At 40.1% G+C, this 72,089-nt stretch overlaps 3 protein-coding genes across 5 annotated transcripts; all 3 read left to right on the top strand.

Annotated features, from left to right (window-relative positions):
* The first annotated feature begins 10,434 nt into the window (after positions 1-10,434).
* On the top strand, positions 10,435-16,307 carry gal (galanin/GMAP prepropeptide). Its single transcript, XM_062066957.1, has 6 exons — positions 10,435-10,549; positions 10,631-10,702; positions 11,826-11,880; positions 12,789-12,875; positions 14,351-14,422; positions 16,036-16,307. Exons 1-6 carry the CDS (start codon positions 10,469-10,471, stop codon positions 16,080-16,082), a joined length of 414 nt encoding a protein of 137 aa, XP_061922941.1. The 5' UTR covers positions 10,435-10,468; the 3' UTR covers positions 16,083-16,307.
* A 6,431-nt stretch (positions 16,308-22,738) lies between these two features.
* On the top strand, positions 22,739-41,125 carry cfdp1 (craniofacial development protein 1). Its single transcript, XM_062065606.1, has 8 exons — positions 22,739-22,879; positions 22,956-23,087; positions 23,855-23,978; positions 24,358-24,589; positions 30,005-30,111; positions 31,806-31,934; positions 36,073-36,231; positions 40,621-41,125. Exons 2-8 carry the CDS (start codon positions 23,024-23,026, stop codon positions 40,715-40,717), a joined length of 912 nt encoding a protein of 303 aa, XP_061921590.1. The 5' UTR covers positions 22,739-22,879; positions 22,956-23,023; the 3' UTR covers positions 40,718-41,125.
* A 4,227-nt stretch (positions 41,126-45,352) lies between these two features.
* On the top strand, positions 45,353-70,360 carry bcar1 (BCAR1 scaffold protein, Cas family member). Of its 3 annotated transcripts, none has more exons than XM_062065603.1 (6): positions 45,353-45,518; positions 52,329-52,868; positions 57,661-57,795; positions 58,808-59,200; positions 65,923-66,759; positions 67,422-70,360. In XM_062065603.1, exons 1-6 carry the CDS (start codon positions 45,483-45,485, stop codon positions 67,905-67,907), a joined length of 2,427 nt encoding a protein of 808 aa, XP_061921587.1. In that variant the 5' UTR covers positions 45,353-45,482; the 3' UTR covers positions 67,908-70,360. The 3 variants fall into 3 exon arrangements, with proteins under 3 accessions (XP_061921587.1, XP_061921589.1, XP_061921588.1); XM_062065605.1 differs by lacking the exon at positions 45,353-45,518 and adding an exon at positions 45,629-45,756; XM_062065604.1 differs by lacking the exon at positions 45,353-45,518 and adding an exon at positions 47,767-47,810.
* The last annotated feature ends 1,729 nt before the right edge of the window (positions 70,361-72,089 follow it).

Below are 72,089 nucleotides of genomic sequence, written 5' to 3'. Positions count from 1 at the left end.
TAATGATTTATGTTCTTTCAGCATCACAAATTGCTGTATTTACTTATTTGTTAATACATTTGTTTATCTTCAATCTCTGTTTATAAAAAAAATGTGGAATGTATCTTTTACTAAACATTTTAAATAAAGGAAGTGAACAAGTGATTACTTTTTGGTCAGACAGAAAAAGATTGTTTTTATTTGGGTAACTGGGAAGCTGGAGCCCTTCCAAGATTATGATGATTAATACTATTGTAACAACAGTTTAAAGAATAATTATTATAATGATTATGATGATTAATATTTTTATGACCATAATCTTACTTATTGTTACTTATTGTTACTTATTGTTTAATGACAAAGATGATTATTAATATAGTAACTAAGGTCTCACTTTTCAGTTGTGTACATTCTGTCCTGTTCTATTAGATTCTATTTTTCCTTGCACTGTGTGTTCTACAACTCTGCCACATGAATCAAGTGATTATATATGATTGTAGATGCCATCCATGGTACAGTACCAGTGACAGGAAATACCCCGTAGGGACCTTTGTGAGAAAACACATGGTTATCAGTCTTTATTTCCACCATTGTAGTGAACATGTCAATTATATTCATTGCAGGGGTGAATCATTTAATAGCAGCAATTTGTTCTGCTGTAAAGACGGGCATGCAAGACCATAATTACGCATAATAGTAAAAACACAAAGGCTAGTCAATAACCATACACTCACAGCATCAGGGCAAGAATACACGATGCATGCATAATTAATTACGTAATTCACTACAGAGAGAAGAAGGATACACTTTTAGTCAAAAAAAGATTTACGACCTTAAGGTCAAAAGGTCAAAGGGGATGGGGTGAAGGAAAGGTCAGAAGGAGGTGGGGCTAAGGGGGGAGACACTTTATGTCAAAATGCGATTTACGACTTTTTGAGTATTAACACATGCACGCACACACACACACTGGTATATGTGAATGGTAAGTCTTTGTTAGTACGAGCATTAAGAGAAAATGGAAAAGATGGAGAAACCTGTTGTTTTAGCAGGGATGATTAGCGAAACGCCAGTTTCAATTTATAAAAATGATAAAACTTACCACGACGCTACTCGGAAAAGTAGGATTTTTTGGCCTCAGGTCGTTGGGTTTTCCGTGCCAGTCTCCGTGCTCCTAAAATCAACGGATCCTATCAGCCTCAGTCGACCGAACCAGACGTCTTTTCTTTGGAGTCTTTTAACTCCGAATGCGGGGTGTTTACCCCGGTGGTGGTGGTTCCTATAGCGGCATGGCGAGGGTGTATGGGGGAAATGAAGGAGAAGATAGACGTCTAGTCTCGAAGCAGCCGAAATTGGAAATGCGTACTGACGACGAAAAGAAGGTTGTCCTTTGAGACCACACCCCCGACGGAGTACGAAAGGACCTCCCCTGCCAATACATCAACCAATAGTATTTGAAAACAATCTTTCTACTAGTCTGATTGGTCGAAACTTTTTACGGGGCTCCTCCCCTTTGAAAACAATACGCCCCGTAATTTTTTGACTAATTTGTTGGAAAAGTGGTCAAAAGTCATGAAAATGTTCAAAAATTACACCTGATACCATTACCATAAGTCTCGCCGCTGACCTTGTGAGTCTATGGATGCCCAATATGTACAGAAAAATCTAAAAATATCTAAAAAATTAGGGGGCCGGATTTTGGACGTCGGCGTACCGCGTTTGGGGTAGGGCCGTAGTTTGGAGACCGATGGTAAAAATTTACCATTGACGGTTAGTTTTTTTCTTTGGATTAAATAGAGAGTAAATCTAGCAGAAAATATGCATTATAAACAGAGAGAGAGAGTTTGGAGGGGCAAGAACACCCTCTTGGGACTTTCGCAGCATGTCCGTTTGATCTTACAAAGTTGGAAAATGACTCACAGGGTGTTGTTTAATATTATGCATATTCATTATTTTGTTTTATAGAGGGAATATGGGAAGATTTTAAAGCGAGTGCATTTTTACAAACACAGTTTGAGGAGTCAGATTTTCATTTTTACAAGAAAAAACATACAATATACTTACGGTATGAATAAATATTTTTAAGCAAAGTTACCATTTTTATTGTTAGTTTTGTTTTTTTTGGCGGGATGAAATCACACGCACACACTTGGCTCTGGAAGAGGAGTGGGTGTTAATTTTGGGGGGACCTAAGACTGAGAGAGTCATATTACACACACACACACACACACACACACACACACACTGTCAGCAAATGGTTGGTATGTGGAGAAAAGTTGGAAAAGTGGTCAAAAGTCCCCAAAATGTCTAAAAATTACACCCGGGTACCACTCCAACAAGTCCCGCCGCAGGCATCATGAGTCCGGGGGTGCTGACATGTCCAAAACTCCCCAGTAAAGTTGCAGGACGATTGAAATATATTTTTGTATAATAACTCAGATACTGTAACACTAGCGAGCAGTAGATATTTAAACTGAAAAAAACTATGTCCGTTTGATCTTACAAAGTTGGAAAATGACTCACAGGGTGTTTTTTAATATTATGCATATTCATTATTTTGTTTTATAGAGGGAATATGGGAAGATTTTAAAGCGAGTGCATTTTTACAAACACAGTTTGAGGAGTCAGATTTTCATTTTTACAAGAAAAAACATACAATATACAATATATATATACATTTACTTACAGATTTTTATGTCTCTGGCATGCTGGTTGGTCTTGAAGGAGCGTTGGTCTTTAAAGGACCTAAAAGTGTTTTGACATTGAAGGGTCGCTTGTGGTGGAAGAAGAGGAGACCTTTTTTTTTTTACTAAAGACCCCGACATCGAAGGCTTGCTCGCGGGTAACATCATTGAAAAAGACGGCGAAAGTCCTACATTCAACTGCTGTAAGTTTTTCTTTGCTTTTTGCATGTTTTTTTTAAGCGGCGGTAGGAGATGTTCACACTAGACCGTCTTTTTGCAAAATGAATTTGGCGCGCGGAAAAGTAGGAGGGGTCTGATTCCAGAGGTGGGGGTTTGTTTTTGGGTGCGAGTGTGAAAGTGACGAGTATTTTGCATATGTTATATTATTGTTTTATTTTTTATATTTAACATATTGTGTTGAAGTTTGGGGAAATGTTTATAAAACAAACATGGACCCATTAATTAAACTTTAAAAAAAGGGGTCGTTAGAATAATACACAAAGTGTGCTACTATGAACATACCAATCTGTTATTTATAAGTTTTAAGGTGTTAAAAATGTTTAAATATTGCGTTTTTAAAAACAATGGAAATTATGTTTTGTGTAAAGAACATTAGCCTTTTAGCTTGTATTCTTAGGTTATTTAAATTAAGAGGAGAAAACTATAATTTACGGGGTATATTGATTTTTGAAAAAGGTAAAGTAAAACGAATATAAAATACAAATGTATTTCAGTTTTAGGAGTTTAATGATGGAACAAGCTCAGTGAGGAGCTGAAGACATGTAGTTCTTTTTTAAGGTTTAAGAAAACATTGAAAGGTAAAAATGACGAGAAAAGTGCTGGTAAAAAAAAACTAGTAATCAATGTTTTGAGGACGGTCAAAATAGCGACAATAAATACATCAAAACAACACTAATGACAGCTTCGGGAATTTATCAGGAATACAAAACACATTAATGTCTTACAAACAACATGCGTTTTGCATCTAACAATAAACGTTTTAAAACCTTTACAAATTAAAACATATAAAGAAAAAACTAAGAAAAAACATTAATAGCAGAACAATATTTATGTTTGTTTTGCTAAAGAAAGTATATTATATAGGTGTGGTGCTAATGTTTTATACATGTGTTTATTTTAAACAACACTTTGTTAAAATATTTTAAGGTGTTAGTTATTTTGAGCACATTTGACAATTAATGATAACCGCAATATTTTGGTTACAATAACTGCGATAAGACTTTATATTTTAACATTTTTAATTTACATAAACTTGTTGTAAAGCCTCCATGTTTGTTTTGTGTTTTAGCATTAGGAAAAGTTTGTATTGTTTATTATTGTTGTTTGGCACAGTTTATTTTTAACACGCTAAACGTTTTATTGAAGTACATCACAGATTAACACTCGGACATGTCCGAGAAGGAGTATGAAGAAGCGGAGCTAATTTACTGTTTTTGACCAAATTGCATGATTTTGGGTCATTTTTTTTCTCTTTGAGACAGACCCATGATGAGTGACAGGGGCTACATTCCATATGTCAATGGCATGGTGTGGTCTATATCGTAGCTTATTCTACGGTATAAATGTGCAACTTTGCATTTGCTTTCCCTAAACACAAAATCTGACTCCTCAAACTGTGTTTGTAAAAATGCACTCGCTTTAAAATCTTCCCATATTCCCTCTATAAAACAAAATAATGAATATGCATAATATTAAAAAACACCCTGTGAGTCATTTTCCAACTTTGTAAGATCAAACGGACATAGTTTTTTTCAGTTTAAATATCTACTGCTCGCTAGTGTTACCGTATCTGAGTTATTATACAAAAATATATTTCAATCGTCCTGCAACTTTACTGGGGAGTTTTGGACATGTCAGCACCCCCGGACTCATGATGCCTGCGGCGGGACTTGTTGGAGTGGTACCCGGGTGTCATTTTTAGACATTTTGGGGACTTTTGACCACTTTTCCAACTTTTCTCCACATACCAACCATTTGCTGACAGTGTGTGTGTGTGTGTGTGTGTGTGTGTGTGTGTGTGTGTGTGTGTGTGTGTGTGTGTGTGTGTGTGTAATATGACTCTCTCAGTCTTAGGTCCCCCCAAAATTAACACCCACTCCTCTTCCAGAGCCAAGTGTGTGCGTGTGATTTCATCCCGCCAAAAAAAAAAAAAAACTTAACAAAAAAAATGGTAACTTTGCTTAAAAATATTTATTCATACCGTAAGTATATTGTATGTTTTTTCTTGTAAAAATGAAAATCTGACTCCTCAAACTGTGTTTGTAAAAATGCACTCGCTTTAAAATCTTCCCATATTCCCTCTATAAAACAAAATAATGAATATGCATAATATTAAACAACACCCTGTGAGTCATTTTCCAACTTTGTAAGATCAAACGGACATGCTGCGAAAGTCCCAAGAGGGTGTTCTTGCCCCTCCAAACTCTCTCTCTCTGTTCATAATGCATATTTTCTGCTAGATTTACTCTCTATTTAATCCAAAGAAACTAACCGTCAATGGTAAATTTTTACCATCGGTCTCCAAACTACGGCCCTACCCCAAACGCGGTACGCCGACGTCCAAAATCCGGCCCCCTAATTTTTTAGATATTTTTAGATTTTTCTGTACATATTGGGCATCCATAGACTCACAAGGTCAGCGGCGAGACTTATGGTAATGGTATCAGGTGTAATTTTTGAACATTTTCATGACTTTTGACCACTTTTCCAACAAATTAGTCAAAAAATTACGGGGCGTATTGTTTTCAAAGGGGAGGAGCCCCGTAAAAAGTTTCGACCAATCAGACTAGTAGAAAGATTGTTTTCAAATACTATTGGTTGATGTATTGGCAGGGGAGGTCCTTTCGTACTCCGTCGGGGGTGTGGTCTCAAAGGACAACCTTCTTTTCGTCGTCAGTACGCATTTCCAATTTCGGCTGCTTCGAGACTAGACGTCTATCTTCTCCTTCATTTCCCCCATACACCCTCGCCATGCCGCTATAGGAACCACCACCACCGGGGTAAACACCCCGCATTCGGAGTTAAAAGACTCCAAAGAAAAGACGTCTGGTTCGGTCGACTGAGGCTGATAGGATCCGTTGATTTTAGGAGCACGGAGACTGGCACGGAAAACCCAACGACCTGAGGCCAAAAAATCCTACTTTTCCGAGTAGCGTCGTGGTAAGTTTTATCATTTTTATAAATTGAAACTGGCGTTTCGCTAATCATGCCTGCTAAAACAACAGGTTTCTCCATCTTTTCCATTTTCTCTTAATGCTCGTACTAACAAAGACTTACCATTCACATATACCAGTGTGTGTGTGTGCGTGCATGTGTTAATACTCAAAAAGTCGTAAATCGCATTTTGACATAAAGTGTCTCCCCCCTTAGCCCCACCTTCCTCTGACCTCCCCTTCACCCCACCCCTCCTCTTACAGGGCCATCAATCACATTTTGACATAAGGTGTCTCCCCCTTAGCCCCGCCTCCTTCTGACCTTTCCTTCACCCCACCCCCCTATGACCTTTTGACCTTAAGGTCGTAAATCTTTTTTTGACTAAAAGTGTATCCTTCTTCTCTCTCACTACGTTATTCATTATGTTACTCCTTATGTTATTCACTATATTACTTAATTATTATGCTGTTCCCAATGTGTTATCCATTATGTTATTCGTTATGCTGTCCTTTATTGTTATTCATGTTATTCATTGTGTTATTCACTCTGTTATTCATTTCATTATTGATTGTTGCGTTTCAGTGTGGCGTGACCCCAGGATTCAGAGACAGCTGGCAGATGGGGGTAAAAATATATATTTAATAAAGCCAAATATAACAAGGGAGTGGATTACAGGTGGCTAGACAAAAACAAAGAGTACATGCACAAATGGTCAACAGGCGTAGGAAGCATAAAACCCAAAACAATGATTTAGCCCCGTACAAATGATGAGGTTGGCTCGAGGCTTCCTGATTGACTACCAGGGACAGGTGTGTCCTGATTGCCAATCAGGGACAGGTGAAGGAGCCAACGTTCAGACCAGAGGAGAAGTGGTGGCAACTGGAATGCAATGGACGGCAAAAAAACACAGGAACTAAAGAAACAAACCATGTCCGAACTTTTCATGACAGGTCATGACAATTGCTTATGTTATTCATTACGTTATTCATTACATCACTCATTACACATCTATAAAACTGTGAATTATGGCCATCGTGTCTGGTCATTAATCCAAAATTTAGCTGATGCGACTAGAGTCTGGACCCCTACTTGTCGTTGAAAGTTGACAAATGTCATTATTCTTAAACCAAATAAATAGATGCAAAAAGAAATGACAGATGATGGATTACAAAACAGTTGTCATGATCTGCGTGACAGTTTTTGAGTTGTTGTGTTGTTTTCCTGTGTTTAGTGTTTTTTTGTTGTCTACCTTCTTATTTTTCTTCCACTTCCTGTTTTAGGTATGTCTTGCAGTGACTTCACCACTGTTTCTGAGCACTGTTCTCCACACCTGCTCTTCATTAGTGATCAGGGAACTCACCTGCCTCTGATCACTAATCAGCAGTGTTGGGACTAACGCGTTACTTTGTAACGCGTTACTGTAACGCCGTTAGTTTCGGCGGTAACTAGTAATCTAACGCGTTATTTTTTATATTCAGTAACTCAGTTACCGTTACTACATGATGCGTTACTGCGTTATTTAACGTTACTTTTTATGTAGTATTGGCTTGAAACAGAAGATCTGAGTGTGTTTTGTGGCAGCGCTACGGTGTCGTTCTTCTGAATCTCTTGTGTCACACGGAGGAGCCGCGCTGTGTGTGTGTCTGAGTGTGGGAAGGGGAGGGAGGGAGGGAGGGGTGCGCGCAGCAGCATTGGTGAGGGAGGGGCGGAGACAGAGAGAGCGAGAGAGTTGTTAACACGCATGCGTCGCCAGGCTCAGCTTTTTATCGATAGATTTATCAGATTTAATTTTTTATTATCTATAGCAGGGGTGTCAAAAGTGTGCACCGGAGGCCATTTGCAGCCCACAGCTAATGTTTTAAAGGCCCACAGCACTTTCTAAAAATACTATTAAAATAAACAAAAACATAACAAAAGTGAAATAAAAAAGCTTAAAGGTGAAATGTAATTTAGAAAACGTTGCAATGTTGACTAATAAAACAGAGCTGTTTTTTTTTTCTTTCAAACTGTCATTGCTCAAAACATAATATTGAATCAAAATCAATGTTATTATGAATTATAGTACACACACTCTGTCAATTCTCTTATATACTCTTTATTTCTAGACTTCTAGAGTGTTTGAATATCACATCACTCTAAATGTATAAAAAATAAAGTTCACAAACATAAAGAGGGATCATAGTGGGCCAGGCCAATATTTCCTTAACTCTAAACTAAAACTGGGGAAATGTGTAGAGTGTTCTGGGCTTCAGACATGATTTTATTTCAGAATTCCTTGAGAGAAAAAACGCCTGGTTAGGCTTTGGTATGTAAAAATAAAGTTAAAGTACGCATTTCGTTTACAGCTGTGTTGTTATTATGCTGTTTGTTACTTATGTATGTTATGTTGCAGCTATTTAAAATAGTTTTGTCAATTTGTTCTGGCCTGAAATAAGTTGGCCCTTTGAAACATATCTTTGTCTTTGTGTGTTGTATGTAGACCACATTGCTTAGCAGAGTTCAGTGATGCAAATGCATGTCAAGTTGATCAACACATTGTATTATTCTCCAGTGCAATAACAGTACTGAAATGAAGGCTAAAAGGGCATTAATGGGAGCTTTAAAAAAAAGAAGTAACTAAATAGTTACTTTTCACAGTAACGCATTACTTTTTGGTGTAAGTAACTGAGTTAGTAACTGAGTTACTTTTGAAATAAAGTAACTAGTAACTGTAACTAGTTACTGGTTTCCAGTAACTAACCCAACACTGCTAATCAGGAGGGTTTATCTGTCAGAGTTGCCTTCCTTGCAACACTGGTTTGTTTGTCCATTGTAACTAATGTTAATGGTGTGCCTTTGGATTTTGCCTGCCTAGTTCTAATTTAAAAAAATAATAATTCTGCACTTAGCCTACTGCATCATAGGGTCACACCGCCAACAATCATATTCAACTGTGACAATGGTGGCAAAAAGAAAATGTTTTGGAACTCATGTTAGTGTCCCACTGCTCCCATAAACAAATTCTTGCTCTCTTGTTTTTTAAACTTTTAAACATAATAATTTGGTTCGGTTGCACAAAATCCTTGAAATTGCCATAACTGTTATTTTAAGAATGCAGTCCAATCACATTAGACATTGCACTTTTTGTTGTTGTGAACAACTACATAAAAAGATCTGATGTAAAACAAAAAAATCTAAATTTGGTGTTGTATCCTACAGTGTGCATATAAAGTGGCAGCTGGTTGCATCAGCTTTGTGCTCCTTTAATGTATTGTATGTCCTTTGTGTTATTTAATGTTTTCCTCTTTTTTTATACCAAGATGGCCGCCATGGTACTGTGCTCTCTGTTGTGTTTTTCTTTGTTTCTTCCATTGAACAACGACAGCACAGTCTACCAAGTCAAATTCCTTGTACATACTTGGCCAATAAATCTCATTCTGATTCTGAACTCAAATAGCACAGACAGAGTCAGCAACACGTAGGAGTCGTTGATTTGGTACTCATTTCCGAGGAATGATGCGGGCAAAATGATTAGTTTGTCACGCACAATATTTTGCCATGTGGATAACCGAGACGATAAACAAAAACCAGAAGCCAGATTTCCCTCTCCCGTTCTCAGGCCAGCTGGGAGACAACATCTTTCCAGCATCCTTCAAGGCTTGCTAGAAGAAGACAGAGTAAATGAAGTTGTTTGATTTGTTAGTTTTAGCAGTGAAGGAATGATACTGTACTCGCACTTTTGGAAGGGCTAAACATTTGTCACACTAATATTTTGTTGGATGAAATATTCCTGACATGTGCTGGTCTTGTTGAGCTTTTAGTTGACGTTCTTCTGCTTACGTGGCTGTACGACATGTGTTACTGATACAAGTCAGCAACATAAATGCAACATTGCTGCCCCGTGTACTGAGACCAGGCCCTTTTAAAAAGTTAACACGAATAATACACTTTTAGATCAAAATATTATGAACATGGACTATTGATTACAAGAAAAGACAATAAATTGTCATCTACAAACTCAAACTCAACTGCTGGTGATACTTTTCAACAACAAAAAGGATAAAGTTACCAAGATCATTATTCGGTAAACATCAGGGGTTTTTTTTCCATATAAAAAACAGAACAAAAATATTAGGGATGCTGAAAAAAATCAAACAGAAAGAATACTCGAATCATGATTCTTATTCAACCCAAGTCTAAATTGAGTCGTAATATTTAAAAATGTATTAAAAATATAAATATTTTTTATGCCATCTCCTGCTTACTCGCTGCTCGAATACATCATATGTTAGCGGCCAAGAGGAGCTATTGTAACCGGTAACTGTTTTGAAAGGTTTTCATATATGATAAAACAAATGATATATTTTTGAGAATCGGTTTGATTGAGGATCGTGTTGAATTGATTCCTAATGCAATTGTCACCCCAAGAATTGGAATCGAATCAAATTATGAGTAAGATTCACATCTCTAGAAAATATACAATAGTTACAAGTAACTGCTATCCAACAGGCAGAAGTAGAACACAACATTTAATCAAATGTTGTCCGAGGTTGTCAAACAAAAAGCGGATCATTACGTGATGTCATTATATTCTGCTTTCTCCTGACTGGTAAGAGAGAGCTGCTGACGCTGAGCAGGAGGACAATAAAAGGTGAATGAAGTGTCCATTTCATCACACAAGAATTTCAGCTGGACTCAGAGAGGAGCAGACATCATTTTACTATCTTCTTACCAAGGTAAGATGTTGCTTATGAATAAAGACAACTTATTTTATTTTAAATTTGAACAACTTTATTCTCTCTTTACTTACCCCCAAGATGAACAGGTGCTTTGGGATTTTGTGTGCATCGCTCCTCTTTTTTTCAATGTTCTCTGACACCATCCAGCTGGTAAGTTACAAACATGACATAATTATTATCTGGTCTATTATCTGGTCAATACTTGAAATTGGACAAGTCATAGAAAAAGATTCCAAAGGGCAACCTTTTTTAATATATATTGTCATCTGTCATAATTAGGGGTGTAACTGTACGCCATCATCACAGTTTGGTGTGTAAGGTCACAATTAAGTTAGGGTGCAAAATGTAAAACTGCTTGCTTAGCTTTTAATAATTTTAAAAATGGAACAAAAACAGCACACTGTTAGCAAGTAATTCTAAAAAAACAACAATATATAATGGTTTACAATATTTCATTCTAATAAAATGCAACAATGAACATATGTACAACAGTAACAGTTTGAACAGTGTTAATAATTATTATTGGTTGAAGTGCAACATTAATAGTTTTTTCAGTTTGTAACTCTGCACTGTCAAAATAGTTGAAACGGTGACATTTATCTTATTAGAATTGTTGCTGTTGTAAAAAATATGTCACATCAGGCTTTCCATAAGTCTAAAATCCTGATATCAATATTTTCCTATGCTTCATATGGATTACTTTCTACCAATGATTGTCACACACACACTAGGTGTGGCAAAATTATTCTCTGCATTTGACCCATCACCCTTGATCACCCCCTGGGAGGTGAGGGGAGCAGTGGGCAGCAGCGGTGGCCGCGCCCGGGAATCATTTTTGGTGATTTAACCCCCAATTCCAACCCTTGATGCTGAGTGCCAAACAGGGAGGTAATGGGTCCCATTTTTTAGTCTTTGGTATGACTCGGCCAGGGTTTTTGAACTCACAACCTACTGATCTCAGAGCGGACACTCTAACCACTAGGCCACTCAAGAAATATGATACGAAAAGAATTAGAATTGGTAAGTGGCTTTAAAATTTGATTTATTGGCAGAAAAAGAAGGTTTTAGGAAGCAATTACCAGGGATAGTCACACCACTGTACCTCCAAAATGTTTTCTGTACATCACTTAAGGGCTTCATGAGTTCATGTCAAGTACAAAGCTGTATCGGACATATTTAAAGCAGTATGACTTCTTATTGATGAATATAACAACATAAATACTGTTGTGAATTATATTATGAAGTTTCATTTTTTTCCATTTCCATCCTACAGGCAAAGGAGAAAAGAGGCTGGACTCTCAATAGTGCCGGCTACTTATTAGGTCCCCGTAAGTACTGAGCTCACAACTATAACTTAGTGCTTATTATTGTACTTACAGTAATCCTTAGGGTGAGTCCAGCCACCGTACGGAGGACACTCATTTGTCCATGTCTATGACTTAAAAAAAATATTGTCTATATGGTCTGAATAAAATCCCTAATATAGACAAACTTTTTAACAATATTTATCCGTCCATCCATTTTCTACCGCTTGTCCCTTTCGGGGTTGCGGGGGGTGCTGGAGCCTATCTCAGCTGCATTCGGGCAGAAGGCAGTGTACACCCTGGACAAATCGCCACCTTATATTTATTGATATTATATATTAAGATTAAAGATTAAAGTACCAATGATTGTCACACACACACTAGATGTGGTGAAATTTGTCCTCTGCATTTGACCCATCCCCTTGGGGAGCAGTGGGGAGCAGTGGGCAGCAGCGGCGCCGCGCCCGGGAATCATTTTGGTGATTTAACCCCCAACTCCAACCCTTGATGCTGAGTGCCAAGCAGGGAGGGAAACGGGTCCCATTTTTATAGTCTTTGGTATGACTCGGCTGGGATTTGAACTCCAACCTACCGATCTCAGGGCGGAGTTCAAATCCCAGCCGAGTCATACCAAAGACTATAAAAATGGGACCCGTTTCCCTCCCTGCTTGGCACTCAGCATCAAGGGTTGGAGTTGGGGGTTAAATCACCAAAATGATTCCCGGGCGCGGCGCCGCTGCTGCCCACTGCTCCCCAAGGGGATGGGTCAAATGCAGAGGACAAATTTCACCACATCTAGTGTGTGTGTGACAATCATTGGTACTTTAATCTTTAATTATATTGATGAGACAAAATGATTATTAATTGTTCACTGATATGTGCCACACAAATTTTTCTTGAGAGACAATTGGATAATTACTTCTACTGTACAGATGGTGTAAATGGACACAAGGTATTGGGAGACAAGCCTGGTCTTGCTGGCAAGAGAGACATGGACCAGGAGGAGGACTTCCAAACAGGTTGGTGTGGTTAAGTATTTCATGTGCAGTATAGTAACTGTATGTTCTAATATTATCTGTTGTACACTATCAACTATCCTTTGCAATAAGGAATTTTCAAGCAAAAAATGGCCAAATAAACTAAAATATCAATACTACAATAGTTTTAGCCACTATATGAGACAGTGGATGTTAAAGCCAGTACAGTATATGTCTTATTTTCTTGTTCTATTATTATGTCTACTATATTGGATTAAATGAATTTATAGGTGACAGACACTGTGGGTGTTATTCCATGTTTAGATAGAGTGCTCTCATAAAGTAAAAAAATATATTTAGAAGGTCGTAAAAGTTTTTTTTCATACTTAATCCATGTCGACTTGTAACTAATAATTCTTATTTCCTGGAAATTCATTTACCACACTCAGGCCCAGAACCAATTAACAGCATTAAAAAAAGGTTTTTGTACCTGAGTCTTTAGTGGAGACTTACTGACTTAATACATTTTAATTAAAAAAAACCCATCATACTCCCCAGATATGCTAATAAACGGAATAAATATTGATTCCCAGCCGTATGATTTGCGATGCTCATTAAATTATAGGCTGCCACTGGTCCATAGGTTATATCAGTGGTCCCCAACCACCGGGCCGCGGCCCGGTACCGGTCCGCAGACCGATTGGTACCGGGCCGCACAATAAAAAAATTTAAAAAAAATTACTATCCATCCATCCATCCATCTTCTTCCGCTTATCCGAGGTCGGGTCGCGGGGGCAGCAGCCTAAGCAGGGAAGCCCAGACTTCCCTCTCCCCAGCCACTTCGTCCAGCTCCTCCCGGGGGATCCCGAGGCGTTCCCAGGCCAGCCGGGAGACTATTAATTATTAAATCAACATAAAAAACACAATATATACATTATATATCAATATAGATCAATACAGTCTGCAGAGTTACAGTCCGTAAGCACACATCATTGTATTTCTTTATGAAAAAAAATAAAAATAAAAAAATACCCCCCCCCCCCCCGGTCCGTGGGACAAATTTTCAAGCGTTGACCGGTCCGCAGCTACAAAAAGGTTGGGGACCACTGGGTTATATGGTTGGTTATGGTTAGGATTTATTTATTTGTTATATCACATGATTATATTTGCACAATTCAACATATCAAAAAGTAGCAAACAAACCCTTTCCCGGAGGCAAGCTAGCAACACCTTCTGGGTTGGCTCACATCTTTTCTGGAAAGAGAATTGATCTATAACAATGTCAAACACAAACATTTCTCCTACTCTGTCAGACATAGTGGGCAGTTTCAACTAATCAGAGGGTGGAAATGCCTCTTAGCGTTTGCCTCTCAGGCCCTGAGAGGCAAATCTAAAAACTGATTTGTTCGAGAAACATCAATCAATCAATCAAAATGTATTTACATAGCCCTATATATATGTATATACTATACTTATACTTAAAAATATCAACATAGTTTGTGGCTCTGTGTTTCCAGATACCCAAAGGAACGCAGATGAAGACATTTTCCACACTGTTATTGACTTCCTGTCATACCTCAAATTTAAAGGTATTTATAACATTATTTCTGCCAATGGAGTTATCTACAATAGTGCCTCAACTTACAAGCCTAATTTGTTTTGCGATGGAGCTCTTAACTCAAAAAATGTGTATCTATTTTTAATGTAACATGCCTTTTGAAAATAAAAACTAATTAAAGTTCCCCATAAGAATGGATGTAAATATGAATAACGGGTTCTAGCCTTGACAAAAAGTTTTTCTTGGTTTGATTTACAACTGATTCATATCGCAATTTTGAGGCCAACTCTTCTCTCGACCTACATCCAGCTGCCTGCCGGCGCATCTGACTGCTGATTGGTCAGTTGCTGCTTTCTGTCACGGAACGGCAGCCAATCAATGAGCTTGTGGACGGTGTAAAAGGAAAGAGCAAAAAAAAGGTTCAGTCCCAGACTTGACTCCTGGGGAGGGGGTCCAGACTGAGGCCAAGAAGAAAAAATTAAATCTCAATAGCCATAAGCACATATAAACATGTTACATAGAATCCACAAAACTTGCAACAGAAAGGAGAGAGAGTAGGGGCTACGGTGGAAGGCTGCTGCTATCTAAAGCTCTGCTCAGCTGTCCATCACCCCTAAGGGATTCAAGCGGTGGTGAAGGCGTGGGGTCGGGGTGGGGGTGTGTGTGTGCATACGCCCATTTTCCCGGGTGTGGTGTTGTTGTGTCTATAGGCCTAGAGTCGCCCTACAGGCGTTACGGGCAAAGTTCAACTCCCAGGTGTTGTTGAAGGAGGCAGGGAGGTCAGAGCTGCTATCACTGAGGTGTCCTTGGGGGATGTTTTCAGAACAGCCTTCTTCTGTTATGAGCAGTGTCAAGGCCATTTGAGGGAGTCGAAACGTAGGTAAGGATTGTAGTTTTCCAAGCGGGCATACATTTTAATGGCTTGTCTGATCTAATCGTCCATGCTGGCTCTCAAGGTGATCACTTTTCGCATTTCAATAAGCCTCTTAGTGTTGTGATCCAACTTACGATTCAGTTCAGAAATCGCCACAGTCTGTGTTCCCACAGCTCGACCCATGCCTTCCATTGCGACGGGCAGCCTTTGGGCTCCTTGAATGGCTGCCATCGTCTTCCGAATTTGATGATACACCAAAACAATGCCCAGCCCAATCAGCAGATACCCTACGATCACGGTTCCAAATAAGTAGATGTTTTCCACATCCTCAAAAGCAAGCACTGAGAGGCACATGATTCTCTATTCCTCCCAAGAGTCTCTCACGTACCCCGCAGCAATTGTTCCGTCAGGGCAGCCAGGCTCCCCAGAACTTATTTACCTCGTCGAGAAGATTTTGTCAACTGAGTTGAGAGTCCAGCTTATCAATTCCCTGTTAGGTGTTTATATTTCGGAGGACAGCGCAGAGAAAGAGACTCTTTAAAAAGTATAGACAAGGCAAGACAAAGAGAGCAAGCAGGGAGAGACAGAGAGGGAGGAAAATGCGCCCGCCTCCACCAAATGCCAGAAAGCCAGAAAAACTTTGTGACACCATGAGTTCAAATCAAGCACAAAGATATATAGGACACATTTAAATATTGTGTTAATGTATGAGTATATGTTTCCTTTATGCATTTTGAAGTGTGCGCTGACATGTTTTTTGTAATTTGCAGAAATGATTGCCTTGGAAAGCCTGGCATCCTCTGTGACATCTGATTAAACGGCTAATGCATCGTCATATATCAACACCGTCATACCCAACTGTTTGTACTGAAATAACTGTTGTTAACTTGACAGTAAATGTACTTGTCTTCTCCAACTATTTTGTTAGTGGTTGTCTGGTAATAACCATCATATTGAGCTTGGTTGTCACCCAATACAGACATGATGATATTTAATAACATTTATTTTGAAATGTAAATAAACATTATATCAAAGGTGTAAATGTGACTGGAATGAGTTGACTGGAGACGTCCATACTGTAATAGCTCCCAGCATGTTTATAACCATGCTGACAACGGAGTAAAAATAAACAAAATTCACTGGACAATTCTTTGTTTGAATGCAACATTTAACATATTGACACTTTTTGAAGTACTGGAATAAAAAAAGCTAACCTCTCAGTGTTGCCAACTTAACGACGTTCTCGTTATATCTTGTGCCATTTTGAGATGTTTTGGAGACATGAAAGCACGTATCACTCTGCAGTTGAGCATCAGGTGCTGCCATGAGCCTCTTCTCAGTCCTCGCAGGCGGTCAGGTTGACAGTAGCCTCACGCAGCAGTCCCAGCAGCAGTCAAAGCTGAGAGGAGACCGAGTGTGATGTAAATGTAATGCAATGTTTTTTCACCATTACAAAAAAAATACAAAATTAATTACCTATAGTCAAAAGATTAGGTTTCTTTGTGAATATCACAACTCTGCAGTCTTTTGATCAAACACTATTAACATTTAACAGTGCAGTACAACATTGATTTCAATGTAAAGAAAACAAACTAGGAATCAACAGAAGAATGTTCGTTTGCAGTCCTAATTATATGTGGCATTTTTAAACTCACTTTTTTAGCTCTTCCTGCATGTTATTCCTCTCTCCTACAACATCCATTGTAATCAATTATACAAAGTGAGGTGATGACGTAGTCTAGCGACTTCTACGACAGTTAATAGCTCCATTCCTTACTGAGCAGTTGGCAACACTCTAACTTCCTGGTGGCCTGGCCAACTGAAGTTGCAACATTTCTCTCAAGCAATTGTTTAAGGGTTTGTGTGTGTTTTAAGGCATTCACTGCATTTTTTTTTATCATTTGTTGTTTTACTTTTATCTTGCAGCTTTTATGTGATTACAACATTGTTGCATTTTTTTTTAGTTGTAAATCATTTCTGTTTCAGACATTGCTGTGCTTTTGTCAGATAAGACAAGGACAAAAGCGCAGAAATATATCTGTTTTTTTCTCTCATAAACAAACAAACATTGCCTTTCAATTTGTAACAAATCAGTGCAGTAACAATATATGGAAGCAATAGAAAAGTGAACATAACACTTTTTTTTTTTTTAACAATAAATACAAACAAACAATATCTGCTAAAGAACAAGACGAGAACAATTATAACATACAGGTGAAATTAAAAAAATGAGTATCATGCAAATGTTTGTTTATTCCAGCAATTAGATTTATATTGGTATTGGTACAAGAATGGGTATACTTTCAAATAAGATGTCATGTATTGACACAACGCTAGCATCCAACAAATTAGCCCTTGTCAGTGGAATAATATCGGCAAAACAAGTATTTGAAGTGATCACTTCCAAATAAAGTGCTCCATAAATGTGGACATAACTGTGCAAGGAAGACCGATACATAAAAAGTGGTGCTTTGAAAATGCTGATTGGGAAAAATGTAGAAGATCAACTAAAATAATCTCGGTAGAGGAAGATATAGACATTTGCAATAAATATATCCAAGCAAATATTAAACGTAACAGAAAAAAGTATTCCTTTCAGGTCTGTTGTGGGGCAAAAGAAAATGGTCCCATTGTGGAGTGACAGAAGCTATTAAATAACGAAATAGTGTGTTAAAAAGATTAAGAAACAGTTTGAACCAAGAAAATCTCACAAATGCTAAAGAAGATGAGTGGTAAGAAAGCATTTAATAGAATACTGGTTATAGAGGAAATAGAAAAATAGCAATTAGGGATAAGGAAAAAGGAAACACACTGGGGGAAAAGTTTGCAAGTGTGCATAGTGGAGATCACCTCGAGAACACGCATAAAAAAATTAAAGACAACATTAAACTAAAAATGTGCTGTTTGAAAAGACAATGACGAAAGCGTAATGGATGTTGATATTTATATGAATGAGTCTGGGTAATATTTTCGACACAACTCTCTTGTTTGAGTCACACATTAAGAGTGTAAAATTTGTTCCATTTTGTCCACTAGCGACGCTGAGATCATTATTCATGCGTTCGTTACGTCTCGTCTCGATTACTGTAACATATTATTTTCGGGTCTTCCTATGTCTAGCATTAAAAGATAAAAGATTACAGTTGGTACAAAATGCGGCTGCTAGACTTTTGACAAGAACAAGAAAGTTTGATCATATTACGACTATACTGGCTCACCTGCACTGGCTTCCTGTGCACTTAAGATGTGACTTTAAGGTTTTACTACTTACGTATAAAATACTACACGGTCTAGCTCCTTCCTATCTTGCCGATTGTATTGTACCATATGTCCCGGCCAGAAATCTGCGTTCAAAGAACTCCGGCTTATTAGTGATTCCCAAAGCCCAAAAAAAGTCTGCGGGCTATAGAGCGTTTTCTATTCGGGCTCCAGTACTCTGGAATGCCTTCCCGGTAACAGTTAGAGATGCTACCTCAGTAGAAGCATTTAAGTCCCATCTTAAAACTCATTTGTATACTCTAGCCTTTACATTTATTTTCTCCTCTGCCCCCCTCTCCCCTGTGGAGGGGGGAGGCACAGTTCCGGTGGCCATGGATGAAGTGCTGGCTGTCCAGAGTCGGGACCCGGGGTGGACCGCTCGCCTGTGCATCGGTTGGGCACATCTCTGCGCTGCTGACCCGTCTCCGCTTGGGATGGTCTCCTGCTGGCCCCACTATGGACTGGACTCTCACTATTATGTTAGATCCACTATGAACTGGACTCTCACTATTATGTTAGACCCACTATGGACTGGACTTTCACAATATTATGCTAGACCCACTCGACGTCCATTGCATCCGGTCTCCCCTAGAGGGGGGTGGGAGGGTCACCCACATCTGCGGTCCTCTCCAAGGTTTCTCATAGTCATTCACATTGACATCCCACTGGATTGTGAGTTTTTCCTTGCCCTTATGTGGGCTCTGAACCGAGGATGTCGTTGTGGCTTGTGCAGCCCTTTGAGACACGTGTGATTTAGGGCTATATAAATAAACATTGATGATTGATTGATTGAATTAATACTAATATTAAATGGAATAAAAAATTGTGCTACAGGAGAAGATCAATTAAGATATTATATAGTTTGTTTGTATTAATTTGTGGTTTCTATGCCTAAATATAAATACAAAAACCTGGTTGTGCAAATAAACTAACGTCATGTCAAGTCCTAGTAATAAATATTTTGATTGATGGCCCAATCCACTGTATTTTAATTGTAGATATCCATAATAAATCAACTGCAAACAAACGTATGCTTTTTCTCATTAGCGTCACGATCACAGCAGCACGGCTCTCGTTATGTCAATCAAATATGTCACTTGCACGATGCATGAATAAGTCGAACATTGTCTTTCACCGATTGTTTAATTTGTGGACCTCTCAGATGTAAAGACTTAATGTGCCTCCAATATTTTTTTCTTTAAATCATTGTGAGTGTCCTAGGATTATCTTGGTGATGATGAATGGTTTAAATCTTTTAAAAATATATTTTTTAAGAGTGTATGAATCCACTCCCTCCCATGTTAAATATTTTCTCATGATAGCTTATATGTTTGACTCCAAACCTTTAAAAATATGCCAAAATCTGCACTGATGCAAGTAAATAAACAGTAACCTAATGGGGATCTAGACCACAGGTGTCAAACTTAAGGCCGGGGGCCAAATCTAGCCCGCCACATTATTTTATGTGGGCCGCGAAAGCCTGGAGGTAATATGCGTTAAGAAAATGCTTTATCTTTTCTTACTAAATATATTTTTTATTTCCCTTTTGAAATTAAAAATCATGTATTGCATGCAATTGCATATTTTAAAATTCAATATTATTAAAATCAAAATATTATATTATCATGTAATCCAAAAATATTTTTTTGTTAAAATAAAGATAAATACTGTACTTAAATATCTGCTTGACTTAAAATATCAAAACAAATTATCAATCAAATTGTAGACTGTAAAAGTTACAATAGATTTTTCAGTTAAATTCCGCTGACTGAGTTTTTTTTAACCTTAAAATGAACTTTGGTACTTTTGTTTTTTTTCCATATACAGCAAGACACTAAAACATTAACAAAACAAACAAAAAAAACATTTAAACAGTAAGATTTTAACAGTAAAAAACAACAACTGGCAGCTCTGTTGCTTGAATTTTACAGCTAAAAACAGTGGTATTGTTTTTCCATTCCATTCGATTTATTAAACAAATTTTTAATGCTGTAAAAAAAAACCCACTGTTTTACTGTAAAATTCTGGTGACTGAGCTGGCATATTTTAAAGTAAAATAAAAAAAAAATTTTTTTCAGATAATGTAAAAAAAAATATTGTTAATATACTATATATACATGTATATTTATATATTACTCATTGTTAAAATCGGCCCTCTGAGGGCAACCATAACTGCGATGTGGCCCTCAATAAAAACAAGTTTGACACCCCTGCTCTAGACCAGTGGTTCTCAAATGTGGGTACGCGTACCCCTGGGGGTACTTGAAGGTATGCCAAGGGGTACGTGAGATTTTTTTTATATATTCTAAAAATAGCAACAAATCAAAAATCCTTTATAAATATATTTATTGAATAATATTTCAACAAAATATTAATGTAAGTTCATAAACCGAACATCAAATCAAGTAGGCTATTCCATTCATTACCATAAACCCAGAGTTTCCCCCATGTCATGATGGTTTGACCCTCACTAAAATGTCTGTCAAAAAGAACTGTGAAAAGAAATGCAACAATGCAATATTCAGTGTTGACAGCTAGAGTTTTTGTGGACATGTTCCATTAATATTGATGTTAAAGATTTATTTTTTTGTGAAGAAATTTTTAGGATTAAGTTCATGAATCTAGATGGATATCTATTACAATCCCCAAAGAGGGCACTTTAAGTTGATGATTACTTCCATGTGTAGAAATCTTTATTTATAATTGAATCACCTGTTTATTTTTCAACAAGTTTTTAGTTATTTGTATATCTTTTTTGTCCAAATAGTTCAAGAAAGACCACTACAAATGAGCAATATTTTGCACTGTTATACAATTTAACAAATCAGAAACTGATGACATAGTGCTGTATTTTACTTCTTTATCTTTTTTCAACCAAAAATGCTTTGCTCTGATTAGGGGGTACTTGAATTAAAAAAATGTTCACAGGGGGTACATCACTGAAAAAAGGTTGAGAACCACTGCTCTATACCATCACCTGAAAAGATGAAGTGCCTCAAGGTCACGTGATTGCAACCCAGAAATTAGTTTCACATTTGAAGTTGAATTGCAGACATGAATGGACTTTTGCACGATATTCAAATGTTTTAGTTTCCCCTGAAGCCTACATGCCTTTTTTACAAAAACAGATTGACAAAATGAGAGTAAATTTTTTGCATTGTTGGTTTTCGTGATTATAAGGGATTTCTAAGGTGCATTTTTTTGTCAGGTAATGAAATATTGTGTATAATCAGCATCAAACTTTTTTAAACCAGAAATGTAAAATTTTGCAATGTTTCATGCAATTGTTTGAGTTTAGAAAGTGGTGGATTGAACTGAAATGTCTGGCATAATTAAGCATGTTGTCTTGTTCATCCATAATAACAGGCCATATATTTTTCTACATCCAGTCGTCATTATACAGCGATTTCTCATGGAAGAAATCTGCAAAGAATCCAAGGACAGGGGTGAAATTTGGAGCAGAAAGAGAGAACATTTGATCTCTTTTAAGAAGATGGTGCATGCTCTTAACTTTTCACTACACCAGGGATTCTCAAACGGTGTACTAGCTCCATCTCGTGGTACGCCAAAGAATCTTTTGATTAAAGTACAGTGTTTTATTTTCCAATATTTAAACACAGTGTTAGTGTTCAATGGCTAAAATATTAAATGTATTTGTTGAATAAAATCTCTGCCTTGTTTTTAATGAATACTTTGCCCTACTACGCTACTGTATTTTAATGTTGGTCATTATGGTGGTAGTTGGAGATCCAAGTTTTTTCTGAGGTGGTACTTAGTGAAAAAAGTTTGAGAACCTTTGCACTACACAGTACAGAATAAGGAAACACCCAACCAGCTATACGTGCTTTTACTTCGCAATAACACAAACAGGAAGCAAGAGTGCAAGCGACCTGGCTGCTTTTGTGTGGACTTGACGTTGAAAATAAAACATTCAATACAGCAAAATTACAAGATTCCAGGATTCCAGATTGTTATCGTTGGTTGAGAATTATTTCACTGCGCCACATAATAGTGACACAATGTCGTTTCTTCACTTCACGGACTCCACCCTTGCATTCAAGATAGATAGACCACAATGACCAAACACCGGCAAGTGTTCCACGTTAATCTAACAAAAAGTGCAACGTAACGTGACGTAACGTAAAAAAAAAACATTAGCTACATTATTTTTATTTTTATTATCATTTTCTGCATAATCTCCCGATCCATATTCTTTCCCAGTAGATGGCGGCAGCGCACATAAAAGTTCATTTGCCGATCAACAATAAATACCGAATGAGAAGAGCCGAAGAAGAAGGAACGCGCATGCACCAAGAGAAAAGTGCTATCTACTTTGTTGTCTTGTATCACCAAGAGGTATGTTGTTGACTAAATTGAACGCAACGTGTTGAGCTGCTGTTTTTATGACACGTTTTAATGGTATGTGTACTAGATGTTTGTCGGCGAGCCTTGTGTGTGAAATCTGTGGCGCTGTGAAACATCATCTTTTTTAAAGCTGAGATGAACTGCTTCGACGATGACGATGAAGGTTCATCGAGTGATGATGCAGACTACATGCCGTCAGGTGAGAAAGACCAATAATCTGAAAAGTTTATGTTTAAGTGTGGTTTGACATGTTCATCATTAATAATAGTCTAACTTTGGCACACATTGAACAAAGTACTAGTAACATACAGGGGTTAGTGCAGGTGCCTCACAAAACGAAGGTCCTGAGTAGTCCTGAGTTCAATCCCGGGCTCGGGATCTTTCTGTGTGGAGTTTGCATGTTCTCCCCGTGACTGCGTGGGTTCCCTCCGGGTACTCCGGCTTCCTCCCACCTCCAAAGACAAGCACCTGGGGATAGATTGATTGGCAACACTAAATTGGCCCCAGTGTGTGAATGTGAGTGTGAATGTTGTCTATCTGTGTTGGCCCTGCGATGAGGTGGCGACTTGTCCCGGGTGTACACCGCCTTCCGCCGAATGCAGCTGAGATAGGCTCCAGCACCCCCCGTGACCCCAAAAGGGACAAGCGGTAGAAGATGGATGGATGGATGGATGGAGTAGAAAATGGATGGATGCAATAAAGTCATGCAGACCAGTGTGTATTACATCCATCCATGTTCTACCGCTTGTCCCTCTGGTGGTCGCGGGGGTGCTGAACCCTATCACAGCTGAGTTCGGGCGTAATGCGGGGTAGACCAGTTTTATATTAATGCACTGTTTATTGGACTATGTGTCCATCACAACTTCCAGAAACGGATGTGTACATTTGAACCTGAATTGTGATTTTATGAATGATTACTTGTTTGATGGTCAGCTTGTGTTTTCTTTTTCGGCTCTTTCTGCACAGATGATGATCTCAGTGAAGATGACATTGATGACTGTGAAAAGGAAGACCCTTTGGATGAAAGTGATGTGCCACATGCTGATCGTTTGACCAAAAAGAGTGTCAAGAAAGGGAATAACAGTAAGAGGTTGGTACATTTGTCAGTCACAGCATCATCACCACACTGATGAAATGTTCCTGTATAGTTAAAAAAATATTGAAGATGTATGTTGTATAGTCACTCCATCTTTAAAATAAACGTGTTTATGAAATTCCTTTGTCAATCATACAAACATTATTCAAGAAGTCAAACAGGTAGTCCTCCACACGACTTGAGGCCACTATATGGATGTATCAACACGATGGACCACATCAGGAATTCTAACGTGTGAACAAATATGAGAAATGAATGTCATTGCTGTTTGACAGTAGTAAAATATTGTTGTTAGTATTGAAAAATATCTTTGGCCGTTCTATCCCCTATCATTAAGGAAGTTTCCAATGACGATTAACTTTTATTCACCCAGGATCTACAAGACCAGGACCAAACAAGGAATTCAAGTAGACCAAGAGAAAAATGGAGGTGGCGCAAAAGAGGCTCAGTCACAACAGGAAGATTTGCAAAAACGGACCCAAATACAGAATAACAAAGAAGGTACACAGAAGCAATCAGATGACCTCTGGGCTCGTTTCCTGTGTGATGTTGGCTCCAGACCCAATGCCGCCACGTCTGCTACACAGGCTCAAACCCCAAAGGAGGTAACTTATCATGCAGTGCATAACAACATCATGAACTCATGTAATCAATGCTGGGTAAAGGTCTGGTCATTATTTGTGCAATTAACAATACTAATACAGTGATACCTCAGTTTTTGCTAATTATCTGTTCCATGGGGTCTATTGAAAACCTAATTCTTTGATAACCGAATCACTTTTTCCCCATAAGAAATTATGTAAATCCAATTATTTGGTTTTAGACACCCAAAAATGTAAATGTAAAATGCTTTTAATATACAGAAAATAGTCCATCCATCCATCCATCTTCAACCGCTTATCCGGAATCGGGTCGCGGGGACAACAGCTCCAGCAGAGACCCCCAGACTTCCCTCTCCAGTACCTTGGCGTAAACTTTCCCAGGGAGGCTGAGTAGTGTGATGCCCCTGTAATTAGCACACACCCTCTGGTCCCCCTTTTTGAAAAGGGGAACCACTACCCCTGTCTGCCACTCCCTCTGCACTGTCCCAGACTTCCACGCAATGTTGAAAAGACGTATCAACCAAGACAGCCCATCAACACCCAGAGCCTTCAGCATTTCTGGACGGATCTCGTCAACCCCCGGAGCTTTGCCACTGTGGAGTTGTCTAACTACCTCAGTGACTTCACTCCGAGAGATCGACGTCGATCCCCCATCATCCTCAGGCCCTGCTCCTATCAGGGAGGGTGTATCTGATGTATTTGGGTTCAGGAGTTCCCCAAAGTGCTTTTTCCAACGCCCTACGACTTCCTCACTTGAAGTCAGCAAAGTCCCATCCTTGCCGTACACAGCTTGGATGGTTCCCTGCTTCCCCCTCCTGAGGTGCCGTATGGTCTTCCAGAACAGCTTTGGTGCCGCCCGATAGTCCTTCTCCATGGATTCCCCGAACTGCTCCCACACCCTCTGCTTAGCCTCGTCCACGGCCGCTGCCCTTCGGGCCCGTCGGTACCTTGCAACTGCCTCCGGAGTCCCCTGGGATAACATACCCCGGTAGGACTCCTTCTTCAGTCGGACGGCTTCCCTGACCACCACTGTCCACCAGGGTGTTCGAGGGTTACCGCCCCTTGAGGCACCTAAGACCTTCTGGCCACAGCTCGCAGCTGCAGCTTTAGCAATAGAGGCTTTGAACATTGCCCATTCCTGTTCAATGTCCCCAACCTCCACAGGGATGGCAGAGAAGTCCCGCCGGAGGTGGGAGTTGAAGTCCTTCCGGACAGAGGACTCCTCCAAACGTTCCCAGTTCACCCGCACTACACGTTTGGGTTTGCCAGGTCTGTCCAGAGGTCTCCCCCGCCATCTAACCCAACTCACCACCAGATGCCCCCGCCATCTAACCCAACTCACCACCAGATGGTGATCAGTTGACAGTTCCGCCCCTCTCTTTACCCGAGTGTCCAAAACATACGGCCTCAGATCAGCTGATACGATTACAAAATCGATCATTGATCTTTGGCCTAGGGTGCTCTGGTACCAGGTACACCTATGAGCATCCTTATGCTTGAACATGGTGTTTGTTATCGCAAGTCCGTGACTAGCACAGAAGTCCAATAACAATCCACCACTCAGGTTCAGATCAGGGAGACCATTCCTCCCAATCACGCCAGTCCAAGTATCACTGTCATTGCCCACGTGCGCGTTGAAGTCCCCTAGCAAGACTATGGAATCCCCTGCTGGCGCCCCATACAGGACCCCATGCAAGTTATCCAAGAAGGCCGAATACTCTGAACTCTTGTTTGGTGCGTACGCACAAACAACAGTCAGAGTTTTCCCCCCTCCAACCCTAAGGCGAAGGGAGGCGACCCTCTTGTCCACCGGGGTGAACTCCAACGTACAGGCACTCAGCCGGGGACTCGTGAGTATCCCCACACCCGCCTGTGCCCTCACACCCTGAGCAACTCCAGAAGTGAACAAGGTCCATCCCTTGTCCAGGAGTGTGGTTTCAGAGCCCTTGCTATGCGTAGAGGTAAGCCCCACCAGATCCAACCGGTAGCGCTCCACCTCCCGCACCAGCTCAGGCTCCTTCCCCACCAGCGTAGAGACGTTCGACGTCCCGAAAGTCAGCCTCTGCTGCCCCGAATTGGTCCGTCTAGAGCCTCCACTTTCACTGCCATCCACTTGGCAGCGCACCCGACCCCACTGGTTCCGACCGCGGGTGGTGGGCCCACGTGGCGGAGAAGATGGTGTGTCCACGTAGCTTCTTCGGGCTTTGCCCGGCCGGGCTACGTGGCTAGCCCGGCCACCAGGCGCTCGCTGACGAGCCCTACCTCCGGGCCTAGCTCCGGAGGAGGGCCCCGGGCTTCCTCCGGGCCGCGTAACTCATCCTCTTTTATTTTGGGGGGGGCATTCGGGTGCTACACCTTGCCCAAGGGTGACCCGGAACTATGTAAGGCAGAGGCGTTCAACTCCCTGAGGCTTAATACAAGCCCACATACCCTTCAGAAAATAGTTTTACATGCAAAAAAGAATGGTATACATATGACAAATGAAAGGATAAATTAACATTTTAACATCACTTTTACCTTTTTACTGAAGACTCTTGTTGGCAAAGACTGATGAGAAGAGAGGAGTCGGGAGTCAAGCGGATGCCACCTTAGTATGTTTTCTTGAAGTCAATAGTGGTTCTCACCTTCTTCATCAAAGTGCTGGCAGTCACACTGGTTTCATATTTAGAATGAACACGCTCACAACGATTCTCCACACACAGCTTTGTTTACATCAACTGATGCAATCCCACCTGTGTGACGCGGCTTCATGGCACAATTTCGTATCTTCACTATTGTACAGCAAGATGCTGAATGACAGCTAGTTTAGGCCTAAGATCTAAATAGTGTTTGCAAACTATAAAATTATGTGTACTATTAGTGGGTGTTTTGCGTGTGATCTACTAAGACTGCGTGTGCAATTGCAAAGATGGTGCAGATTGCCCTATTTAAGGGGGAACTGCACTTTTTTGGAACTTTTGTAGGACAAGAACACATGTCTTTCTTTTTTATGCTTTCTGATTTGTAATATATGGCAAGTACATGGTGGCTAACAATGTAGCTAATGAGAGTACTCTCTTGGGCCTGTAAAGCCCTCAAAAAAACATGCAACCAACAATACTCCATTTATATCTCGTGGCCTGAATATTAACCAGGTATTAGTGATATTGTTGTTATAAGTGCTAGTGTCAAGAACTACTTTTAGCGGCACCGTGATCTCAAAAGTAACTGATTTATGCAGCTACAGTAATTATGTACTGAGCCAGTGAGCTGCTGCACCGCCTCTGAGTTCGTGAAAGTTAATTCTATATTATAAATATTGCGTCTAACTTGTATAGTAAGAAGGTTGTTGCCATAAACCGAGAAGTTGGTAAACTTTGACATTTAACTTAGACGCGTAGATTGTGATAGACATGAAAACACGCTCGTTTAGTTTTTTGTTGTTGTTTTTTTGTTGTTTTTTACCTGCGTCAGGATTAAGATTAATTATTTATATAAACAGGAAGATATTAACATTCCATCAGTCGGTATCCCAGTGAGAGCAGACTGTGTACAGTAAGTGATCGTTTTATTAGGTTTGTAGTTTGTATTTCTTGTATAGCACTTACCAATACTGCTACTTGCTGGATCTGCTTAGCACACAGCTTCTAAAACTTGTATGTCATTCTCCTTATATTCAGGGTCAAAAATAAAAGGTTCTGCATCATCATTTATTTCATAGTAGTCGTTGTTGGCTCTCATGAAGTCTGCCTTGATTAGTAGTAGTAGTTGTTGAAGGAAATAGTGACCGTTGTGATGCGTTCGTGAAATCAATATGCTGCTGTTAAGCCTAAAACGACCAAAATACATCAATATTACCTGCTGTTATTATTAATGTGCCTGTTACTACACTACATATGTACTCTACTGCATGTATATAACACATTGATGCAGGTTTTTGGATGTTTTTTAGAGCGCTTTATGAGCTTAATGACAGAATTACTTCCATTACCTCCACTGTTAGATTACTTTTGCAAGCGTTTATTCACGAGTTAGAATGAATAAAAAAGATAAACATAAAATTGTGAATGAAAGACAAAATTCCAAAAGTTGATTTTGCACTCATTTCCCTTACATTGAAATTATTAATCTCTCCTACCTGAGGTGTTTTGTTATGTTGAACATGCAGCATACAAATATAAACTGCTTCTTTTTCTGGGCTATATTGTAGCGCGATCTCAACAATCGACCCTATTTTTAGCATGCCAAAGGTGCCCTCTGGGAGGCGCTGGTGTTGTGGTGGTGCATCCCCCTGGAATGATCCAGACTCAAAAATGTTTTCGTAAAGGAGATATATTAATAATATATATAATTTGTATGAAAAAACAATTATCTCTTCATCTTTTCAGCGCGATCCCCTTTTCAGATCAAAACAGTGGCCACAAAACAGCTTCAGTCTTGACAAATCACATTGCGAGTGCTAAATGAACACATTTGCATCTCCCTGTCCCATTATTGCTGGCATTCTGATAATCAGCATGTGTTCTGCATATTCATCAAGACACACAGGATAATTGGATTGCGCTTTTTATTTTACACATTTATGAGACGCTATTCTTTGACCTCAGGCTTAGTATATCAGCTTTGTGTGCGCTATCAAGTATGCACATTTTATACACGCAAACCTTTAGAAATCAGGCCCACAGTGTTTGATAGAAAGAACAAAACTATGAACAAAAACCACACACAAAGTAAAGATGATTACTGGGTAAATGGCTAAAATCTGTCTATAGTGTCGCAACTCTAAAAGAAACACTCTGAATTTGTCACAGAGATTGAGTCACCAACAATGGAATTCTTTGTTTTGTCACTTATTCAGCGGAATGATACACAGGCACCTATTTTTGGCAATCATTTCTGTCAAAAACCGAATCCTATGAAAACCACAACATACAAAAACAGGGATACCACTGTACTCGAATGTTATTTACATAGCAGGACCTTTTTTTAAAAAGTTAAATATTTACAGGTTTGTGGCAACAGTTTATGGAATATCCTGGTATTCCACCATGGCTGCACAAAGCCAGGTTCATAAAAGAATGTAGGGTGAACTTGGTACCTTAAAACACACAAACTTGAAATATGTCAGATGAAACTGGAATTTGAAAGTAGGCAGATCTTTGCTAAAGGAGCGTCTACAAGTCATGTGTGGAGAAACTTAACCACCTCACAAAAAATGTATTATGTAATTTCATACTTTCACACAAGACATAGAACTCAAACGCAAATTGGCAGAAAATATGCTTTTCCCCCCCAGATTATGTTAGATAATTAACTAAAAGTTATTACTTATTCCTAATGAGAGGTAGTTGTTTTGTCAGCGACACAGCAGAACACAAAGTCTGTTGTAGAAGCCAATATTTAAGGATGCTTTTATGTCAATCACATTTCTTTTCCCAGGCTCATTCTTCAGCTTCTAGTGCTTGTATGAAAACTGAATCACAGGCAACAGGTCCATCTAAAGTCACCATCACCAAAATATTTGACTTTGCGGGAGAAGAAATCAGGTATGGTTACTTTTGTTTTGTGCTTTTATTGATCAATTTCCGGCCTAAATGTAGCCTTTAGTGTAAAAATTGAAGAAGTTTGAAATTATTTGAGAGGTATTTATTTATATTCAAGATTTGTTCCCTTCTTTTTAAGTTCTTATTACAAATGTCTGTCAGCAACAGGTGTGCATTTTTTCTGACTTTAAATTCAAAGGAAGGTCAAATTTTGGTCTATAACGAGCTCATCATCAGGATCAAGAGGAACTTTAAGAAGATGTTTCATTCACAGCCACTCCAAAAGACTCTTCACAGTTACTCTCCAAATACTAAGTTTTCTAATCTCTTATACTAATTGTATGCTAATACTAATCGTTTCAGAAAAAACATTAAATAAAAGCACACCTGCCAACGTATGAATTTTGGTACTTGGCACACATTTTATTATTTGAATACACAAGTAAGCTTTGCTGTTTTCCAGGTACACATGTTGTTGCATTTTGCCAGTTTTGATTACCAGTTCAAACTTGGAAGCCTGTTTTTTGTTTCTATATGAAGGCCCTGACAACTCTAACTGCAAACCCTGATTGGTTGGCTTTATTATTTGATTTATTTTAAAACATTTTATTAGAATTCTTTTTTAAATACGTTTTTAGGCCATCTCAATGCAACCAGAAGTAGTTTTTCTAACCATTAGCCTGGTTTTGAAAAAGTTTCATAATTATAGTACCAAATAATAGGTTGCGAGAATTGGTTTGAGTCGGGAATTGTGTCTAATTGATTCTGAATCGACTCGTCCCCGCAGGAATGGGAATGGGAATCGGATCAAATAGTTAGGTGCCCAAGGAGTCACACCCCAAATTTTTTGTATTATATTTATTTATTTTTTACATTATTTCCTGTGTTTATGACTCATTCTGAGGGTGTACACCCGACTTTTGCATTTGAAGTAAAATCAAATGACAACAAAAACAGTGGGCATAGTAAATGTCAAATTAACCCTTTAAAAGCCACCCCAAAACATCTTGCTCGCTAGCGGTAGCTTATAGCTAGAGATCGATATAACTGTATTCCAGCCATGGGAACAGAGAAAGTGAGTAGATGCTGTATGTTATTACTTCATTAAATTACTGTTTTACTTGTAGTACTTTCTATTTTATTCAGAAAGCTGTAGTAGCAACAGAAAAAAGAGGACAATACAACAAACAGTTTAAATAGAATACATGCATTACAATATAAATAAAGTATGGACACTAATATCTTCAATGTGGTTCTGATAATCTGTAGTCTATTACCTGTGTATTATCTTTAACCAATATTTCTTATCAAAAAGTTTTTGTTTTTTTAAGGCATTGTGTCGCATTAAAATTGAGGTGTTTTGGGGGGCCAAGCAATGACTTGAATTGATTTCCATTCATTTTAATGGACGGCGCTGATGTGCAATAACAAGCTTGTTTGTGGAACCAATTGAGCTTGTAAGTTTAGGTATTACTGTATTGGGTCCCTTAACAAACAGCAACAATTCTGATCCCTAATACTGCCTATGTGTCCATAAAATGAAAACATTTGTCCTGTCCCTTCAAGAAGAACCCTCTGGACAGCCACCTAACCATGACATAAAGCAACTTTAAGGCAGCTTCTTCAATGCCAATTAGAATGTGATGTTCAGTTGTCTAAGGCTGCCCTATATTATTGACTGTTTGTTGTTTTGTCAGGCTCAATGAAGAAGTATTAGCAGACTCAAAAGAAGCAAAGATGCATCTAAAAAGCCAGGTCACAGAAGAAGAAAGAACAGATGAAGACATTCCCGCTTCTCCCACCCAATCAGGTGGTCCTGGCCCCAGGTACAACAACTCACACAAGTTGTTCAAAGTAGAATTATTCATTTGTTTCTAGTCATTAGGACTGTATTGGTGTTTTCTTAAAGTTACATTTTCACTAACAATACATTGCAGATTAATTTTGACAGTGTGTTCAGCTCTGAGAACTTGTGTAACAATTGTTGTCTGTATTTCTCCAGCATTCCTGTCTCTGAAAACGGTGGGGGCCATCTTTGCATTCATTTGTGTTTCTGATACATATTCTAAAATACACACAAACACAAAGCCCAGAAGGATTTAGATTTTTTTTTTTAATGCCGTGATCATAACTTAAAAAGCAACTCTAATCTAATGCCAAGGCAGCTGTGGCTACAAATGTAGCTTACCACCACCAGGTGTGAATGAATGATGGGTTCTCACTTCTCTGTGAGCGCTTTGAGTATCTAATAATAGAAAAGCGCTATATAAAATCAAATCCATTATTATTATTAATGTCTGTCTTCAAAAGTGAGTTGCACAGACTTCTTTATCTTATATATTTATTGATCTATCATTCCACAAAGCATGTTTAGCCAGCTACACTCGGTCCTTTCTCTTAAGTGAAAGGTCATGTTACCTCTAAACTAAACAAAATAGATCCCAATCCACTTGTTTGTTCTTTTTTTGTTCTATTTATTATTTTATTTATTATTTATTACTGTTTTTCCTAATACTGCCAGGACCTTTCACCATAAAACGGATAACTGCACCTGAGGTTTTTAATATAATAAACACATTAAACAATTCCAAAGCTAAGGACAACTACAATCTTGATTCTAGATTCCTTAAAAAGTATAAGGGAGCATCGGTATGCCCAATCACTAAATTAATCAACTTGTCAATTAAACTTGAGACTGTCCCAGCTGACTGGAAAAAGGCGGTAGTGACCCCAGTGTATAAATCAGGTGACAGAAGTGACATATAAATAATTACAGGCAAATTAGTATACTGCCAGTGCTCTCAAAAGTACTTGAAAAATGATTTGCAAAACTAATAGAACATCTCAATGATGGCCAAACCCCCCATGCAATATTTATTCAATAAAACACAATGCACTGTGGTCGATGGGGTAAAATCATAATTTCAACATTGTCCTCCTGTAGGAGTACCTCAATGATCCATTTTGGGCCCCATTTTATTTTACTTGTATATAAATGATCTCGCTGATATTTGTAAAGTTGTGGACGTACAGTTATATGCAGATGATGCAGACATTTTTTACAAGTTCTAAAACTATCAAAGAGGCTGCTCTGATTCACTCATCAACCGTAACACTTGTTGAACAAGTGTAACACACATAATACTGTTTTTCTCAAAAAAACCCTCTTAAACACGACTCAATCAAATGTGTATTTTAGAGGTCAACAACTAAATATGGTGAAGGAATTCAAATACCTATAATATACGTAATTTTAGCCAATAGAATCGCTCTACAAAAAAAGCTCTGAAAATTTTAGACAAACCTTTTACTTACCATCATTGTAATTTCTTTCCATATACAAACTATTGAACTTTGATAATTTTTTAAAATTTACAAACGCCTGTCTGATATATAAATGTCTACATGGATCAGCTCAGTTCCCACTAAATGACTACATTAAATACAGAACAGGTGGAACATCTACATCTCGTATCATGAGGGTCATAACCAAGGGAGACCAAGGTGCCTGTGAGATAAACCTCTTTTGGTCAAAATGTTTTTTCTCACATGGGATGCTTCTTGTGGAACAGTCCACCTACCGCAGAAAGGGAATCCTCCAGCTTTGCTGAATTCAAAAGTCAATTAAAGGCCTGGTTTAAAAGTAAACAGGTTTGTGATCACACAAATTAACACAATGATAAACGGTAAGTTAATCAATGTCATAATATGAACACTTAAACATCATTTACACATCTATACTTTTACATCCAACATTTTATTCGAGCTGTATATGCAATGCAGTATATCATGGCACTTTATACGGGCTGTGAGCAAAATATCTTGGCACTTAATTCAAGCAATACAATACATATACATTCCTGCTTTTGATTTAATGTTTTAATTATTTTGTTTTTAAATTAATTACCTGTTTTTTTTTTAAACTTTCTCTTTTTAAATTACCTAAATGTTACTGAATCTTTAGTGGTGATCCTGACTTTTCTCTGTTTTGTGTGACTGCTATTGTCATTTGATTGTATGCATCACCAACCTGTCTGGGGACTACAGGCGGAAATGAGCTTTTTGCTAAAACCTGACATATTTACATATTGCATATATGTGCTGTCCCTTTTTTAAATAAAGAATTAAAGGAAAAACAATTCTTACCAAAAATGTGTATGAATATGACAAAGCTTTAGAATTGCTTCTAGATAAATAATAAATGATAAATGGGTTATACTTGTATAGCGCTTTTCTACCTTCAAGGTACTCAAAGCGCTTTGACAGTATTTCCACATTCACCCATTCACACACTGATGGCGGGAGCTGCCATGCAAGGCGCTAACCAGCAGGAGCAAGGGTGAAGTGTCTTGCCCAAGGACACAACGGACGTGACTAGGATGGTAGAAGGTGGGGATTGAACCCCAGTAACCAGCAACCCTCCGATTGCTGGCCCGGCCACTCTACCAACTTCGCCACGAAATCTTGTATGTGTCCACCAGCTTGCTAAGTGTCTCCTGTGGAATGGCGGTGCACTTTTCCTTAGCAAAAGCCATTAACTTGGTTAGGTTGGTCAGTTATGTAGCTATCACTCTGGTCTTCTCTGCGGTATGTTTTTGGATCACTGTCCTGCTGGTACTTCTTGTTGTAGTCAAGGTGGAGTCTCTCACGTTTTTAGAAAGCATAGTGATGTAATCCTAAGGATGTGACTATATGTTTATTGTGAACCAAAATTATCACGGTTATAATTATCGGAGTGTTGTTGAATGTGCTCAAAAAGTACTTTTATACAATTACACACACTAAAATATTTTAACCAAGTTTAATTCAAAAGTAGCTAATATGTGACACACAATATACATTCTTGGCAGAAGAAACATTAAATAGTGTTGTATATACTTGAGCCATATTTTTGAGTATTCAAATGCTATGTTTTCCATTTTAATTTGTCATAGTTTTAGAATGTTTTTATGTAGAAAGGCAAATTGAGTGTTCACCTTGCTTCTCTAGTTTGTGACATCATGCAAGTTCATTTTCTGTTGTAAACCGGTTAATCTTAAATTGTAAAAAAAAACCACCAAAATAATCCTGTGTCATATTCCTCTGAGTACTGATTGATCACTCTGTTCTATGACGACACAACTTGTAGGTTCCAAGTCTGTCCGTGAGTTTATCAAAGTGTGGTTATCGATCACGGTTTTTAGATCATTTTATTTTAAAACAGTAATACTAGCCCTCAGAAGTTTTACTGCGGTTAACATTAGTATCGTTTATCGTTATGTCCTTAAATCCACCTTTCTCATGGTTCTTTCAATCTTGACAAGGTTCCTTGTCCAACTGAAAGAGAAGCAACCCTGTAGCATTGTTTCCACCGCCATACTTCCTCCCGATTTATTTGGTATCCTTCCTGGATGATGGATCGTGACACTTTTTTGTTCTGGCTGGAACAAGGGTTGTTATTAACCTTTTGGCAGATTTTCCTTAGAGGTATGGGGCAAACCTTTACCTTCCTGCCATACCCATTGAGTTTTTTCTTAAACCGTGTTGAACATATTGTGCTTGTTGATCTGGGCAGTTTACAAATCATAATGCTTTTGAAATTACCTTATTACCCTTTCCTTCACTGTGGACCTGCACAAGATGGTGACATAGGTCCTCACCTCTCCTTGGCCATGATGATCAAAAACTCAACACTTTCCCTATTGTAAAGATGCTTTTTTAAAGTCATTTTTTTAACATTTGGTCATAAAGGTATTTATACTACTGCAACACCTTGAAATACCCACAGCGCAATGACTAGCACATTCACAGGAAGTAAGAAACAATGGGCACTATTAACATTGTCGGCGGTATTGTCCGTGTGCGTACAAGTGTGCACTCAAAGTAGCCCTGTTATTTATTTTTGTACTTAAGGCAATTCATTTATGCTTTAGTTCATTGTAATTGTCAACTTTTTGCAAGATTGGTCTTTTTTTGTGTTTGCAGTATGAAGCGGTCAGCAGGGATTTCCAGCGTACTAAATCGTTTTGGAGGAAAGAAACAAAAACTGAGTACACTGGAGAAGTCAAAGATGGACTGGGATGCTTTTAAATCTGAGGAGGGCATCACTGAGGAGCTGGCAATCCACAACAGGGGCAGAGATGGGTAAGAGGCTGTGATGATATATATATTTTTTCTTTCTTTTAAATCTTCACCTGGTACTTTGTCTTGTCCCTGTGTTAGTGTATTAATTATAATATTTGAGAACTGTCACTCAATTCTGTTGACAATGGACTACCGTTACAAGGGTGTTTGCAAGAGTCATGCATTAACTGGGAAAATATCAGTAATTGTGTTCTAATGTTGGTGTTCGAAGTTTTGGTGTTTATGAATTAGGGCTGCACAATTTTGAGAAAAAAACCTATTTGATTTTTCTCCCCAAAATTGCGACTGCGATTCGATTTGCGATTTTTATATTTTGTACATAAAAATGCATAAAATAACAAGTGAAAGAAGACATGTTACTTTTAGACTGTCAATCAACATATTCCTATCTCGAGGTGCCACACATTAAAATAATATGCAATTTACTTTAAAATATATTTGGTTTCATGCAGACTCAAAGCTTTTGTCTACATATTGCTTTTAAACCGGAGAAATAATTGATAAACTATACAGTGATTATAATGTAAATTTATTATAATATATCATGATAATGCAAGTAACTTAAAGGATATAAACTTTTCTTTCTCATTACTATATAATTGTTTACCACTGTACTGTAGTTGGAAGGTAAATAGTTTTATCCTAAAGAAACACAATAATTCTATACAAAACCTAAAAGGAGTCAAGTTGGCACGTGTTGTGTAAATGGTAAATAAAAACAGAATACAATGATTTGCAAATCCTTTTCAACTTATATTCAATTGAATACACTGCAAAGACGGGGTATATCTTGGTTAGTAGAGTGGCCGTGCCAGCAACTTGAGGGTTCCAGGTTTGATCCCCGCTTCCGCCATCCTAGTCACTGCTGTTGTATCCTTGGGCAAGACACTTTACCCACCTGCTCCCAGTGGCACCCACACTGGTTTAAATGTTACTTAGATATTGGGTTTCACAATGTAAAAGCGCTTTGAGTCACTAGAGAAAAGCGCTATATAAATATAATTTCACTTCACAATTTCACAAGACAAGATATTTAATATTCAAACTGAGAAACGTAATTTTTTTTTGCAAATAATCGTTAACTTAGAATTTAATGGCAGCAACATGTTGCAAAAAAGTAGGCACAGGGGCATTTTTACCACTGTGTTACATGGCCTTTCCTTGTAACAACACTCAGTAAACGTTTGGGAACTGAGGAGGCCAATTTTTTAAGCTTTTCAGGTGGAATTATTTTCCATTCTTGCTTGATGTACAGCTTAAGTTGTTCAATAGTCCGGGGTCTCCATTGTCGTATTTTACGCTTCATAATGCGCCACACATTTTCAATGGGAGACAGGTCTGGACTACAGGCAGGCCAGTCTAGTACCCGCACTCTTTTACTACGAAGCCACGCTGTTGTAACACGTACAGAATGTTGCTTGGCATTGTCTTGCTGAAATAAGCAGGGGCGTCCATGAAAAAGACGTTGCTTGGATGGCAACATATGTTGCTCCAAAACCTGTATGTACCTTTCAGCATTAATGGTGCCTTCACAGATGTGTATGTTATCAATGCCTTGGGCACTAATACACCCCCATACCATCACAGGTGCTGGCTTTTGAACTTTGCGCCTATAACAGTCTGGATAGTTCTTTTCCCTCTTTGGTCCGGAGTACACGATGTCCACAGTTTCCAAAAACAGTTTGAAATGTGGACTCGTCAGACCACAGAATGCTTTTCCACTTTGCATCAGTCCATCTTAGATGAGCTCGGGCCCAGCGAAGCCGGCGGCGTTACTTGGTGTTGTTGATAAATGCCTTTCGCTTTGCATAGTAGAGTTTTAACTTGCACTTACAGATGGAGCAACCAACTGTAGTTATTGACAGTGGTTTTCTGAAGTGTTCCTGAGCCCATGTGGTGATATCTTTTACACACTGATGTCGTTTTTTGATGCAGTACCGCCTGAGGGATCGAAGGTCATGGGCATTGCCGCTTACGTGCAGTGATTCCTCCAGATTCTCTGAACCTTTTGATATTACGGACCTTAGATTATGAAATCCCTAAGTTCCTTGCAATAGCTCGTTGAGAAATGTTGTTCTTAAAATTGTTTGACAATTTGCTCACGCATTTGTTCACAAAGTGGTGACCCTCGCCCCATCCTTGTTTGTGAATGACTGAGCATTTCATGGAAGCTGCTTTTATACCCAATCATGGCCCCCACCTGTTCCCAATTAGCCTGTTCACCTGTGGGATGTTCCAAATAAGTGTTAGATGAGCATTCCTCAACTTTCTTAATCTTTTTTGCCACTTGTGCCAGCTTTTTTTAAACATGTTGCAGGCATCAAATTCCAAATGAGCTAATCTTTGCAAAAAATAAAAAAGTTTACCAGTTCAAATGTTAAGTATTTCGTCCATGCTGTCTGTTCAATTGAATATAGGTTGAAAAGGACTTGCAAATCAATGTATTTTGTTTTTATTTACGATTTACACAACGCGCCAACTTCACTGGTTTTGTGTTTTGTAAATAAACAAAAAAATAAAACGGACTCATTCCTCTAAGCAAACTTTTACCTCAAATAGATATTGAACATCTTGAGTGCATTTTTTTCCGATTTGGAAAAATGAGGTCTGGCGTTGTCTGTTTATTTCCATCACATGATCACGGCATTCTCCCTGGTTTGTCTGTGTTAATGGGCGTGTAACAACGAGACATTTGGCTTTGTAATCATATTTTTCACCTTCTAATTTTTGTTACTTTGCGGCACTTCTCTCTGGCGAGTTGCAAGTAGCGAGGCTATCTGTGCCTACTGTGTGTGTAAAGAAGGCACCCCGCTCTACGCGCACCCAGACAAAGATTGTGAATGACTGAAAAGAGGGCTCACTGTGTTAAACTCGCTCAGTTGCTGAGAGCGATGCACAAATTGAGACGTCTTTGTCCCTTTTTTTGAAGCGAGAGATGAACAAATGATTGGATCATGAAGAGGTGTATCAGGAGAGTGACACAAAAACGTGTGTTCGAGTTTGTAATTAAGCGCAGCTGTTGGGGGGTTAAAGGTCAACAAAGTGTGGAAAGAGCTACAGACTACATTGCTAACAAGACGCTAAGAATTAAGAAAATAATAACAAAAAAGAAATCAATATTCTGTAGAATTTACCAAAATACAACATGTGGAAATAACACAAGACTGTAGCTTTTAGTAAAATGTTCAACATTTTTAAGAATCTTTGTCTTCTTTCTAGAAAATATACTGGTGAAACTCAAAAATGTTGAATATCGTGCAAAGGTTTGCTCAGATTTACAAGGTGAAACTAATATGTTACATAGGCTTATAACATGCAACTCAAGATATTTCAAGCCTTCTTTTGATATCATTTTGATGATTACTTACATCTTAAATGTGGGGTTTTCAAAAAATGTAAGCCAAAATTGTCAATTATATTAAAGGTTTGACATATTTCACTTTGCATGTAATGGGTTTCTATCACATTAGTTTCACATTTGAAGTTGAATTGCTGACATTAATAGACGTTTACGCGATATTCAATTTTTTTGAGTTCCACCTGTATAATGGAAAAGACTGATAGAAAATTGGGTTGGAGGAAAACATGCAACTTTTCTCTGACTACAATTAAATATTTACCTACTGAAAATCAGGAGCATATATGTGGAAAATTGGTGCTAGACTTTGACCACAAACTTAGTCACGTCTTGGTGACTTTGGTCTATCCTGGCTTCTACTCTTCCCTGCTGTGGTAATAGGAGAGAGGTACGGTAGACGTGATCTAGTACTGCCTGCCTCAGAGCCAGTCAATCTGTCTCTCATCATGCTCATCTAAATGAGCAGGCATTCATTTCAATCTAACAGGTAATAGCAGCTTTGACAATTAGGCAAATGGCGCTAACATCTTAGGCAGTTTAGTACCTGTTGTATTCAGATGACGTGCTAGCGTTAATGCTGCTGGGATGAAATCAGAGCAGTTCAGAAACACGACATTCATTTATAGTTATTGCATGCTGTGTTTTCAAATGTTTTAGCATATCGTTTGTATGTCCTCTTGATTAAATAACAACCTTGCAAGCATTACAAGTAGCGATGTTACAATATTTTCTTAAAATGTAGCCAAACTTTGGAGTGTTTCTGGAGCCTGAGTGCCGTGTTGCTCTCTGACGTCACGATGCATGTTTCGTAATGACGTCATTCCCGCCCGCAGTAATCGTTAAGGGACTTGATTGAAAAAATGGCAAGCAATTCCAAAGAATTGATACCCTGGGTTCAGATCCGGTTTTCCCATCCCAACATGTGATTTACATTTATTTTTTGTAACATATGTTATCTTAATTCCTTGTGACTAGTATGTTTGCAAGTTAATCTAACTTGCTTTCCATGTTTGTTTTTTTTCCATCTGAAGGTATGTGGAGCGAAAGAACTTCTTGGAACGTGTTGATCACAGACAGTTTGAGATGGAGAAAGCGGTGCGTCTAAAAAACATGAAACCTTCATCTTAACTACTGGCTGCCATCCCCTTAGTTAACTTGACTGCCTGTGAGGCTTCAATCTATTTTGTTATGTAGAATGTTATTAGTCTGTACTTGTGCTGTTTCATATGTTTAGGCAGTGTACTGTATGTAAAGAAGGCGCTGTTTATCTGGAAGGAGAAATGGCCCTTAATCATGTTTAATCTGGTTGTTTTAAACTCTCAGTGATGATTACTGTGTGTTTACTGTGCTCTTAGCCTCCATCAATGCACCAACTTAAATTCTAACGTTAGGTTTTTGTTTTGGTCTTGGTTTTAACTTAGTCATCAAATACACCTCAAAGTTATTATGTATGGTGAAGAGCACTCTTTTTTTGGAACTATTCTGAGAATCTATGTTCTTGCTGAACACCAAAATAAAGTTTCGGTTTTAAAATAACTGCTCGCTGTGCTGTGTTCAGACTTATCTAACAGCTACAGTGCATCTGGAAAGTAGTCACAGCGCTTGACTTTTATCACATTTTGTTATGTTACAGCGGCAGCCTTATTCCAAAATAGAATAGATTCATTTTTGTCCTCAAAATTCTACAGACAATACCCCATAATGACAATGTGAAAATGTTTTGTTTTTTATTTAGCAAATTTATAAAAAATTTAAAAAACTAAAAAATCACAGCCTTTTTTGATCAATACTTCGTTGATGCACCTTTTCTTTTCAAAAAGACTTTGAGGCTGTAATTGCTGCCAAAGGTGCTTCAACAAAGTATTGAGCAAAGGCTGTGAATACTTTTGTATATGTGATTATTTCTTTTACCTTTTTAAAAAAAAATTAAAAATTTGCAAAACATTTTAAAAATAACTTTTTACATTGTCATTATGAGGTATTGTCTGCAGAATTTTGAGGAAAAAAATTAATTTAATTTTGGAATAAGCCTGCAACATAACAAAATGTAGAAAAAGTAAAGCGCTCTGAATACTTTCCAAGTGCACTCTCGGTTTTTTTCAGTGCGCTTGCGATTATTATTATTCTTTTTATTAGATTAATCACACACAAACTTATTTTTTTTAAACTGCCTTTAGGTTTTTTTCTGTCATCCTTTTGGTACCACACTGTTTTATTTTTGAACTTGACAATTAAGGGCATACATCTACTTTTCTTGTTAGAAGTCATGCTGCTAGTTGCAAACTGCAGCTTGCCATAGTCACTAGACTTTACATCATTCTGATTATTATGAAAATGCGATGAATTAAAAGCAGTATAATATACAATTTAACGATCCTATGAGTGACATTATAAAAGAGCCGTTGGACAAACCTTCCAACATTTGGAATGAAACAAACAATTTGACGATATGAAACTTCTAAGTAATTAATTGAGACGAATAAAAACAAGTCTTCTGCAACCTGTATGTGCAATCTGTTTGTTAACCTTTAATTAACCAGATAAGAACCCATTGAGATTAAGATCTCAAGGGTGACCTGGCCAAGAGGTCAACAGCACAACAGAGCAGTAACAGAAAGGTAATAAGTTAAGACATTTTAAAATGCATAAAAGGGAACTGTGAAACAATTTAAGATTTACACCTTATTTTTAAAAAATCAGGTACTTTACAAACGTCTCACGCTGAGAATATCCCTCAGGATAGAACGGACGGCTCCAAATAGAAGTAGTTCAGAGAGTTTTGATTTAGTTTGTATTGTATGTCATGCCAGAAGGGCAGCTAGTATTTAGTGACTGCCTTATAGAGATAATTTCCACCATTACATGCTTTAATTGCATTCGCATTAATATGTCTATGTGATTTTCAAAAGTGGCATTCTAATCCTAACCTGTGTGACTAGAAGATTACCTTCGCTCACGCTACAGCCAAGTTTATTGTAAGGCTGCACGATGATGACCAAAATAATCATAATGATTATTTTATAATCAATATCAAATACATAGTGTTTCCCACAGATTAGTAATCTATTTGCACTAATGGTCCCAGAGGTAGGGGAGGATCGTGACATAATTTAATTTGTAACAAAAAGGCTACATAAATATAAAGCATTCTTTTCCATTATATTCTATTAATGCCAGCTGGTCATGTAGCTCCCTGTTTACACCCAATGGCTTCTGGCCTGGGCAGAAGCGGCTTCACAGTGTTTCAAGTCAAGCATCTGTTGCTCTTCTGCGGGCTGTAAAAGTGCTTGATTTAATATGCAGCGAAGCCTGCTTTTTAAATATTAATATTGCAAAGAAATGTGTGAATGTTGTCTATCTGTGTTGGCCCTGCGATGACGAATGCAACTTGTCCAAGGTGTACCCTGCCTTCCGCCCGAGTGCAGCAGGGATAGGCTCTGGCACCCCCCGCGATCCTGAAAAAGACAAGCGCTAGAAAATGGATGGATGGAAGCTCACCCTCATTTAATGGTGGCAGTCAAAATCGTGATTAAAATTGTATTAATTGTGCAGTCCTAGTTCACTGCAAAATATCTGGTGCCTATACCTAGTATACTACACTGGCCTGGAAGTGCCAAACTTTTTTGCATTTCATGAAACAAATTACATTTACAGAAAATTAATTAACAAAAAGAAAAACCATGCACAATTTCAGAAAACACTAACAAAAAGCGAAACATATACAATTACAGAAAAAATTAACAAAAAGTGAAACAACCTACCATTACAAACAAGGTTTTTGGTTGTTTTGCCTTTTTAAATTTTAAATTTGGTTTGAATAATAGTAAGTTGTTGTGTCATTTGTTTTCTGCAATTGTAATGTGTTTCCAGGCCATCTTACCATACTAATGGTGAGGCCGCTGTATTGATAAATGGTACAGTAAACCCTCCCGGTGATGTAGGGGTTTAATAATAAGTACTTCATCCCAATGTAAAACATGACTTAGTAGTACTTGGTGGAAAGGCCCTTGTTGCCAATCACAGAGGTCAGACGTTCTTGTAGTTAGTCACATTTCAGCCACATGAGACAAATAACTAAAAAAGGCGAAAGTAGCAGCCAGCCAACCAGGCAGCCAACTGGCGCCAGACCTGAAAATTGTCGGGAGTTAAAAAAATATTTTGTCAATGTTAAACACTTGGCCATATTAACCTGTGGCGCTAATAATGTAAAATATTGTGCACTGTATAGGATTTTACATTTCTGTAAAGATTCAGAGGGTTACAGGAAGGTGGATCTAAAAGACTTGTCTGAAAACAGGTCAATTCTTAACCCAAGGAAGATACTTGCTGACGCTAACCGCAGTGTTGATGACAGAATCTTTTAAAAGATAAAACCCAGCCCAAGTCCAAGCCAAGGTCCACCACCAGGCACAGGATAAGCACAGCTGTCCCTGGGTGGCCGCTGATCTCTGTCAAGCCTCAGCAGCGTGAGCGACCAAGACAGGAACAGGACGACCAGAACCCTTTATTACATAACTAGTGCCTCAGACTGGAAGTCTCTGCAGAGAGTGGTGAGGACGGCGGAAAAGATCACCAGGACTCCTCTTCCTCCTATCCAGGAAATCGCAAAAATATGCTGCCTGACCAGGGCTCACAAAATCTGCAGACTCCTCCCACCCCCACCAAGGACTGTTTTCACTGCTGGACTCTAGAAAGAGGTTCCGTAGCCTCCGTAGCAGAACCTCCAGGTTCTGTAACAGCTTCTTCCCTCAGGCCATAAGACTCTTGAATGCATCAAAATAATTCCCTCAATTCCCCCCCCAAAAACGGATTAACTTGCTGGACTATAAAGACAACATATCATACATCCATAAACGTGCAATATGCATATGAAAAAGTGCAATATATTTATCTGTACAGTAATCTATGTATTTATATCTGCACCTTATTGCTCTTTTATCCTGCACTAGAACGAGCTAATGCAACAAAATTTCGTTATCTGTACTGTAAAGTTCAAATTTGAATGACAATAAAAGGAAGTCTCTATAACTACATCTACATTGATAACAATGTTTGATCAAAAATGTACACACTTGTAGTTTGTTGTATCCATACAACGGTTTAGAAAACAACAATTTAAGTTTGTATGTGTGATGGATTGTATTTAAATTGCACCAGCCACCCATAGTAATAACATGACACAATTGTCCATCCCTCCATCCATTTTCTACCGCTTGTCCCTTTTGGGGTCGCGGGGGGTGCTGGAGCCTATCTCAGCTGCATTCGGGCGGAAGGCGGGGACCGGGGTACACCCTGGACAAGTCGCCACCTCATCGCAGGGCCAACACAGATAGACAGACAACATTCACACTCACACTCACATTCACACTATTGTTTTATATTAATTCTAAACATTTTTTGATGGTGAACTATCATTTATAACCGTCTTAGGCTAAATTTAGGCCCAAAGCAAAATTTTATTACAAATTTTTTTTAAACGTTTTATTTATCCGTCCATTAAATGATTTTTAAACTTTTCCTTCTTTTAATAAAACTTGGAATTTTTTTTTGATGCATGTTTTGTACTCAAACAAATTCATGAGAATGAATGACTCACGTTATGCGCCATGGATTTACATGTATACATTTGCACACCTGTACATTCTATGTGACCGCAGACGTAATGAGTAGTTTATTTTGAAATACATGCCTTTATTTTTAACGGACCAAACCGGATTTTTGGTCAAATCTGTGTGCTTGATATAGCGACTGCTAGTACAGTGGTACACTTCAGTACATGTTGTCTGCCTGCTCTTGCGCGCATTGAAGTCATACAAGGAAAAAGAAGTAAAGAAGAAAAAGAGTCAACACTGTAAAAGAAGAGCGTTACGTGAAGCCACATTGCCTCTGGGAAATGACTCTGCCGTTGGCTGACAAGCAGGCTAAAGTGGTCAGTGTCACTCTTATGTATACTTTATCGACATTAGCTTAAATGCTATAAGTAGTGCTATGCAGCAGTGCGATGTCGTGTTTTATTTATGTGTGTATTTTAGTTACACGGTGGTAATAAACATGTCAAAGGAACTGGAGTCTAGCATCCAAAGAATGGGCGGTACAGTATATACAGTAAGACCATTGTGGGCGAAGTGTCTAGCCCAAATACTACGGCAGTGACTGGTATGGATGGAGTAAGTGAATTGTTTGTTATTATTGTGTGAATGTTGATCATTGACACGCATTATTCTGCACCAACAGTTCTTGCATGTATGTTGTGTGATTCAAACATGAAAACATGCAGCAAGATAGCTATCTATTGAGACATTCCAAAAATATTCCAACATTTTCCATACACAAATTCCCCTTGATCTCAGAATTCTTAGTACTTCCACATTTGTCAACCAATTTAAACTATTCCAACATGAACACTTACGCATCTCCACACTTCCTATAATTCCACAATTTCCTTAACAAAAGTTATCTTTGATCTTCAGAATTCTTACTAGAGCTGCATCTATCAGTTATTTTAGTAATCTATGGATTAGTTTGTTTGATTAATCAAGTAATTGGATAACATACACTTTATAGCCACAATGCATATTTTAGGAAAAATAAATTAAATAAACGATTTTTCTGCTTACCCTAACCTTCATTTCCCCCCAGAATCATCAACTTTGTAATTGCACTTTTAACATTTATGCATTGCAGGATTTTCTCAACTTGCTATTAGATTTGTGGAATTGGGTGTGTGGTCAATATGACGCCATTATATAATTTGCATAATTGGTGCTGATGCATAAAGGCTAAAAAATGTATACATATATGTAAAAACAAATCAGTGTTATTAGTAAATGGTATTTTAATAGACTTTTTCTCATATTGTTTTGCTGTTGCTGCTTATGACTCAATGTTGAAGATTATTATTTATTTGCATGCAATGTACAATACTGCATTTTTATTTACAAGACAGGCGTTTTAAACTCGCACTTTATTGATCTGATTGATCATTTATGGTTACTTTTTATTGATTATTGATATCTCTATTGCCTTATTGGAGTTTATTTACTTGCATGCAATGTGCAATGCTACATTTTTGTTTACATTAGTATTTTATTCAAGACAGACATTTTAACTTTGCACTTTATTATTCTCATGTAGGAGATTAATATTTGCATGCAATGTGCAATGCTACATTTTTGTTAACAAGTAATTTGCTTAAGACATAAGTATTGGCTCCCAAAGGAAGCTCTTAATTTAGTTCTTTGAAAATGATTCCATATAAAGTACAATTTATGTGTGGTCTTAAAAGAACAACATTATTCAGATTAGAATTTTGCTGAGATTAAAATGCAGTGTATGCAGTGTCATTTCAAACTACTAGATTTGATCAAATAAAAGAAAAACTTGTTTTGAATTATCTGTCATTTGTATTCATTGTTTTCTTTAAAAAGTAGGGGAAAAAAATCATAAATACATTTTTTTTGGTGAAATAATCTGGGATTTTATTTTTAAAACCATATAGGCCATCTCTACTAGCAACACATCTAGCACCTTTTTAAAAAAATTCTGGTTACCTATTTTCCTCATTCAGTCATTATTATTTTTATCATTTTTTATTTCGTGTGTGTGTGTGTGTGTGTGTGTGTGTGTGTGTGTGTGTGTGTGTGTGTGTGTGTGTGTGTGTGTGTGTGTGTGTGTGTGTGTGTGTGTGTGTGTGTGTGTGTGCTAAAAAACAGAAAGAAAACATTCAAGCACAAAACCCAGTCAGGGCATGTTTCCTCAGCCCGTTTGGACACGCACCAACTACTTTTCCTCCCGGTCTACAAGTGTGTATTTCATGTTGTACACTTCTAGGAATAATATGTCTGCTGGTCCAGTAATAAGAAGGTGTGGTTTAGGAGGGAGTTTAGAGCATTGGTCAGATTGGAAAGGGGACATTTAAGAACTGGAAGCGACGTGTTGGGTTACACTGTCCTTTCCTCTGGCAAGTAGTAACAAACAATGTCATTCTTCTTGTGTGAGATCACAGAGTTGCTGTATGTGTGGAGATATGCTTGATAACTGAGGGCAAGATCATACAGGAAAGAAGAAGAAACATTCCAGGGAAGGGAGGGAGAAGGGCACAGAAGATCCGTGCAGAATTTGTGTCTCCCAATATTGCACACTTAAGTTCATGCACACACTTCACCGGGTTGAGAACTGGCCAAGTTAATATTGTGTGAATGAAAGGAAAATGAATTATCCGGTGAGTGTTTTTGTGTGTGTATTGTCGTCCCAGTTGTCAAAGTGTACTTGATGTGAATGAAAGGACAGCAATGACGACGTGACAGGAAGAATATGATCAAAGGAGGAGAAGGAGAGGGAAATATTTTTTTGTACATGAATGTTAATTGTGTTCAGTCGTTATGGTAAAGCATATCAGTGGTAATGCAATATACAATTGTCCTGCAAAATGTGAATTAGGTTCTCCCTGTGTGTGCAAAAAAAGACAAGTCAACAAGTTAGTGGAATGCATGCCAGGCAAGTACATAAACATCATGCACAAATATTTCTATCTGTATGAAAAAGTGGGTTTGTTACTGCAAATGATGATACAGTGAACTTGGAAACACTTGTAGAAGACCTATTGTTGTTTTGGTAGTCATTGTTCTTCTCCTACTTGATCACTGAAACGTGTGCCGTCATCAGTGAGCACAAGGAGCTTATTGTTTTAATGATTACACTTATTGTGTTTTCCGTCCATGTTTTCGAGTAAAGTTTCTTGTTGCATACATGCTATTTGTGCAGCATCTGATTTTTAATACACTAAGAAGCTGTTCAATATTGTTGTATATTCTCCGGATCAAATGAGAAAACATTTAGTGAAATATGCTAATTTGATCACAGTCTTCCCATTTATATAATAATACCCTTCATACCTTTGCTTCATGTCTTTCTTTGGAAACAGTGAATAACTTAATGCCATAAGAAATAGATTTAATGTAAAAAATGGATGGATCGGTATGCAATAATTTTCTTATAAGCAGAAAGTTGTTTTTGAACAATGATACCCCATTGGGATTACGTATATGGCTGGAAGAAGTAAAAAGCTTTGTTTAGGTCCTTAATGATATGGTGGAATATCATTCACATAAAATAACCACATAGGGCCTGATTTACTAGGATCCAAATACCACGCGTGAGACAGCGTATACAAAACATTAAATAGTGTGTACTATGAGCAGGCGTGTTGCCTGTGATCTACTAACAATGCGTGTGCAATTGAAAAGTGGTGAAGACTGCCTTATTTAAATGAGGATTTTGCGTGCCACATAGACAATCATTTTCTTCGTATTCATGTTATCATGCTCCTACCTGTGTGCGATGTGTTGAACCAGCGGCACACATCTATAATATGTAACACATTTTCTGATTCGCAATTCTAAACAACAGAAACATATGCACACTGACACTAATGTGTGCGAGGCTCTGGATCGCATCACCAGCACCTTTGTGCATCTGGAATGACTAAACACAAGAAAATGCATAATTAAGGACATATTTTCATGTAGGAGGTATATTATAGTAATCCATTCATCCATTTTCTACCGCTTGTCCTGTTCGAGGTCGCGGGGGGTGCTGGAGCGTATCTCAGCTGCATTCGGGCGGAAGGCGGGATACACCCTGGACAAGTCGCCACCTCATCGCAGGGCCAACACAGATAGACAGACAACATTCACACTCACATTCACACACTAGGGCCAATTTAGTGTTGCCAATCAACCTATCCCCAGGTGCATGTTTTTGGAGGTGGGAGGAAGCCGGAGTACCCGGAGGGAACCCACGCAGTCACGGAGAGAACATGCATACTCCACACAGAAAGTTCCCGAGCCCAGGATTGAACCCAGGACCTTCGTATTGTGAGGCACACGCACTAACCCCTGTGGCACCGTGCTGCCCATATTATAGTAATATATTTCCTAAATTTAAAAAAATTAACATTTAAAAAAAAAAATGCCAGCAGATACCAACTCGCATCAATTGAATTCATTTTGTTCAGCCCCGTAAGTCATCCAGCAGCAATACAATTATAAAATGAAATTGCTGAATAGACGATATGTCTAATATTTTTATTTCTGGCGGTCCACCAAAATGTTGACACACTCAAGACGAAGGATTCTCGTCTGTGCAGCGCGAGCACCGATCCTGCAGCCTTGTGTGGAACTGTCAAAACGGCAAATAGTGCTCGCAAAACGCGGAAGTGTGTTGATAAATCACATTGTGCGTTCTTTATAATTACATTTGCATTTTCTCCTCCCAGTATTGTGGCCGTTTTGATAGTAAGCATGTATTTTGCATATTAATGTAGACAATGACGCAAAATGGATGGCACAGCTTATTCTGCACACCTAACGGACGCAATCCACTTTGCACACGTTAAGTAGATCAGCTTTGCGTGTGGTATCAGGTTTGCACATGTTTTAGTGCACGCAAACCTTTAGTAAATCAGGCCCTTAATGTCTGCTTTTTTTGTTACTATATGGTATACTTGCCAACCTTGAGACCTCCGATTTCGGGAGGTGGGGGGCGTGGTCGGGGGTGGGGCAGGGGCGTGGTTGGGGGCGGGGGCGTGATTAAGAGGGGAGGAGTATATTTACAGCTAGAATTCACCAAGTCAAGTATTTCATATATATATATATATATATATATATATATATATATATATATATATATATATATATATATATATATATATATATATATATATATATATATACATATATATATATATATATATATATATATATATATATCCTGAAAATATGCAAACAAAACTGTGTTTAGATAATTGATACTTCAAACTTGCATAAATAAATCTTAAGGAATATAACATAACTTGGCTTCTGAGAGCTTGAGTTTGAGTTTGAGTTTGAGTTTGAGTTTATTTCGAACATGCAAGCATACAACATGATACATCACAATTTCCAGTTTCTCTTTTCAACATGTTCGAAAAGGAGTAGGAAGAATTCAAATTCAATTCAAAATGTAATGAATAAAATGCTAAAGTTGTTGATAAACAAGCAATTATTTTAATAATTAAATATGGTCATTTTAAATGAATTATTATGATCATTTAAAATTAATTATTTCAAATAGTTTATTTTGATGTATAATTCTATGGCTGGGTGTAATAAGGAGTCAGAAAAAATACAAATAAAAATACAATTAATTTTGATGTTTTTAGCAAAATATATTAAAAATGTATTTAGTTTTTTTCAAAAAAATTAATAAATATAGTTATTTTTAGGTAAGATAAACATATTAATACAATTTATTTCTAGTCTGGATGATTTAGTTCTTGTCACCCATTTAGTTGCCCTCCCGTCTCTTCCCCAAGGATGGCTCCATGAGCTGGGCAAACGCCTGGAGATGCCCTACGTCAGTGGTCCCCAACCTTTTTGTAGCTGCGGGCCGGTCAACGCTTGAAAATTTGTCCCACGAACCGGGGGGGGGGGGGGGGGTATTTTATTTTTATTTTTATTTTTCATAAAGAAATACCATCATGTGTGCTTATGGACTGTATCCCTGCAGACTGTATTGATCTATATTGATATATAATGTATATATTGTGTTTTTTACGTTAATTTAATAAAATAAAATAAATATTTTAATTTTTTTTTAATTTCTTGTGCGGCTCGGTACCAATCGGTCCGCGTGGTTGGGGACCACTGCCCTAAGTCAACAACACGGCCCGTCGGTGCGCAGCTCGTACATTACTTCACCCTCAGCAGCCTGACCAGCGTCGGCTTTGGCAACGTGTGCGCCAACACGGACGCCGAAAAGATCTTCTCCATCTGCACCATGTTCATCGGCGGTATGCCGGACGCCTTGTATGGAATAACGTGATTGGGCAGGCACACTGTTTATATCGTGGGAAAGCGGACGTGAAAAAAGGCTGTCCTCACTCAGGTCCGCATGGAGCTGGAGGGGGCGTGGCCTCCAGCGCCGGCTGAAAATCGGGAGATTTTCGGGAGAATATTTGTCCCGGGAGGTTTTCGGGAGAGGGGCTGAATTTCGGGAGTCTCCCGGAAAATCCGGGAGGGTTGGCAAGTATGCTATATGGCCTAGACAAGTCATCAGGCATTGTGGTTGTCTCTGCCTGTCAAGTCAAAAAGAACAGAAAAGTAACCGCATGAAGACAGCCCATCAAGTAAACAAGCTTTGACAGGCTTTGTGAGTGTGGTCACTTTGTTTTATTGAATACTCCACAAGTTTTGACAAGACCAATGAATCCAGAAACATTTCAACCTCAATGTAATTTATGAAACAATTGAAGAAATGATTAATGCTTTAAATCCCAAACATTGTACAGCTGGAGTATTTAATTTAATACAGTCTATTAAATTGATCATAATACATTAATTATTAAACACTACAACATTGTGCCATTAGAATAGTGTGGTCTTAAACTGGATTAAAAGCATGTATCGTATGTTGTTGACATTCATATCCGCCCCCTTTGATTGCCTGGAGTTGACCACTTGTTGGTCTGTTAAAGAAAAATATTGTTATTTTCTGTTGTTAACTGCACTAACATAGGGCCTGCAAGCAATGTTCCATTACACAGAACTGTGCTTCGCTCTTATTCATTTATTCTGCACATTATTGTCAACCTTTTTTCTTCAAAGGGTGTTCACATCCCTGCAAGTCAAAGGAAACCGTTTTCTAAATGTTACATTCAAGTCAATGAAAACATTTTGAACTTGTTCTTGTTCTCTTGCAGAATGTGTTGGCCAAGGCTTTGTATGACAATGTTGCGGAGTCTCCAGATGAACTGTCCTTTCGTAAGGGGGACATCCTAACCGTGTTGGAACGCAACACACAAGGACTAGATGGCTGGTGGCTCTGTTCACTCCACGGTCGCCAAGGCATTGTTCCTGCCAACCGTCTTAAGATCCTTGTTGGCATGTATGATGGCAAAGAACCCGGCACGATTGATCCAACCTCATCCTGTCATAGCCCCCAACTGCAGCGACTCCTTCATCCTGAACCTGTTCAGTACACACCCATGGCCTCAGTTTACTCTACCCCCAGTCCTGCACAGCCCAAATCGGATCCTGTCTACATGATTCCACCTAAACACGGCCCTAAACCAAGCACCCAGAGTTTGTATCAGGGTACTTCTGCCCCAAGTGGACCTCCTCTAAAGGTCAAGCTAAAAAACACCATCAAGGCAGTTGGTCAAGGGACTGGCAATGACGTGTACCAGGTTCCACACTCTCTGGACAAAAGGATCTGGGAGGACAGCAAACCACCTGATAAGGTAAGTAAATTGTGTGTGCTCCTAAATACTTCATAACATGAAAATAAAAAAACATTATTATACCACACCGAGCAACCCCTCCAGAACAATAATCCAAAAAATGTATGTAATAGTAGTTTTATGTATATATATATATATATATATATATATATATATATATATATATATATATATATATATATATATATATATATATATATATATATATATATATATATATATATATATATATATATATAACTGGCAGTCCAGATTGGTCCTAAAATGATGGGTCGTATTTGTGGTGTGTCGGAATGTGGTCATCTCGCACACAAGAAACAGGGGAACTGCACTTTTTTTTTTTTGCCTATTGTTAACAATCCTTATGAGAGACAAGACAAAAGTTTTTTGTTGTTGTTTTTTTTGCATTCTAGTTTGTAATAAATGGCTTGTCCTAGGTGACTTGCAATGCAGCTAATGGGAACACTCCATTCTGCCTCTAAATCACTTTGAAAAAGCATCCAAAAACTGCCAACAATACTTAATTTATGTTACGTAACCTGTATAATAACCAGGCTGTAGCGACATTGTTATTGTAAGAGCTGAGGAACTCTTTTTCTAGCGTAGTAACACATCGTCTTGCGACGACATTAGCCGTAAGCTAGCAGCTGAATGGCTTTTGAGTTTGTAATGCGCAAGACAATACGAAAGGATACCAATCTGTACTGAATAAAAACCATGAACTATCATATATATCTGTAAAGTATTAGCCCACATTTCATGTTTTTTTTGTAGAGAGCTATCTCGACAGCGTATGTAGTTGTAATAACAGGCATGATGCATATATTATGATCAATATTACAGTGACTCACTCGACAGACAGTTGTGCGTTTGATCCAGCTGGCCAGGGACATTTTTTTCTGGTTTAGTATGGGTAAGCACTCCATTTATGTCAGCATCGCTTGACTCCAAGTTCCACATGTGCAGCGTCAAGTCACGCCGACTTCACTCTCTCGTCTTCCGTATGCTCCAATGTTTTACTCTCTTTCTGTGCTCGCTTTTATAAGCAGCAGTTCATTCTCCGAGACGGTGTGGCTCGGTTGTTTTTAATGCATTCTAAATATTAAATAAGTTTGATCAAAAGTCTGCTTACAATGGAGCCTAATGGAGCCGCTCTATATTTCTGCCTATAAAGCCCTTAACAACATCCAAACACCTCCATTAAGGTTTTATATACATACTATAAGTATATATGTCATATGTCATGGGCATATTCATAATAACATTTCATATTTACGTATTTTGATAATTTTAAGCATTCCCAGTGCATTAATTTTTAAAACGCATCACAACCTTCTCGGTTTTTTTCCTTCATCACTGATTACTACTCACTGCAGACTTCATGAGAGCCAACAAACATAATTAAAAAACCACTTACTGCACGAGGTCTGCTGTCATTACGATGCCAACTGCTAGGATGTTCACATATTCCTTTTCAGATGAAGAATGACTCATAATCCTTGTGAAGGACGGGGGGGGGGGGAGACCAAGCGTTTTTTTCGTGTCTTCTCTATTCCTGGATCTAAATTGGATGTCAAAGTGTCGAAATATGTCCTCAGCCTTCTTCTTTCAGGTGAGAGGCATGATTTATGATCTACAATAAACTTACAAGGAGCAGGGAAGCGAGAAAACAGCAAACCACTTCGATGATGTTTGAGGGGAGGAATTCCCGGTGTTGTGTTCACACAAAAAAAAAAAGCCACGGATGTAGCTTACTGCTCGGTTGTGAATGGAAAAGCTTAATGTCATTAATACAGTTAGCTCCCTCTTTTGACACTTCTCCTTCGACTCCTGTCCTTACACGGTACATTGGTGACACCGACGTCTGTCCTGCTGAAGTTTCCAGGACTGAACAGCAGATCGAACAACGTGACATGGCAAATTCCGCCATTCTCTAATTGCCTGAGTTTTGGGAGTCGTCTGCGACAACGTGGTTCGCGCAGGCTGAGGCTTAGTTAGCCCTCCGTGGTATTATGGACGATGCCACACGTTATTACCATGTCGTGTCGGCACTCGAGAGTGCCCCGGCAGCCAGAGCAATAAGCTTCCTTACATTCCCTCCTGCCCAGGACAAATATGCAGGTTTCAAAGCTTACCTCCTCAAAATTTTTGAACTGTCACGGTCAAAATGAGCCTGACCTCTTCTTGCTATTCAGGGCATGGGAGACAGCAAACCCTCTGAACACATGGAGATGATGTTGAACCTGCTGGGAACAGAAAAGCTGAATTTCCTCTTCATAGAGTTGTTTTTGCGACACATGCGACCACACGTCCAGACCACGCTCGCTAATACAGCTATTACTGAGCCACATGCATTGGAAGAGGAAGCAGACCGATTCTTCCTGGCCACCCAGCGCTTCACCCCTGACGTACTGGCCCTGACGTGCAGTCACGTTCCCACAGGCGTCAGTGTGCACCCGGGCAGGGGGCACACTGCCACCAACAGTCGTGCCAGCCCTGGTTTGTGCTACTTTCACGCACGTCCCCAGTCACTCTCACCACGGATGCATCCTACTGCGCCGTCGGCGCTGTGCTGGAGCAATGGGTCGATGGTGCCTGGCACCTGCTTACCTTTATCAGCCGTCAGCTGGTTTCCAGGAAGCGTAAGTACAGCACCTTTGACAGAGCTGCTTGACATCTGGTTGGGTCGTGAGTTTAAGTTTTTTGTGGCCCTCACATTCTCCATGTCGAATGTAGCTGAGCCGTGGTCCGCCCACCAGCAACGCCAGCTGTCATTCATCTCAGAGTACACCACAGACATCAAACACATAGCGGCCAATTCCATTGTGGTCGCTGACAGACTCTCCAGATTGATCATCGGCACGATGCATCTGGGTCTAGACTACTCGTGCATGGGTGCGGAACTGGCCTCTGACCACAGGATTCTGACACTAAGGGGTTCAGACACTGGACTGCGCCTTGAGGAGGTCGAGGTCGGCGACTCATGGGTCAGGCTGTGGTGCGATCTCTCAACAGGCCAGACCCCTAGTTGCAGTTGGCTGGCAGCAGGCTGTTTTTGAGGCGATCCACGGTCTCTCCCACCCGAACAGAAAGGTGTCTGTGAGGCTGGTGGCTCAGAAGTTCGCCTGAAAGGGGCTGAAGAAGGATGTGCGGGCCTGGGTCGACTCATGTGTGACCTGTCAGCGCGCAAAAGTGCACTACCACACCAAGGCCCCGCTGGAGCCGTGTGAGGTCCCCGAAAGGAGGTTATGGCTGGAAGCCGTTCCCCTCACGTCAACGTCGTCCACTGAGGTGGCCCGGGCGTTCGTCAGCACGTGGGTCGCACTCTTCGGAACCCCTTCAGACCTTTTCTTGGACCGGGGTGCGCAGTTTACCTCGCAGATCTGGAATGCGGTCGCCGGGGTACTAGGGGTCAAGCTGTACAGCACCACTGCTTACCACCCCAAGACTAACGGTTTGTGTAAGAGATTCCACCGCTCCATGAAGGCTGCCCTGCGTGCTGCTTTGACTGACGGTAACTGGGTACACAAACTTTCCTGGGTCATGCTAGGCCTCAGGAACTCCCCCAAAGACGACCTGCAGTTCTCGTCTGCAGAGCTTGTCTACGGCCAGTTGCTGCGAGTACCGGGGATTTCATTTCGGAGGTAAATACACCCTGGTCTGCGGCCTTGCAGCAGTCTTCCCTGCGGGAGGCCGCCAGGGCTTTCGCACCCGTCCTTTCGTCACAGCATGGTACTGTTGCTTGGCGGATTTGGTTTTCATTTGTCACAAAGCCCGCCGAGGACCTTTGTGCCATTTAAGGTCCTACAGGGCGGCGATAAGAGCATGGTCGTGGACGTTGGGGGCATACCTGAAACTGTTTCCATCGATAGGATCAAGCCGGCCCTCGTCGCTATCTCAAAGACATTGGAATTCCAATGCCCAACCCCCCTTTTCCAGTCAGTGTGCCCTCTGCCCTGTCAGCACCGTTCCCCCCCCCCCCCCCCCCCCCCCAGCCATGGCCCTCCCTCCTTTGGCCACTGCCGTTTCTACCCACCGTGGTCTGACCATCATTGTGAGGATTTTGACTATGGGTGAATTCTGAGGGGTTGTGTAGTGGGTTTACATAATTCATCCACGGAACTTGAGTATGTTTAGAGAGTTCCGGTTAGATGGGTTTTGAGGGGACGCATTTCCGTTGTTGTGTTCACACTAAAAAAGCCACGGATATAGAATACTGTTCTTTTGTTTTGGAAAAGCTGAATGTGTTCAAAACAGTCAGCTCCCCCTTTTGACACTCCTCCTTTGACTTTCGTCCTTACACACTATATTATAAACATAGGGACACGCTATAAATAGTTTGTCTGTGTTAGCATTTATAGTAACAATATCACTAATACTTGGTTAATATTCAAGTCACGAAATGTAAATGGAATATTGTTGGCGGTTTTTAGATGGTTATTTATTGGGTTTTATGGGCGGAGTAGAGGACCTCCCATTGGCTCCGCTGTAAGCAGACTTTTATTTACGAGTTAGAATGCATTATTTTTTAAAATCCATCCGTCGTCATGTCTTTCATAATGATTGTGAAAGGAAAAAAGTGCATTTCCCTTTTAAATAGTTCTGATCAAAGTAACACTGAGGTTGCCTATTATGCTACTTGAGGCAAGTGTAATGCCATTTAAAGCTGCATCATACATTTGCCATCAAGTTTTCTAAGTCATAACTCCAATTTCATCAACACTTTGTAATTGTTGTTTGTTGTCTTTGAGCTATTGTCATGTCAGGAATCTGACCATATCTTTTTCTTTAGGTGGTTCTTTCCACTCGAGCCTGTGATACAGTGAACACTTACCATGATAAATATGATCTTCCACCCATGCGTCAACCGCCATCCAATCAAAATATATATGATGTGCCTCCAACCCGCGATCACTACAATACACAGGTCAGTTGAAAGCACAGGTGGATCACACATCACAGGTAGGTCTAACTGCTTGGTTTGATGCTTGGTGCAACTCCAGGGGTGCCCTTCTGCACTCCTGCTCTGCTTCCTCATTTAAGTCTTAAATAGTGCCCTTCAAGATAAAACTGTCTTATCTGTCCTTTGAAATACACTCTATTACCTGAGTTAAAGTTAAAGTTAAAGTTAAAGTTAAAGTACCACTGATAGTCACACACACACACACACTAGTGTATGTCATACTAGTATCGAATTTGTTGCATCAAGTTTATGTTAACAACAGATGCTTTGTGGAAATTCAGGTAATGGAGGAATAATTGCTCGTTGGACATTGAAGTGCAAAACTTCTGTTTACATCACCAAGTGAGTGCAGTGCTATGTTCATGCTGGCTTTCAAATGTGCTTTAACAAAATTGAAAAATAAGAAAGGATGTACAGAGGAGGAAATGCTGGTCTAAGGACATTTTTGAAAGAAAAATCCAAACTAAAAAATTAAAACAATGTTTTTTGTCATCCCCCCTCCCTGGGAGGGGGTCTAGACCACTATTTTAAAAGCACTGATTTAAGCTAAGATAATCATCATCTTAGTTAGATCAATGTTGTCAAAAAACAGATATTCACAAAGACTGCTTTATTTGAAAGTAATATGATGTTTAAAAGTCCACATTTTATTTCTATACATTGCTGCACTAGTGAAGTGACCGTTTTTATAGTTATTAAATTCCTATGAAAGCGTGAATATTTTGTAAAAGTTTCTAGAGAGGAGAGCAGCCCCGCCAAAAGTGGGCTGGACACCATCTCTCCTAATAAGCCCATGCTTGACCCAGTAACTGACACTTGCTTATTCAAGTAAACAATAAATGTCATGCAATAACAGCACTTTTTGAAAGTGGCCATAAAGAAGCAGTGCAAACCACTCAGCCCTGTGCTATTTCAATTTGTTTGAATCATGAATGAAATACATTTTTAATCAAATGTGTTTATTGATTTTCCTTAGGTTTATGATTTCCCACCCACAGTCATTAGAGATGATCCTGACACTCATCAAATGAAAGATGAAACCTATGATGTGCCATCCCATTTAAGCAGAAAACAAACCCAAGGCTTCACACCAGAATATGGCCAAAATATGGCCAGTCGTCCTAATGATGACATCCAAGACAATCCAATCCCTGAGGACGTGTATGATGTCCCACCTCCATTGCTGAGCAACAAACATTTATATGCAGACAGTACCAAAGTCAGCAAGCGGGCTGAGGATATCTACGACATTCCAGTTAGCCTGCGCACTGGCAGTCACCCCAGCCGGGGTGTTTATGACTTCCCAAGAGAGCAAGAGGAGAAGGGAAGGCAGAGGGAAGACATGTGTGTCTATGATGTCCCACCACAGGTAGGAGACAGAATACATTTATTGTGCGCAACAATTTATTTCTATACCTCTTATCTGTTCAGGAACCAATGCTAGCTTACCTGAGTTGAGAAGCATAGTGTCACACAGTCACACAATCACAAAGCAATTTAAATGACCCAAGGTCACATACAGACAACCAACCATCTACATTTACACTTTACTGACTCCCAAAGTTCTTTACAGTGACACCTATTTTTCATTTTCTCCACATTCACACACTGATGGTGGTAAACTACATTTGTAGCCACAGCTGCCCTGGGGTAAACTGACGGAAACATGGCTGCCGATATGTCCGATATGTATTCCCATGTCTATCGATCTATGTCATATAGAAATGGAAAGTTGATTTATTGCTACGGTCCTAAACTATCAGTAAAAATATGAAATATTTAGTGAGGGTGTTGTGAGATCTTTCATTTGGATATGTGTATCACAAAAGTATTTTTTAAACATTAGTCAAGAATGTGAAAAAATCATGTAAGAAGTCCTTGTTATGTTCATCACGTTATGACACAGTTGAATCCTGTCGGACCACCGTACAGATGAACGTGTTACATAATGACTGCCTGGGCTGACAGTAGTAAGGACTGGCAAGAAGAACATACAAATGACATGGTATTGGAGGGTAGCAGCTGTGTCAAAGTCGTATTGTGAACTTCTCTGTGTGAGAATTTCTTTTGAAGATTAATAAAGTATCGATCTATATTTCTATATATCAATTGTTACTGTTGACAAATTATTAACATAAGGATGTTGTATAATGTTGCTGCAAAATGTGCACATGGTAGGTGTGCATCTGAATTTGGGGCTATGACTTAACATTTGTTTGGAGAGTGTATTTCAGAGGTTTGCGTTGTGTCTTTTTTAACTCTGTGCTCTAGAGTACCCATAGACTTTCTATGCCATGCACACAGATAACACAATAGAAGGGGGCCTCATGTATCAAGCTTGCATATTTGTAAGGAGGCGTGGTCTGGGTGTGCCAAACCATACACACATCTGCGGTCGTAGATTGCCATGTAACAAAAAATGTCCTTCGATTTGTGTGTGTGAACACTTTAATACAAATGAATTTTTACTTGCGTACGCCGTTTTCGGGATTTGATCGTACGTTCAATTTTATTAGGAAAGCCACTCAACTCTCTGTACATGAGGCCCCGGGTGACTCAACGGTTCCATACGTCTATTAGTGACAGAGAAAAGGAGGGTGGCAATCAAGCACCGCCCTCCATTGTTAGCCACTGAAATCGGTCACTCATTAGCAATATTTTTTTTTAGAAATACGCAAGGAGTGTGAGCAGCGTGATTAATGGTGCAGTCTTGAGTGCTGCTTAGCTCACATTCTAATGCATGATTTGTGCTGTATCATTGCTGCCTTGCCTTTTGCTTAGTGTATGTGGTGCACATGTCTTGCTTTGGCCAATTTATGAGCTTGCAATTACACAAATGAACCCCTTCCAATCTTTCAGCTCCCCTAATTTCTGTATGGGTTGTCAACAGTACTTAGAATGGTCCTTGCCACTGTTGTCGCCACAACTTTTTCTGAAGAGTATAAGAACCCGGTCTCCTGGTTTAATGTTATTGAATGGCGCCAGGAATTTGTTCCGATGGGTCATGAAGTATTAAATCTCCTGGTTTGATGTTACAGAGTGGCTTCATTTTTCTGTTGTCTGTTAATAGATAAACATTGCATAGGATTCACACAAAAAGTCCTTAGTGTATTGTTAAACTTTACAGCAGTCTTTTGTTGAACAGTCAAAGGTTGGGTCAACTGGAAAACTTAACAAGATTTATAAAAAACTGGTCTCAGGCAAATGTTACAGAGTTGGTCCCACTCCTTCAAAGGAATCTGCGGGTCAGTCAAGAGTAAGAATGAGCCCCGATGGGTAGTCTTCATCCTCTTTATTGGATAATGGGGGACAAGTCCAGTGTGTTCAAAGTTCAGTGATGGTTGGGGCCATTTCTGCAGCATGGGTGAGGATGTGTTTTTAAATATTTCTGTCTTTGACACCTCAAGTCCTGTATTTTGTTTTCTTAATCAGATGTAGGTGAGATTTACTATTACAATAATCATGAACATTAACATGTAAGACTAAACATAATCGAAAAAGCAGCTTGCAAGCATAATTGAAGAAGCAAGGGAAGGATAGAACAAAGGCCTAAGACATCAAATTGGCCTCTCTTAGATGAAAACAATTTAATGTGTGTTCATACTTTTAGTCTAAGGCAGTGGTTCTTAACCTGGGTTCGATCGAACCCTAGGGGTTCGGTATGTCTGCCTCAGGGGTTCGGTGGAGCCTCCGCCGCGGAGGTCAAGACACACCCGACTCATCGTGTAAATAAAAACTTCTCCCTATTGGCATATTATGGATATGGCAACAGCAGAAGTCACACTGATTTGCAGGTGTGTAATTTGTTGTGAGTTCATGCACTGTGTTGGTTTTGTTCTTTGAACAAGGTGATGTTCATGCACGGTTCATTTTGTGCACCCGTAAAAAAACATAACTTTGTCTTGAATTAAAAAAAAAACAGTTTATTTTTCACTAAAGAAGGGTTCGGTGAATGCGCATATGAAACTGGTGGGGTTCGGTACCTCCAACAAAGTTAAGAACCACTGGTCTAAGGAATGTATCCAGTGGATTTAAGTAAAATAAAATGTAGAGCAAAATGGTATATAATTCTAACAGTATTTTCACACAAGAAAGTGTCTGCAGAGGCTGCCCTTCCTCCGAAACCTTGGCAACGTGGTGACACATACAGAGAGATTGTACTTATCTATAATTGTTTGATGTGCTTGGAATCTGCAGTTGTTTACAAATGTTTACAAAAGACTTCCCCAGCTCGTGTAAATGTACAGTTCCCTCGCTAAGATTCTCACTGAGTTCCGAGGCCTGTCCCATTGTTCTGAGTATTGGTTGATCAATGGGGCGGTGTGACTCAGTTGGAAGACCGGCCGTGGTTCGATCCCTGCATCCTTGCCACTTCCGTTGTGCCTTTGGGCAAGATACTTTACCCATCTGCTCCCAGTGCCACCCACACTGATTTAAATGCCATCCATCCATCCATCTTCTTCCGCTTATCCGAGGTCGGGTCGCGGGGGCAGCAGCTTAAGCAGGGAAGCCCAGACTTCCCTCTCCCCAGCCACTTCGTCCAGCTCCTCCCGGGGGATCCCGAGGCGTTCCCAGGCCAGCCGGGAGACATAGTCTTCCCAACGTGTCCTGGGTCTTCCCCGTGGCCTCCTACCGGTCGGACGTGCCCTAAACACCTCCCTAGGGAGGCGTTCGGGTGGCATCCTGACCAGATGCCCGAACCACCTCATCTGCCTCCTCTCGATGTGGAGGAGCAGCGGCTTTACTTTGAGCTCCCCCCGGATGGCAGAGCTTCTCACCCTATCTCTAAGGGAGAGCCCCGCCACCCGGCGGAGGAAACTCATTTCGGCCGCTTGTACCCGTGATCTTGTCCTTTCGGTCATAACCCAAAGCTCATGACCATAGGTGAGGATGGGAACGTAGATCGACCGGTAAATTGAGAGCTTTGCCTTCCGGCTCAGCTCCTTCTTCACCACAACGGATCGATACAGCGTCCGCATTACTGAAGACGCCGCACCGATCCGCCTGTCGATCTCACGATCCACTCTTCCCTCACTCGTGAACAAGACTTCGAGGTACTTGAACTCCTCCACTTGGGGCAGGGTCTCCTCCGCAACCCGGAGATGGCACTCCACCCTTTTCCGGGCGAGAACCATGGATTCGGACTTGGAGGTGCTGATTCTCATCCCAGTCGCTTCACACTCAGCTGCGAACCGATCCAGCGAGAGCTGAAGATCCTGGCCAGATGAAGCCATCAGGACCACATCATCTGCAAAAAGCAGAGACCTAATCCTGCAGCCACCAAACCAGATCCCCTCAACGCCTTGACTGCGCCTAGAAATTCTGTCCATAAAAGTTATGAACAGAATCGGTGACAAAGGGCAGCCTTGGCGGAGTCCAACTCTCACTGGAAACGTGTCCGACTTACTGCCGTCAATGCGGACCAAACTCTGGCACTGATCATACAGGGAGTGGACCGCCACAATCAGACAGTCCGATACCCCATACTCTCTGAGCACTCCCCACAGGACTTCCCGAGGGACACGGTCGAATGCCTTCTCCAAGTCCACAAAACACATGTAGACTGGTTGGGCAAACTCCCATGCACCCTCAAGGACCCTGCCGAGAGTATAGAGCTGGTCCACAGTTCCACGACCAGGACGAAAACCACACTGTTCCTCCTGAATCCGAGGTTCGACTATCCGGCGTAGCCTCCTCTCCAGCACACCTGAATAGACCTTACCGGGAAGGCTGAGGAGTGTGATCCCACGATAGTTAGAACAAACCCTCCGGTTCCCCTTCTTAAAGAGAGGAACCACCACCCCGGTCTGCCAATCCAGAGGTACCGCCCCCGATGTCCACGCAATGCTGCAGAGTCTTGTCAACCAAGACAGCCCCACAGCATCCAGAGCCTTAAGGAACTCTGGGCGGATCTCATCCACCCCCGGGGCCTTGCCACCGAGGAGCTTTTTAACTACCTCAGCAACCTCAGCCCCAGAAATAGGAGAGCCCACCACAGATTCCCCAGGAACTACTTCCTCATAGGAAGACGTGTTGGTGGGATTGAGGAGGTCTTCGAAGTATTCCCTCCACCGATCCACAACATCCGCAGTCGAGGTCAGCAGAACACCATCCTCACCATACACGGTGTTGATAGTGCACTGCTTCCCCTTCCTGAGGCGGTGGATGGTGGTCCAGAATCGCTTCGAAGCCGTCCGGAAGTCGTTTTCCATGGCTTCCCCGAACTCCTCCCATGTCCGAGTTTTTGCCTCCGCGACCGCCGAAGCCGCACACCGCTTGGCCTGTCGGTACCTGTCCGCTGTCTAAGGAGTCCTATGAGCCAAAAGAACCCGATAGGACTCCTTCTTCAGCTTGACGGCATCCCTCACCGCCGGTGTCCACCAACGGGTTCTAGGATTACCGCCACGACAGGCACCAACTACCTTGCGGCCACAGCTCCAATCAGCCGCCTCGACAATAGAGGTGCGGAACATGGTCCGTTCGGACTCAATGTCCAGCACCTCCCTCGTGACATGTTCAAAGTTCTTCCGGAGGTGGGAATTGAAACTCTCTCTGACAGGAGACTTTGCCAGACGTTCCCAGCAAACCCTCACAATGCGTTTGGGCCTGCCAGGTCTGTCCGGGATCCTCCCCCACCATCGCAGCCAACTCACCACCAGGTGGTGATCGGTAGAAAGCTCCGCCCCTCTCTTCACCCAAGTGTCCAAAACATGAGGCTGCAAATCCGACGACACAACTACAAAGTCGATCATGGAACTGCGGCCTAGGGTGTCCTGTTGCCAAGTGCACATATGGACACCCTTATGTTTGAACATGGTGTTTGTTATGGACAATCTGTGACGGGCACAAAAGTCCAATAACAAAACACCGCTCGGGTTCAGATCCGGGCAGCCATTCTTCCCAATCACGCCTCTCCAGGTTTCACTGTCGCTGCCAACATGAGCATTGAAGTCCCCCAGTAGAACGAGGGAATCACCCGGGGGAGCACTCTCAAGTACTCCCTCGAGTGAATCCAAAAAGGGTGGGTACTCTGAGCTGCGGTTTGGCGCGTAAGCGCAAACCACAGTCAGGACCCGTTCCCCCACCCGAAGGCGGAGGGAAGCTACCCTCTCGTCCACCGGGTTGCACTCCAACATGCAGGCTCTGAGCCGGGGGGCAACAAGAATTGCCACCCCAGCCCGTCGCCTCTCACTGCCGGCAACGCCAGAGTAGAAGAGAGTCCAGCCCCTCTCGAGAGAACTGGTTCCAGAGCCCTTGCTGTGCGTCGAAGTGAGTCCGACTATGTCTAGTCGGAACTTCTCCACCTCGCGCACTAGCTCAGGCTCCTTCACCCCCAGCGAGGTGACGTTCCACGTCCCAAGAGCTAGCTTCTGTAGCCGAGGATCGGACCGCCAAGTGCCCTGCCTTCGGCTGCCGTCCAGCTCACATCGCACCCGACCTCTATGACCCCTGCTATGGGTGGTGAGCCCATTGAGGGGGAACCCACGTTGCCTCTTCGGGCTGTGCCCGGCCGGGCCCCATGGGGACAGGCCCGGCCACCAGGCGCTCGCCATCGTGCCCCACCTCCGGGCCTGGCTCCAGAGGGGGGCCCCGGTGACCCGCGTCCGGGCGAGGGAAATCTGGGTCCATCGGTTTTATTTTTCATTGAGGTCTTCGAGCTGCTCTTTGTCTGATCCCTCACCTAGGACCAGTTTGTCTTGGGAGACCCTACCAGGGGGCATAAAGCCCCCGGACAACATAGCTCCTAGGATCATTGGGACACGCAAACTCCTCTACCACGGTAAGGTGGCAGCACAGAGAGGAGTAGATTTCACAGAGATTTGATTTAAATGTAACTTACATAATGCGTTTTACGATGTAAAGCGCTTTGAGTCACTAGAGAAAAGCCCTATATAAATATAAGTTAATTCACTTCACAATGAGTCCTGTTAATGCTGCCAAAGAGAAACCACCAGCTCCAGTCAATCATGATCACTAAGTTAACAAGGCTTGGAGTTTTCAAGTTTAGACATGAATGTGAATGTCGTCAAATGTTTTCATTCAAAGCGTTTTCTTTCTGCAAAGCCGCTAAAAACAAACTGTTTTTTTCAGGTGATCCGTGAGGCCCAGGTCACTAGTGAGGAGCCCCACGCGGCCTTCAAGCGACACTCAGCCTCAAGCACAGGGAGCACACTGAGCAACAACTCTGCTTCATCCTCAGACATGCTCTGTGACACAGAGTCATCAGCCCCCAGCTTCTTTGCAGCAAAACCCCTTCTGTTGGACCTGGAGAAAGCCATGGAGCGCCTTACCCGTCTTCAACAAGCTGTGGACTTAAGTGTTGCTATGATGATGTCAATCATCACAAGCAACTGGCGTAGTCCTGATAAGCTGGAGGGGAATCTTCCTGCCATTCACCAGGCTGCTGATGGAGTGTGCGCCACTCTGCGAGACTTTCTAGAATTTTCGCACGGTGCTGTGGCAAATGCCAGCCAAGCCACAGACCGCTCCTTGCAGACCAAATTGGCCCAACAGGTGGGTAAATTGGAGGAGGTCTTTCAGAGTGTAACTATGCAGACTCAGAGTTTAGATACCGTTTCTTGGACAGACCTCATCAAATCACAACCAGGTGGAGATGTCTTAGATCAACTAATCATAACAACCCGTGGGATTCCAGAAGACACCAAACAGCTCACTTCTTTTCTGCATGGCAATGCCTCTTTGCTTTTCAAACGGAGCCACCAGCCACAGCTTCCTCCATTGCCAGGACAGATAAACAGTCACATGACAGGAAGTGGGAGCTATCAAGCGGGAGAGAGGATCAACATTCAGTCACGGCCATTACCGCCGCCACCAAAGTTTGCAGCTGCAGAGGAAGACACTGTTGTAGACGACTCTTATGAGAGCACAGAAGGATGGATGGAGGACTATGACTATGTTCATCTACAGGTACACACAGTATGCATTTAATTACATACACTATTAACTGACGATACACCAGTATACAAAAACAACCACACATTTCTCTGCAGTGTAGCCAGTTTCATAGCGTTATTGATCCACATTAGGGATATAACGATAAATTGTAATAATGATAAAACACTACAATAAAGCAATTCAAAACTGCTATGCTGCTTTGGCAATAATTGATAAAGTAAATAAAACACAATAAAAGTGCAAACAAAATGAAAAAATATATGCCCTATAGACATTATATATTTGGGGAAAATGTTCGGCTAAAATATAAACTTAAATATTACAGACGTTTTAGAAATACGGCTGTAAATGTCACAATGACAGCGTTCAAAGCAATGTTAAATTAGCAATTATCTCTATGGGCTTTTACATAGACACAACTGTGACGCTGCTAAATAAAACTAAAACATGTTGACTCAGTGATGAATAAAAGTTTAGCAGAAGCAAAGTATTGTTATACCCATGAAGTAATTTGGTCCATCAAAGTAGAACTACAGTGGCAAACACCTGCAGAGCACGGCGACCATGTTGATGATCAACTACTGAAGTGACCAGTTGCCATAACAAAGTGGTTTATGCCTACTATCATGTTTCACTTGTGTCATTTATTAACTAGCCTACTCCTCTTTCAACAGATGAAACAGTCAGAGCGGCAGGAAGCGGGCCGACCAATCAACAAGGACGTGACTGGACAGGACAACTCCTCTTCCAAGCTGTGCCTTGCTGACCGCCAACTCCTCCTTTTTTATCTGGAGCAGTCAGAGCGGAACTTCGCAAGCGTGAACGACGCCATCGCCGCCTTCTCCGCCGCCGTCAACTCCAACCAGCCGCCCAAGATCTTTGTGGCGCACAGCAAGTTGCTCATCATCGCCACTTACAAGCTGGTCTTCATCGGGGACACGCTCTCCCGTCAGGCCAAGTCACCTCGGGTGCGAGCCCAGATAGGTCAGAACAGCAGCACACTCTGTAATCAACTCAAAGACTTTGTCATCAGTACCAAGGCGGCATCACTCCAGTACCCGTCACCAGGAGCTTCCCGGGAGATGAGTGAGAGGGTGAAGGAGCTGGCAGGATGTACACACACATTCAAAAAGGTTCTTGGACAGTTGGCGATGGTTTAATTGGCCAGGAGGATACATGTGATTGACAGAACAAAGGAACCTACCTAATCTACACCAGAGTGATGTATATTGGTGTACTATCACTACTACTACTACTACTATCTGTACTATTGTGTATACCTTTCCCTGGGCCCGTTTTAATTGCAGATTGACAAAATCAATACTTTCAGTGGGCTTCAATGTGATTGTTGTGACTGCTAAAATATGTATATTTTTTGTAAAGAAGTAATGCACCTTTTTTTTTAGAGCCTCACCATGTTGGAAAGGTTTTCTTCCATAAGAAAAGTTGCCCAGACCATACTTATCTCTTTTTTGTGCTGCTATATGAGATATATACAGTAATTATAATATGTAATCATTTTGGAATGTTTGTACAATTAACATGAATGTGTGTACAGTGACTGGAAACAGATGCACTTTTGCTTGTTTAGTTTAGTATGTGCTAAGAGTCAGGAAAAAAATACTTTACTATACAGTCGTCCCTCACTACAAATATTGTGGCATCATCACATCGTGGATTATTTTCAAGCATATTCTCCAATTTCAAGCATCAAAGTAGCGAAATAAACCAAAAATAACAATACTCAAGTAGCATTGGCCACTAGAGTAGACCAAAACAAATCAGAGCGTACTGTTTAGTATTGTGGCCACTGATTGGCTGAGCCTCAGGCAGCATTACTATTGTGGATTAAGAGTGAAAAGGTGACTAAATGTTGTTGTTTCATATCTAGAAGGCTGTCATAATGTAAAAACATCTTTAGAGGGTCGTATACAGGTTTTTTATGCTCGAACCATGAAAATATCGAATTTATGAATAATGATTGCTACTTTGCTGAAATGTATTTGTTCGAAACCAATTAACAGCAATAAACGAGGGACGACTGTATTTACCCAATCTTGTAAAAATGTGGTTTGACGACATTTCTTCTTTGGTCTGGGTTCTTGGTCGGTCATTCCAAATCATTCACTGTCTTTTGGGGAACTCGTTCTTTTGTTCATTTTAATATTTCAGACCTAAAGCTCAAGTTGAAGCTAAACAAAACCACCATGCAGGTATGGTGTGCATATTAAGGTTGTAGTCATGGTTGGATACTTACCAGTGCTCACATGGATGTCAAATATTTTTGTATCATTTAATAATCAACAACTAGAAGTCATTGTAGTTGTGAAGTTTTTGGGGCCTTACAGGCAAACATGGGTTTACCTTCTGCCATCTAGTGGAACAGCATTGAATTGCCTGCCACTATACGTCACTGACAGACAAAACAACAACAACAAAAGAAATTAAGGATCATATTCAAACCAATGACGTGGAATTACACCCAATGATGACAGTGTTGGGAATCCCTCCATTAGACACTTAACCATCATTGCAACTAATCATTAACTATCAAAACTGACATACTTTAAAATGAAATAACATACATCATAAGGAATCATTAAGAAAGTTGTGTAGTTGTTTGTATAGTTTTACACTTTTTATGTAGGTGTCAGTCAAATGTTTTATATTTTAAGGGAGGGAATGTGTGGGAATTGGGTTAGATTTGGTCCAAAGTTTTAAAGAAGAAAAGAAACAAACAAGGTGAAGTTAGAAGAGCTGGACTAATTTAGGACCTTTCTGCCAGAGGATTCCAAGGAGTAGACTGGCCTATCTTCCAAGATATTAAGTTGATCGTTATGTTTATGTGTATTCAACTGTAAATGTCTCCATATTTTCTAATTGATTGCATCATTATTGAACAAGAAGTTTCATTGTCTGATGTTTTAATCCACTTAAGAACATTCTGAATAGGCAACGTATCTCCAACCTACAGCCTTCCCTTGATTATCACTCTTAATTTCTTCCAGACATGACTGCAATAAATTAATTTCCACCAAGTACGAATTATTTATTGTAAATCAAATATAGCCAGAGGATAAAAAACACTTCATGACCTTCGAAATAAATGTTTCATGAAAACCCCTACAAACAGAAAATACCTTTAAACTGTGAAATCCAATATAGTAATGCTGTCTGAGGCTGAGCCAATCAGTGAAGTGAAGTGAATTCTATTTATATAGCGCTTTTCTCTAGTGACTCAAAGCGCTTTACACAGTGAAACCCCAATATCTAAGTTACATTTAAACCAGTGCGGGTGGCACTGAGAGCAGGTGGGTAAAGTGTCTTGCCCAAGGACACAACGGCAGTGACTAGGATGGCGGAAGCGGGGATCGAACCTGCAACCCTCAGGTTGATGGCACGGCCACTCTACCAACCGAGCTATACCGCCCCAGACCCAATCAGTGCCTACGATACTGAACAGCGCGCTCTGATTTCGTCTCATGGCCAACTACTACTGACGTATTGGTATTTTGTTACTTTAGTCATTTTTATGTTTGAAAATGCTTAATTTAGGACCAAAAAATGTGGAATATGCTTTATAAAATAAAGTGGCGGGCCATGCGTTTCCCACCTTGGCCTTTAATGATGTCCTGTGTCCAATGATTACTGCTCTGAAAATACCATCATTTATGTCACCACATGACCATTGCTGGAGAAATACTATACAGAAACACATTTACACACTACTGTGCATTGAATCACCACCAACAGTGTACAAAACAGGTTATTCTCCGGCACATTTAAAAATCAATAACCCCGCATCCGCAATAAAACATATCTTATGTGGTACTGTCAAAATTAAAATTTCAAAAAACTTATTAAACATGAAAAAATAAAGTATCTGAACTCCCAACTTGTAGAACCCATTCCAGCTTCCGGGGTTGGCTGACATGGTTTCACAAGATGTAGTTTCTCTTTAAATATCCTTCTTGAAAATGGCCTTGCAAATATATGTGTTGTCTTGTTTAATCCTAAAAGATGCAGACGAGGCGTGTTGGGGGGGAGATCGACCAGGCTTGATGGAAGCAGAGAAACATTTCTCAGCGAGTGAAAGTTACAGCAGCGTTGTTATGGAGACTTTTTTCCGTGCATGGCTGGCTGCCTCGTTTCTATTGGGCACGCGCTGCGTTTAAACACTTCCAAAAAATAGTTTTTAAAATTGCTACCCAGCGGTACATTATACATACACTTATGCAGATCTTGAATAACTGTTCCTTTCAAATAGTTCTTCAAAAGACTGGCGAATATTTTTTTTACAGACATTGTTTTTTGTTTTTTTTATCAAAGAAACAATCAGTTAGTCAGTCAGTTATAAAATGAGATTTGGATCTAAATATACTCTATGGATAGGCTCCAGCACCCCGCGACCCCGAGAGGGACAAGCAGTAGAATATGGATGGATGGTGGGTATTATTCTGAAACACTAATAATTTAATTTATGTTTTCATTGCAAACATTCCATAAGGTGGTTCTATATCATTTGTGTTAAAAAGGCTCTTAAACGGCGTTCTGAAAAAAGGTGCTGCTTCATTAAAAAAAAAGAGTTGCGTAAACCAATAGTTTGCAGCATAAGTAACGGACAGATTTTGATGACATTTTCAGAAAATGTCCAATATAGGTCATGGAACAAGTGCTTTTGCAGTTTTTATTTATTTATTATTATGCATATTGTTGTGGTTTACTAGGGGAGGTGACGGCAACAGACACTAGATGGCAGTATGGGCAATTATTTATTATATATATAGTTACATACATATATATATATATATAATAATGATAATTAACAATACTAATAAACTAGAATGGAGTGTGACAAAATCCAAGAGTGTATGAGAGTGACTGTGTGTGTAGATTAGCTGAAGTGTGTGTTACCAAGTGTTGCACGAGAGAAGAGGAAGTCCAGGGGCAGGCAGGTGATCCGGGGAGGTAGAGAGGCGTCAGTATCCAGGGACGAGCAAGGAGTCGGGGAACGAAGCAGGCAGTCAGGGAAGCAGGGGGACGACGAGGAATGACGAGACACACAGCAACGTCAAAACACGGGAACGGAGGTCTGCGGTAGGATGACACGACAATGAAACACGGAAGGGAAAACACTGAGAGAGCAAGATACATAAAGCAGGAGATGATCGCTTACTGTACAGTAGACTATATTCCGGTGGCGGCATGACAGGTTGTCCACGCTTATGAAGGCAGCTACTTCATTAACGGCAGGTGTGCTGATAGAGGATTGCCGCCAGCTGTGGAGGTGCGTGGCCGCGGTCTGCGCGGCGCGTGTGGGGGCGTGTCCTGCGGTGCTTGCA

Source organism: Entelurus aequoreus, linkage group LG12 (assembly GCF_033978785.1).
Source record: "Entelurus aequoreus isolate RoL-2023_Sb linkage group LG12, RoL_Eaeq_v1.1, whole genome shotgun sequence".
NCBI lineage: Eukaryota > Metazoa > Chordata > Actinopteri > Syngnathiformes > Syngnathidae > Entelurus > Entelurus aequoreus.
Note: the sequence above shows the minus strand (reverse complement) of the source record. Positions and strands in the feature narration are given on the sequence as shown.

Bases quoted from the DNA above. Each gene is read 5' to 3' on its own strand.
- gal (XM_062066957.1), top strand. From the start codon at position 10,469: ATGAAGTGTCCATTTCATCACACAAGAATTTCAGCTGGACTCAGAGAG. The intron at 10,703-11,825 runs GTAAGTTACAAA...TCCATCCTACAG, and splicing joins TCTCTGACACCATCCAGCTG to GCAAAGGAGAAAAGAGGCTG. The intron at 12,876-14,350 runs GTTGGTGTGGTT...CTGTGTTTCCAG, and splicing joins GGAGGAGGACTTCCAAACAG to ATACCCAAAGGAACGCAGAT.
- cfdp1 (XM_062065606.1), top strand. From the start codon at position 23,024: ATGAACTGCTTCGACGATGACGATGAAGGTTCATCGAGTGATGATGCA. The intron at 24,590-30,004 runs GTAACTTATCAT...TTCTTTTCCCAG, and splicing joins AGGCTCAAACCCCAAAGGAG to GCTCATTCTTCAGCTTCTAG. The intron at 36,232-40,620 runs GTAAGAGGCTGT...TTCCATCTGAAG, and splicing joins CACAACAGGGGCAGAGATGG to GTATGTGGAGCGAAAGAACT.
- bcar1 (XM_062065603.1), top strand. From the start codon at position 45,483: ATGACTCTGCCGTTGGCTGACAAGCAGGCTAAAGTG. The intron at 45,519-52,328 runs GTCAGTGTCACT...GTTCTCTTGCAG, and splicing joins CTGACAAGCAGGCTAAAGTG to AATGTGTTGGCCAAGGCTTT. The intron at 59,201-65,922 runs GTAGGAGACAGA...TGTTTTTTTCAG, and splicing joins TCTATGATGTCCCACCACAG to GTGATCCGTGAGGCCCAGGT.